Source organism: Cervus elaphus, chromosome 7 (assembly GCF_910594005.1).
Source record: "Cervus elaphus chromosome 7, mCerEla1.1, whole genome shotgun sequence".
Lineage (NCBI taxonomy): Eukaryota > Metazoa > Chordata > Mammalia > Artiodactyla > Cervidae > Cervus > Cervus elaphus.
Genome location: NC_057821.1, coordinates 50,659,907 through 50,729,045, shown reverse-complemented (window position 1 = coordinate 50,729,045; position 69,139 = coordinate 50,659,907). Strand labels below are relative to the sequence as shown.

Sequence of the window (69,139 nt, the reverse complement as noted above, 5' to 3'; positions counted from 1 at the left end):
GGCCACAAAGAGCTTCAGGACAACTGAAGCGACGAAGCGGCGGCAGCACCATCTTCAGTGACGGCAGAACACGTGACGTCTCCTTGAGTGAACCGCGGGTCAAGTTCCCACCAGGGGCGACGGGACTCGCCCTGTCCCACGGGCCCTCCCTGCCCCCTCCCCAAGCCCAGCCATCCTCCAGCCACGGGATCAGCTGTGTTTACAACATCCTAAGCAGAGCATTTTTATTAAAGTGCCAGGAATCAGGTCAGGGTCTGGGAAGATGATTGTAATAGTGTTCTAGCCTTGGTGGCCACCTTACACCACTAAGCGTGAATAACGAAGACCTGGAAGCGGGTACGGACGAACGCAGCTCCGGCCTCCCAGCTCCTCCGTCTGTCCAGCCCCCTTTCTGTCCCTCCCTCTTCCCAGACCCCTGTCTGGGCCGTCTCCCTCCCCGCCTCTGCCCCACCCGAGGCTCAGCCCATCAGCCGGCTTCTTCACGTCTGTCTTTAACCTCCGTCCTCCTGTCTTATTCTCTCTGTAATCGAACACCTCGAGCTGTGTCCCATTTTTGCCACTTCCTACCTGTGCCATCTCAGACAAGTTACTAAGCTCTTTGTCCTCAATTCCTTATTTGTACGAGGAAGGTAAGGGGTTCCTACTTTACCCGCGTCCAGGAGTTATTATGAAAATAAAATGTAAATATAAACATTTACATAAATGTTGATTAACAGTGCTTCCTAAGTTGCAGAGTGCTCCACACAAATGTTTTCTCACCAAGTTCTCTCTCGTGTTGAAGGTGGGTTTGTTTTCCTTTTGTAAGTCGTGAGCGCCTTGAGGAACAGGACGCTGTCTCTCGCCACCGTGGCAGGTACCAGCCAGGTGTCAGGTCTGAGCCGGACGGGAAGGGCACGGTCACCCAGCTCCCGGAGGTCACGTGCATCCCACTCGACATGAATAGCACCCCCAGAGCTGGACGCCGCCCACCCGCAGCACCTCAGATAACGGGTTGGCCATTCTCTGCCACGACTGAAGTCACATTTAATTTTCAGACCATCTCTAACCCCAACGTCCAGTGCTCAGAAGGTGTATTTTAGATGTGGGTGTACAGACCACACCACCAAGGGATGACTCAGACATCTGGATCCACGTGGTCATCAAGTGAGGAATGACCTCGCTCAGCTCCTCAACCCCAGGGGTACCCCCAGGAGCCCTGCCTGCATCTCCCCCACTCAGGACATGACACATCTCCTGTCTCTGTTCACATTCTAAAGAAAGCAGGCAAAACTGAAACCAGATGATTGCCACCAGCTGATTGAAAGAGAAAAACAAAAAATCTTAAAAATATAAACTTGACCGAGAACACTCATATGATGCAGATTAGCAGAATCATTTCTGTGCTTAGGCGCTTATTTGCATGGAGAAACCCAAAAGAAATCATTGTGATTCTTGAAATCTGAAATCGTTTTCTTGTGACAGCCATAACAAAGTACCACCGGCTCCGGGGCTTAAACAACAGAAATTTATCGTCTCAGCTCTGGAGGCTGGAGGTCCAAGATCAAGGCGCCAGGAAGGCTGGATCCTTCTGAGCGCTGTTCTTGGCTTGTAGACGGTGTCTTCTCCACGTGTCTCTGTTATCTTCTCTCTGGGCATCTGTGCCCAGTTTCCTCTTCTTAAAAGGACAGCAGTCATATTGGCTCAGGGCCCAGCCATGTGACCTCATTTTGCCTTAACTACCTCCAAATCCCACTTTCACATTCTGAGGTCCTGGGGGTTGGGACTCCAACAAACGGCTTGGAGGGGACACAGATTGGCCCGTAACAGGATCCCAGTGTTTCTAGATAATTTCTGCACAAGCAGACACAGCCTTGTCTTGCTAATTGAAAAAGCTTTTCTCCAATATGCTTTTTTTTTTTAAAATCAAACTCCTTAGACAGCTTCCTTTGAAGTATATAGCATTAAGGCGGACCAGTGTTGTCAATAAATCAACTGAATTGAGAGGTAATACCTCTACAGTTTTGTCTTTAAAAAGAAAAGAACAAGGAAAGAAAGGGAATGGGTCTCAGTAATATTAAACCACAGACACTGGGATAGCACACGCAGGAACATACTGTGAGCTGACGGCCACCTCCTCAGACTGCTGTGGTCCTCAGGCCCAAGAGCCAAATTCACACACATTTGCTGTTGCCATCAAACCGTGATCCCGGGTTTTCACAGAGTGTTTGAAAGTATTAACGAGTAGGAGTTTGGAGAGTTCCAGCTGCTGTCTCTGCAAGAATGCAAACTGCAGTCTTTTCAAAAAGAAGTTGGGAATGAACAGAAGAACAATATTAAGTAGTTCATAAAACAGAGAAATAGCTGTCCAAGAAATGGGCAGACTGGGAGCGGTGAGGCTGTAGCTGCCTGTGGGTTCACCAGCGGAGCTTTTGGGGACCGAGGGGCCGGCAGGATGCGAGAACCCTGCCTCCGCAGGTGTGGTGGGATCCAGTGGAGGGGGAGAAGGCGCCGCGCAGGACGGGAGTGGCGGCGAGGATCCGGCGGAAGGCGGGTGTCTACACTCGGACCCGTGACTCCCGGGACCTGCCGTGTCCCAGGCACCGCGCCCAGGGCTGGGGGGACACTGGAGTAGTCAGTCCTTCCCGCTCAACCCCCGGGAGGAGGGTCCTGGACGCCCGAGGATCAGGTGAGGAGGCAGCTCCCAGTGGAAGGCGGGCTTCAGTGACGGATGCAGGAGTCCCTCCCACCCATGATGTCAGTCAACAATCGCGCATGTGTGTGCGCGCGCGCGTGCGTGCGCGCTCACACACACTCAGTTGCTTCAGTCACGTCTGATTCTTTGCAACCCCATGGACTACCCACCAGGCTCCTCTGTCCATGGAATTTTCCAGGCAAGAATACTGGAGTGCCATTTCCTTCTCCAGAAGATCTTCCCGACCCAAGGATTGAACACGGGTCTCCTGCATTGTAGGCAGACGCTTTACTGCCTGAACCACCAGGGAAGTTTTAATAAATACACTATATATATGTAAATGCTACTATTTATCAACTAGATAAATAACAGTGTACTACTGTGTAGCGCAAGGAACCATATTCAATATCTTGTAATAACCGATTATGAAAAGGAATATATGTGTATAACTGAGTCACTTTGCTGTACATAAGAAGCTAACACAATATTGTAAATCAACTACACTTCAATAAAAAAGGAGGAAATGGCTTCAGATACTAGGCGGATTTTGGCTCCAGTGAGCACAGCACTGAACAATGAGGCATGTCACTGCTTTGCTGATTACTGAACGGAAACTCATTTGCTGTTTTATTGCTGTAAAACTTCTGTTTCTGTCTTCCAGAATAATTAAAAATAGAACACTTTCCCTTATGTCGTAATCTCACCATTTTATGTGCGGCAGAAATATTCGTGGGACTGCTAATAACAACAGAAAAATTAAATCTCTCCCCTCAGCCCTTTCTGCCTCCCAGGCATGTATGTGTTGCTTGGATACCTCTGGCTTGTTCTGATAATAAAGGCAAGACTCTCAAGGCCTGGGGGAAAGACCAGTATTAAAACAATCCTTCTAATCCCTAGGCTTCCCTGATGGCACAGATGGTAAAGCATCTGCCTACAATGTGGGAGACCTAGGTCTGATCCCTGGGTCCGGAAGCTCCTCTAGAGGAGGAAATGGCTACCCACTCCAGGAATTTTTCCTGGAAAATCCCATGGACACAGTCCACAGGGTTGCAAAGAGTCAGACACAACTGAGTGACAAACTTTTTCTAATCCCTAGAAGATGGGCTTCCCTGATAGCTCAGCTGGTAAAGAATCTGCCTGCAGCACAGGAGACCTGGGTTTGATCCCTGGGTTGGGAAGATCCCCTGGAGAAGGGAAAGGCTACCCACCCCAGTACTCTGGCCTGGAGAATTCCATGGACTGTCCGTGGGGTCACAAAGAGTCGGACAGGACTGAGCCACTTTCACTTTCAATCCCTAGAGAGTTGATAACTTTTTCTGAGACATGAGGAACCTAAAAACCACGCTAGAAGCCAGTCAGCTTCTAAGCGTCCCAGACTGTCATATACGCAGGACCAGCTGTAAGGACAATGGAGGCCTCCACGTGCCCGGCACTATGCCAGTGGAATGCGGCAGCTGTGGTCCCTTCTGTCGGGAGGCGGGACTCATGGTCCTTCAAAGTGGGACATCCTGCATGTTCTCATTTAGCACTTGACCCATCACTAACCACCCCGTCCTTTTTCAGGCTCCTGAAGAGGTGGTTTTCACTGAGGTTGGGATATAATAAAGCGCACACTTGGTCTTTGTCCCCAGTTCCTGGCACAGAGCTCCTAAAACCCAGGTGATCCGAGAGTTGGAATCTTCAGCTCCACCCCCGACCTCCTTGGAAGGGAGAGGGGCTGGAGACTGAGCCAGACATGTGGCTGATGATGAAGCCACGAGGCTCACAGGAAACCCCTAAATGAGGGGTCCCGGGGGACTCCCAGGTGGTGAACGCACGGAGGGTGGTGCCCAGGGATGGCCTGGAAGCCGTGCGGCCCTCCCCACACCTGGCCTCGGCAGCTCTATTCCTCATGGCAAACCTCCTGGTGGTATGGGAAGTGCCTTCCTGAGATCCGTGTATGGGAAGTGCCTTCCTGAGATCCGTGAGTCATTCTTGCCAATTATCAAAGCAGGAAGGGGTGGGCTGTGGGAAGGCCGGAGCTGCAGTAAGCTGGTAAGAGTGCAGTGTCCTCACCTCCCCACTGGCACTGGAGTCCCCCCTTCTGAGCCCTTAACTTGTAAGAATGCCCTAACTGCGGGCAGGGACTACATGCTGAGTGGAATTCTGGACACCCCATTGGTATTGGAGAATTGTTGGTATGAGAAAGAATTTCTCAAGTGACTGTACACCTACCTCCTGTCTCAGAGAAAAGGAAGAAGAGGAATGAGTTTCTTCTCTCCCTTTCCTGAGAACAAAGAAGATAAAGAGAAGAGTGAGCAGGCCTGAACATTCCTAGGTGTTTTTTTTTTTTTTTTGCTTTCACTGCTCCTAACTGCATGTCTGTAACTAAGTTTGCTTTTCTGCTACTCCCCCGCAACCCTGCAAGAGCTGCATTTAGCACCTATTATCCTTTCCTTTCTCCAGTGGTCATGTATGGATGTGAGAGTTGGACTGTGAAGAAAGCTGAGCGCGCAAGAATTGATGCTTTTGAACTGTGATGTTGGAGAAGACTCTTGAGAGTCCCTTAGACTGCAAGGAGATCCAACTAGTCCATCCTAAAGGAGTTCAGTCCTGGGTGTTCATTGGAAGTACTGATGCTGAAGCTGAAACTCCAATACTGTGGCCACCTAATGCAAAGAGTTGACTCATTTGAAAACACCCTGATGCTGGGAGGGATTGGGGACAGGAGGAGAAGGGGACGACAGAGGATGAGATAGTTGGATGGCATCACCAACTAGATGGACATGGGTTTGGGTGGACTGTGGGAGTTGGTGATGGACAGGGAGGCCTGGTGTGCTGCGATTCATGGGGTCGCAGAGTCGGACACGACTGAACGACTGAACTGAACTGATCCTTTGCTTGCACTTGTAACACTGCCTTCCCCTTGTAGTCACATATCAGAAAGAAGGTCACAGAGCCACCAAACTGGCAGACTCTATTGCTGAGTTACGATAACAGCCTATGACTGGTTTTGACAAGAACTTAACACCTTTTTTCCTCATCACCAACTCCTGACCACGAGTGCACAGAAGTGCCGTGAGGACAAGCTGTCAGAAAAGTGTCATGTTCGAGTGATTGTATGAGGCATCAGGGGTGAATTAGTAAAAGGACAATTTAAGCGCTTCCTGGGTTCCCTGGGCTCCCTGCTCGTCACGAAGGGCATTTGGGGGAAATCCCATCATGTCCTGGGCTTCCCCTGTGGCTCAGCTGGTAAAGAATCTGCCTGCAATGAGGGAGACCTGGGTTCGATCCCTGGGTTGGGAAGATCCCCTGGAGAAGGAAGAAAGGCCACCCACTCTTGTATTCTGGCCTAGAAAATTCCATGGACTGTACAGTGCATGGGGTTGCAAAGAGTCTGACACAACTGAGTGACTTTCACTTTCATTTTATCATGTCTTTATTCAAGAAAACTGAATTAACTAATATCTTCACTATTTTTAATAAACACAAAAAATTTACTACCTTAAAAATTTGGTTTCTTCATAGACAATTTTGTAAAGCAATTATCCTTCAATTAAGAATAAATACAGTTTTTAAAAAATCGGTTTCTCACGTTACTTTGAAATAAATTCCAAAGTGGGTTAATAACAAAGAATAAAATGACCAAAAAGCTAAAGAAAAATATAGGTGAATATTTATATGTTTTGAGTCTTCAATGACTGTTATGTTGGTGTTTCAACCGAGATACAGAATGCTTCCTGCCGTATCAGTAAACAATGATGTCTCAGTCATCAGTGATTGCAGGCCTCCAATGTCGCCTGGTGAGCCCCACGGGAACTTGGGAAGGAAAGAATACCTGCCATCTAGCAGCCAGCAGACCACAGCCGCTGCCCACGGTGAGCCCTGAGCGACTCACGATGTGGAAACACCGGATCCTGGTCCCAGAGAGCTGGGGCGCACGGCACAGGAGCGACGTCAGCGGGCCAGACTCTTGCATCTCCCCATACATGGAAAGCACTAAATTCAAGTCCCTTAACTTGGGTTATCTGGTTTTCTTTAATTTACAAAAAACTTTTGACATTGAAGACTACGGCCCTTTCTTGCAAAGCTTCTTACAGCTCGGCTCCGACTTCAGTGCGATGCTCTCGGGGTCACTTGAGATGCTGCTTCCAGGGCCCAAGTCCTAAAAATTTCCACCAAATAAAACATAACTCAATTCTTTAGGTTGCTGTTTTTTCAGTCGACAGCACGGAAGAATAAAGATGAAAAAAATAGATGGCTGGGGGAAAGCAAGATTGTTTCACAAATAATACTGAGAACTTGGCTATTCGTAAATAAACCAAGTTATATTTTCTCCTCAATGTCAACAACACACAAAAAAAAATAGTGACAGGTTAAACAGTTGATTGGTTTAAAAAACAGAAATATTGAAGAAAAAATAGGTGACTAATTGGTTTCTCAGTGGGAAGGTAATTCCAAGACTGAAAGCAGAAAGCAGGGTAGAAATCACTAAGGGAAAACCTAGATTTTATTACAGGGAAAATACTGTTCATCAATAAAACATCACAAAGAAATATGCAAAAATATTAAGTTGGACCCCTACCTCATATCACAGATATCAAATAGATTAACAATCTAAATATAAAACTTAAAACCATAAAAGTCTTAGAAAAAAAAAAAACAGCTGTAAATCTTCATGACTTTGGATAGGGCAATAGATTCTTAGCTGTGACACCAAAAATATAAGCAAAAAAAGGAAAACAATAGATAAACTGAATTTCATTGAATAAAAACTTCTGTGGATCGATTAAGAAAGGGAAAATATACCCTACAGAATGGGAGAGAATACTTGCAAATCACAAGTCTGATAAAGGCCTAACATCCAGAATACATAAAGAGCTTTTACAACTTGACAACAAAAAGACCAACAGCCCAATGAAAAAACGAAGAAAGGACTTGAACACACTTTTCTCCAAAGAAGACATATACAAAAGTTAAAAGGCACTCAACAGCAGGAGGAGAAGGGGACGAGAGGATGAAATGGTGGGATGGTATCACCGAGTTGATGGACAAGAGTTTGAGTAAACTCCAGGAGTTGGTGATGGACAGGGAAGCCTGGTGTGCTGCAGTCCATGAGGTCACAAAGAGTCAGACACGACTGAGTGACTGAACTGAACTGAACTAGATGATGTCTTATTTAATCATGAAGGAATTACATTTTCCTTAAATCATTTATTTGGGCTCTGTATCTGTACATTATAGTGAAAGGATATTTTAAAATGTTTTATTTAAATGGATGAGGATTCCACCCAGCTGTGATGTTTAAAGAACAGTTTGGTGAGCTTCTTCCCAATGGGGTGGGAACTGTCTGTGAGAGACACAGCCCTGGCATGGTCTGGCCAGGAGGATGTGTTTGGCTCTGGGCAAATTGCTTCCATGACTGAACAGCCTTCAGTTAACTCCATCAGCCGGCCCTGGGGTTGGAGACTGAGACATCTTGTTTACACAACAGGAGGAGCACTTATCTTTGTGTGTGGAAATGATTATTGTATTATTAGTTTTTGTAATTATAAAAATGTGAAAGTTGGAAAAATAAAAAGGCACTCAACATTATTAGACGTTAGGGAAATGCAGATGAAAACCACAGTGAGGTATCACTTCTCACCCACTGAGATGGCCATAATACTTTTAAAAGAAAGGAAATAACAGACATTTGGTAAGACTGTGAAGAACCTGGAGCCCTCACACAGGAGTGGAGAGCAGCCACTGTGGAAAGCAGTCTGGTAGTTCCTCAAAGACTTAAACATGAAATCACCATCTGACCCAGCAATTTCTCCTAGGAATGTACCCAAAAGTATGAAGAGCAAATACTCAAATAAATAAATAAATAAATAAATATATATATACATATATATATATATACACATATATATGCATGTTCATAGCAGGATTGCTCACAATGAACCAAGAGTGGAAACAAAACCAAATGTCCGTCAATGGATGGTTGGACAAACAAAATGTGTTCTTTGCATACAGTGGAATATTATTCAATCACAAAAAAGACCAACAGCCCAATGAAAAAATGAACAAAGAACTTGAACACACTTTTCTCCAAAGAAGACATATACAAATGGTCAGATGCTGACATCTGCTATAACATGGGTGATTCTTGAGCATATTTTGTTGTTGTTCAGTCGCTCAGTTGTGTCTGACTCTGCGACCCCATGGACTGCAGCACACCAGGCTTCTCTGTCCTTCACCATCTCCCGGAGCTTGCTCAAACTCATGTCCGTCAAGTTGGTGATGCCAACCAACCACCTCATCCTCTGTCATCCCCTTCTCCTGCCCTCAATCTTTCCCAGCATCAGGGTCTTTACCAATGACTCAGCTCTTCAAATCAGGTGGCCAAAGTATTGGAGCTTCAGCTTCAACATCAGTCCTTCCAATGAATATTCAGGACTGATTTTCTTTAGGATGTACTGTTTTGATCTCCTTGCAGTCCAAGGGACTCGGAAGAGTCTTCTCCAACATCATAGTTCAAAAGTATCAATTCTTTGGCACCCAGTCTTTATGGTCCAAACTCTCACATCTGTACATGACCACTGGAAAAACCATAGATTTGACTATACGGACCTTTGTTGGCAAACTGATGCCCCTGATTTTTAATACACATTATGTGAGATGAAAGAGGCCAGGCACAAAAAGGGTCATGCATGATTCAGCTTACGTGAAATTGCCAGCACAGGTAAATCCATGGAGATAGAAAGCAGGCTGGTGGTTGCCATGGGTTGGGAGAAGCAGGGAATGGGGAGTAACTGCTTAGTGGATACAGGGTGATGAAAAATATTTGGAACTAGATCAATGTGGTGGTTGAACAACAGTGTTAACAGACTATACACTGGTGTGTCACTCACTTTAAAATGGTAATTTTAGGTTTTATAAATTTCACCTCAATAAAAAAATTATTTAAAAAAACAATACATTGTTTTTTAATAAATCGTTTTTATTATTTATCAATTAGAAAAACTGATTTCTAACCTTTTTTTTTTTTTTTTTTTTTAAGTCACAGAGCTCATCATCAAATTGCTTACCCATGCAACCTAAGTGGCACCCTGATGCGTAAAACACAGTCCCATCCCCAAGGGCCTTAAAGCCAGAAAACACAGACAGGCAATATACAAACAGCTACCGTCAGAGACGTGCCATCTCCCAGGGGGCAGTGAGGGTACAAAGACGTACCTCTGGTTATGCAGGAAAGGAAACAACTCTCAGAGAAGATGACGTTGGAAATGAGCTTTAAGGGTTGAATGTGATTTTTCCTGTTAGAGTTGGAGGTGGAGAAATACAGTAACATGTAGAAACGTGTGATCCTCCCAGAGGTCACATGGTCACCTAGAGGCAGGACCTAGTCCAGCCTGGTAGTCCTCAAAGCTGCCTACTTCTGCCATGGGGGCAGGACTCAAGAGGCTCACACCCTCCCACTTCCTTCCCCAGGGCCTGATGCAGGGTTGGCAACATCCACGGTGAGCAGTGAATGTCAAAGAAAGATAAGATGTGCATTAAAGAGGGCATTCCCAGGCAGGTCAACGGAAAGGAAGCCAAGCTTCCACCGCAGGGGCCATGGGTTCCATCCTGGTCGGGAAACTGGCATCCCACGTGCTACACAGCCAAAAAAATAAACACGCACTAAGGAACGTCCCTAAAAAGCGCAAGCACCAGGAGACCTATCAAACGGCAGTGACAGCTAACGGCCTGGCTGAACACTGAAACGGGCTAAGGCAAGCAGGTGACCCGGAAGAGAACCCGGCGCCACCGGAAAGAAACGCCGCAGGAGCGAGCGGGAAGGGAGTCCGCGGCCCATGGAGCGCTGTGCCTGCCATCCTACGGGATTCAGGCTGCGTCTCAAATACAATCACTGAGGTCTACTGGCCCTCGATCCCCGTCCAGGGGTCAGCCTGGGGGAGAAGCAAGGGTGTGCTGGCGGGTCATTGAGGCCCGGAGCTGCCCAGGCCCCGGGGGACCCAGCGAGGGCAGGGCGGGCAGGCGCGGCGCGCGCGCCCCTACGGGGAGGAGAACCTGCCGCAGAAGAGAGTGCTGCGGGAGCCGTTGTGTCTGATGAAGAACAGGAAGGGGTGGTCGGCACAGAACCGGGGCTGGTTCACCATGCAGCTGTCGACCTGCAGCATTGCGGAGGCGGCCGCGGCCTCCGTGCCCTCCTCGTCCACCTCCACCACGCTCTTGTGGGCTAAGGCGGACAGACACAGGCCTTCGCTGGGAGACATGGCCGAGAAGTCAGCCCGGCCCGACTGGAAGGCCTCAAGCACCCCCAGGCCCTGGAGCACCGACACCATGTCGTAGGTCATCTCCAGCTTAAACTTTGGGAGGAAGACTTCCACCTGGGTCTTCTTCATGGAGTGAGGCTGGGTCCAGGCGAGGAACTTTTCCCAAGTGAGATGTTTCTCCACCTGAAAGGCCAGAATTCGACTTTGGGATTCAGCAATGTCAGGCAGCCCTGAGTCTCCTCTCCCGGAGGGATGGTGCCCCCCACCTCCCCCGAGTCACCTGGAGGACAGGTGTGCCATCTCGCGCTCTGGTACCCGAGCTAGCACGCCCCAGAGCAGGAGGAGGGGCTCGAGGGCCAGCCGGGCAGGAAGGACTCGCAGGACACTCACTGAGCTCAGAGGCACGTGGTCGTTGGGCAGCAGCACCAGCATGCTCAGCTCCTCGTCCGCGTATGGCAGCTCCAGCACCTGGGCCTGCACCTCCTGGATGCGGGCAAGTCTGAACACCCCGTCCTGAAACATCATCTGCACCGGCCTCTGCTCCTTCTGCAGGAGTAAACAGATGACCCGGAATCAGACACAGATCATCGGAGGAGGCAGCACCGTCTCCAGGAGAAGCGGTGGACGGCGGGGTGTGCAGAACCCCCGATGGAAACGGTATCTGTGCCCTGGTTAGTGCTACAAACTGTCCACCAGCTTCTCCCTGTTCCCATCGCAAGGCACCTGTTGTCAGCACACTGGTGCTGGCCTGGGAAAGATGGTTCACTCAGCAAAATAAACGAGGTGCTCTGCTGTTCTCAGAAAAGGAAGTCAGATTTTCAGAGCTAAAAGATGCCCAGTAAGTATATCTGATGAAACAACAGAATCCAATGAAAATTACTGCTATTTAATTAGAAAAAAGTTTCATGAAACCTTAGAGTTTCACAGCAGTGCAGTCCAGAATGTAGACAGGCTCAGAACGCAGTGTGACAGCAAGTGTAAGGGACCACACGGGGGCCTCACTGGGGGCCCAGAGGTTAAACTGCAGGGGTGGCAGGTTTAATTCCTGCTCAGGAAGCTAAGATCCCACATGCTGTGCTGCACGGTTAAAAAAATAAAGAACCATATGGGTCTTCATGCATTTAAATCCAACTGTACCAATTCTGAAACTTTAATTGGAGGAAATAACTTTTTAAAATACAGAAATGCTATACGTACACAGAAGTTAACTGAAATACTACCCTTACTAAATTCAGTTTTATAAGTTGACACAAGTCATCTATTAAAAAGATTAAAACAAATTTCTAAAATCCATGCCAGTTGTGGATGACTAGTTGTGCTCCCCTCCCGCTCTGCAACTAGAAGGCTGATTATTTACAGTATACTGTATTCGAAGAAAAGGGTTTTATGCCTATAAATTTCTGAGTTGCATTAAAATGGTGTTTTTATAAGGGCTGGCGGTGGGGGAGTGGTTAACAAACTATTTCAATGCCTATCTGAATTGAAATTATACCTCAATGTCAAGACTAAATCAGTTTTATTATTAGAAAGCTATGATTACTGAATTAATGATTAATAGCAAATCAAGTCTGTATTTATTCTCATTTTTAAAATAACTGATTAAAGAAATACATTTTCGTATTCTTTTGCTCTGCAGACTACACCCCACGCCCCACCCCCATCATAGTAATACCCAGATCACACTTTCCTAACACCTGTGGGGGGTTTAAATTTGGATTTCTTCTCTCTCTCTCTCTCTCTCTTTTTTTTTTTTGCTTTCTGTCTGAGCAATTTGGACTTAAAAGAAAACCTCAAGCTTTCAGGCTGAATGTAGGATGAACACACTCATACAGGAGTGACTTTGTGAGAAACTATCAAGGCTCTAGGAACAATAAAAAGTGCAAAAGACCGAAGGCAACAAGTGTTTTTCATACCTTCAGTTCTTCACCACTGAGTTTAAAATTTCATTCAGAAATGTGTGAAGTTTCAAATTATTATTAACCAATGATTTATGCTCTTACAAAGTTAAATTTTTCCATTCAATTTTTTCACCAAATTCTCAGGATGTTCGAAAGTTTCCCCCACCTGGTTTATTCTAAAAGGCATCTCCCTGGTGTACTCCTTGTCGAATTTCTCACTCCACCTCCCTTTGAAGTAGACAGCGTTAACCAGAATCAGCCTGGTCTCTGCATTGATGGAGTTAGCAGGCAACAACTCTGGAATCTTACCTTAGGGAGAAGTAAAGAATACAAAGCATGATAAAAAAAAAAAACAAAAAAACCTTGATAAGGCTCATTGGAAAATCCCGATTAGCAGTCCTCGTTGAGATTTGCCCAATTTGGGTTGTTCTGCATGGAACCCACACACACAGGTGGCGTTTATGATCACGGTGCTTCAGGACCTCTGCAAAGTGGGTGACATGAACCACTTCATCACTCAGGGAGAAGTCTGCTCCAGGTGGGAGGAAACAGGAAACAAAGGGTGGGCTGGAGAGGCTATGGCTGGAGAAGCCACATCCAGAGCCAACCTTCCAGGACTGCGTGGGGACTTGTCACAGGAGGCCACCATGAATGGCTCAGGGGCACACCATCAGCGAGAGGATAAACTTCTGGAAGTCGCTAGCAAAGGTTTCACTACTTGATCCTCCAGACGTTCTCAGAGAAGGTCAGGTAGCACGTGAAAGGTACTCCCTTGTCCCCTGGAGATCAAGTCTAGCCTTTTCAGTGAACTAAGAGCACCCCTGCTAATTCACCCCTCCAGAGGGCAAAGAAGAAACTGGGCAAGGAAGGCTAAGTCTTGAAGGAAAGACAACCTCCTGCTCTTTGCTCTCTGCTGTCTCATGTATTAGCAGAAACAGCATTGCTCTTAGTGGTACCATGTGTAATTGGTACAGAGGGGCCTACATGGGTCCAACATCACACGGCCATCATGGGGCCGAGGCCACAGCAGGACACCCTGGGGAACAGGAGCGAATGAGGCTCTACCCACCCCGGTGCAGTGATTTCAGTCTGCAGAACCATCAGCCTGAGAGCGGGCCTGCAGTGGGCCTGCCAGGTCTAGGCTCCTCACATCTGAGGACAGGAGTGGAGGTGGGGGACAAGAAAGGGGCAGGAGGGGGGTCAGTCCGCTGTGATGGGGGGCCACAGAGACTGTGCTCAGAGGAGGCCCCAGGCTCCTTCCTACAGAGGTGCGGCATTCACTGACGCGTGAACACACGCCCGAGGGAGACGATGCTTCTCTGTCAGCTGTTAACCTGGGAGCCTGGCCTGTGGGCTTCAGCTCCTGCCGGCCACTCTGCTCCAGGGAGAAGGGACACAATGAAGTCTCTGCTGTTGAACACCCGAGCATCCGATCAAAACCTCTGTGAGTCCATTAAGGTTCAGGTAGTCCAAGAGGCCCAGACAGCACGGTGCTGACCATCAGAAAGGCCAGGGACAACAGAGGAGCAGGGAGCGGGGAGCAGGAGGCGCGGAAGTGGGGGAGGCACCCGGGAGCGCTGACCTTCAGTCTTCTTTGAGACCCAAGCGTTGATCTGCTTCCTGGACGGCTCTGCAGCTTCGGCAAAGGAGAGCTGCTCCAGCTCAGCGTAGTAGAAGCGAAGACACGATTCCTTAAAGGTCTTTGGAGAGGAGAGTGGTCAGCGAGTTTCCAAAATTCTGAACAATATATATATTACATTAAAGTAACCATTAATTCCTTGAAGGTGGTCATTCTAATCTGCTAGATATGAAAAGATCAGTGTTTATAAACAGGTAAGAACTCAGCTATGAATAATTATAATGGATAAATGCATTTTAGAAATAGTCAAATTTCAACTAATGGAAAGTACATTTAGGGAATTACAAGTTTTAGAAATCATGTTCATAAGTGTCAGTTCTCTGGGGTCTTTCTCTCACACTCCACATTTTGATCACAACTTGTACTGTTCTGTTGACTGAACTTACAGAGAGAAATTCGTAGGTCTTCTCCCCAAAGATCCTGTTGGCCGTCGTGAGCAAGTACTGAGCGTCAGGCTTGTTCAGCTCAGCAAGAAGCTGCTGGAAATCTTGGTGAAATTCTTTCTCTGTGTTTAAGGAAAGCGCCTATCGAGATAAGTAATTTAAAATAATCAATATTGCCCTTCAGTTTCTAAGAGTTTTGTGACCAACATTTTTTATCAAATACTTCACAAATATTCCTAAAAGACACTACTTTTAAGTGTGGATTTAGTACATACTAGAGAAGCAAGATGGAGAAGGCAATGGCACCCCACTTCAGTACGCTTGCCTGGAAAATCCCATGGACGGAGGAGCCTGGTGGGCTGCAGTCCATGGGGTCTCAAAGAGTCAGACATGACTGAGTGACTTCACTTTCACTTTTCACTTTAATGCATTGGAGAAGGAAATGGCAACCCACTCCAGTTTCTTGCCTGGAGAATCCCAGGGATGGGGTCGCACAGAGTCAGACACTACTGAAGTGACTTAGCAGCAGCAGCAGCAGAGAAGCAAGATGACACGGGGGAGGGGGAAGATACAGGAGAAAATAAACAGAAATGGGTAAAAGAGTTGGCTTTCCTGTCTCAGTTGATCTCCCTTGTTTAAAGATGAGTAACAAGGTAGGAATGAATGGACTGGAAAAATTCAGAGAAGGAGCTGCTTTAAAATCTTGCATTCTAAGGAAACCGTAAGTGTGCCTAAATGGAGGAAAATTTAACTCTAAAGTTTACCCCCAAAAAATAAATAAATAAATAGAAAGACTCAGATAAAGGTGTTAAAATCCGAGGAGAAACGAGTAGGAACAACGACAGTGGGAGAGACCGCGCTTCCAGAGTCTGCTGGTGACCAGAGCCCGCAGCCCGCAGGCCGGGAGCCCTTCCCGAGACGTGCCAGGCAGCCAGGCGGAGTTCGCACCCTGAGGGCCTGTGACCTCAGCACAGGAAGGCCAGGACCACTCCACGTCACAGCAGACAACCTGAGGCTCCCCCACAAGGCTCCTCTAGGGCTCGTGGGCCGGCCTAATACACAGTGAAGTTCATCAGGAATAAAGAACCACTCTCGACACCTCAACCTTCACCCCCTCACACATGAGCTGGGAAATTATTATGATGAGTAATGGCTACCGTCAAGGGTTCTCAGAGGAATGGAGAGGCAGAGTGAAGCACAAAGGCGCCCGGCAGTGAGGAGGCCCCCTGCGCACGGCAGGACCTCACCGCCTTCTGGGTGACTCCTGCACACGTTCCTCTGTCTGCTCTAGAAACGTCCCTGGGGACCGGAGAGACTCAAGAGGGTGTTCCTGGGGCGCTGCTCGTCTAGGCTAACGCGCACCTAAGCATCGCTGCAGGTAAAAAGCCACGCCTTTGCACCCTCTTGGCACATTTCCACTTATCCCCTGACTCAGCTGGAAAGCACGGTGGTGTATCATTGACTTGAAATACCTATTAACCTACCCTTCTCACCAACGAACAGCTGTAAGTTTTAGTACAAACATCAGTGCTCTCAAACTGAGACAGCGCTCGGCTGCTGAGATCTCAAGCAATCGTTACCATTTCCTAAGCAAACATAAAACTATTAAGACAAAAGTTTAATGGTCATGTCCAGGATATTAACTGGAGAAGGATCACATAAGAAACAGCTCGGTGAAGGAGACCTCAGCTCCACCCTCTGCGTCTGGGCAGCCCCAGTCGCTCCCGAGGCAGCACGCGTCTGCACCCGCATCCACCCCACCCTCCCACGGGCAGGCCTGGAGAAGGGGGTCTGCAGCCGGGTGAGCGGATAGGACACGGGAAAGAGGCCCCTCTCCCGGCTCACCTGGGCCACCTGGGCAGCAGTGTCCCCTTTGGCTCCCAGGAGGACCATGGCCAGGACCGAGGAGAGGCTCACGGGAGAAAAAAACACGTTGCCTGAAGGGTCGTCTTCACACAGGGCCTTTAAGAGGCGGAGGGCGAAGGTGCCATTTGCTTCACAGAGCGCGTCCATGAGACCAGGCCTGGAGTCTGAGACTGGAGAGAAAAGGCCCTCAGTAACTGCGAATCCCGTCCCCCTGACACAGGACACTGTCCTTTCAGGGTGGAACGCAAAATAGTCTACGGAGCGTCCGTGTTCGGCTGCTTTCCATCCCAATAGGAAGTCCAAGGTTAAGGGCACTATCTACGTGTGGTCCCGGCAGCAGGTCAAGCGGCTGAGCACCTCGGGGAATGAACAGCAATGGCTGATGGGGCCACGCGCACACACAAGCAAACGTACACACACACTGCTGGGCTCCTGGGAGCAGTGAAGTCCAGTCCTTTCCCACTGAGAAGGGGGAGGACAGGGCCAGACAGGAGGAGGGGAGAGGCCCCACGGGAGAGCCTTGTCGGCGCTCTGCCAGGTCCCCACAAGGCCTCGTGTATTCTTGCACATACTCCTGAGGAATCCCTGGGAGATGTTCAGTTACGAACCAGCCCAGGCCTCCCCATTTTCCAGCTGATAGCTGAGAAGTGTTTGAGAAGCTGAAATGAAGCCAGAGAGGCTGGAATCCGGGAGGAACTGGGCTGTGAAGCGAGGAATTTCCACCCACAGTGGCTGCTCCGTCCGAGCCAGGCCTCAGGGTCAGCAAGTGTCCCTGAGCCCCGACCCAGCTCGTGGCGCCTGCCCTCCGCTCCCCGGCACCCAGGGACCCTCGGACACGGCGCGTCGGGCCCAGACACTGTGCTTTTATTTTGCAGTTCGTTTTCTCACCAGAACCAGGATTTGAAGGTTCCCTCCTTTCTTCCATCAACATCCTCCAGCGGAGACCGAGCCTGACACTGGAAGCCACGTTCTGAGGGACACAGGAGAGGAACGGACTAAAGAAGGGGTTCAGGAGAGGACAGTCAGGGTGACGGGGTGCAGCCTGGGCGAGCACTGAGGCCGTGGGAGAGGCAGGGGAGGTCAGAGGGCGTCTGGCAGGTGGGCGGGGTGCCCCCAGCCCACCTGAAACCGGGCATGGCACGGCCATCAGCCCCCAGCCCACCTGTTGCCATCCTTCCTTGGTAGCGAGACCCTCACTCCCACCACGGCTGGCCTCAGGCCCAGATAGGACCCCGTGTCCTCCCGGCCCGCTCCAGCCTCCCACAGCCACCACCAAGCCTCGCCTCCTGTCTCCTTAAAGCTCTCCAGCCAGGCTGGCCCTGACCCTGCGTCTGGTCTGGCCCACATTCTCCCTGCTGCTGCTCGGAGCCTGAGAACAGGAGTGTCCCCACTCCCCACCTGTTCCCGCCACTGCAGCAGACAGAGGCGGTCCTGACCCTTCACTTGGGCTCTTGCCTGGCCCCGCCCTGGGGCTCAAACACACTTGACCAACAGGGCTCATCCTCCTGCCAGACCGGAGAGCCCCTTCAGCCCCTCCGAGGCCCTGTGACCTCTGAAAGCTCTGCTTACCCAGCTCCCCATCCTTCAACCAGGCAGTCACCCTTCTGCCTCCAGGTGGCAGCGCAGCGGCTTCTGGGTCCCCACCTTCTAGACTCGCGCTGAGCCCAAGTCCCCGCCGACGCTCCCCTTCAGCTCTCTCTCGCGCGGGGGAGGGGCTCACCTGCCTCCTCAGCTCCAGAAGCTCACAGCTCCAACTCGGAGTGGCTTTGGTCCGGAGGGCCCGGGGAACATGGCCCGAAGGGCAGGGCCGCCTCCAACCCCGCCCCGCCCACAACTTCCAGGTTCCGCCCACCGCCCTGGGAGCTCCAGTTCTGCAGAGACCTCTCCGGGATGCGGGGTTCAGTGTGGGTTGACCGAGGCCTCTGGGATGCGGGGGTCAGGGTGGGCGGGCCCAGGCCTCAGGAATGGGGAGGGGGGGTCAGGGTGGGCGGACCCAGGCCTCCAGGATGCGGACTTTTTTCAAAGTCTTTATTACAGGATCTGACTTTCAGTTCTAGTGAAGAAACAGAGTTGGTTTCTGGCAAGCGCACCTCAACAAGTCTGGGTAACCCGTCAGAGCACCATCTCCCACCACCACCGAGGTCTGTCCCTCTTGGCCTCCTGACTCTCAGCCCAGTGAGTCCTGTCTGGGTATTGTTAGCAACAGACTGTGCCTGCAGCTCTGCCTGCGGCTCTCAGATGCCTTTTCTCAGCAGCCTACAAAGAGCAATGCTGAGCATGGCCCTGTTCTGCAAAGGTTTCAGAACTTTGAAGGCCTTTCTCCCTCTAAACTTGTTTCTTCCATGAGTGCTGCATCCTTCCATAATGAAGACTGTCAACTCAAACACCAGGGACGTCTCAGCGTCTCCCATGAGCGTGGCCCTGGGCTGGGCGCTGGGCACTTGGCTGAGGACATGACCTCCGAGCTGAGGTGCCTCACAGGTGATGAGGAGACCAGAAGTGCTCAGAGGTCCTTCCTAGATGTCATGAGAAAACGTCTAGATGGTGGCAGCCACACACAATTCCCCAAGAAAGTCCCCGGCAGACCCTTCACTCCGGACGGCCTTTATGGAGGAGTGTCTGTGTTCTGTATGGTTCCCACTAAGTGACCAGCCTTGCTGCTGCTGCTAAGTTGCTCCAGTCGTGTCCGACTCTGCGACCCCTTAGACGGCAGCCCACCAGGCTCCGCTGGCCCTGGGATTCTCCAGGCAAGAACACTGGAGTGGGTTGCCATTTCCTTCTCCACTAGGTGACTGGCCTTAGGACAGCCTCATTCTTTTCACTTGATTTTGTGTCCGTAGCATCAACTGCAGTGTCTGGACACATTTCTAAAGGGATGGTGAGGCTTCCTGGGGGATGCGATTATGCACAAATGTTAATGCTCTTCAGCCAGACGCAGAGGGAAACAGCATTTTAGATGCGGCTCTTCCCGGAGATGTCAGAGGACAGGTCCTCTGAGAATGACCTGCGTGGTCCCGGGAGGTGGTGGTGAGGGGCATGGGGATGTGTCCTGGAGGGGATTGAGGAGCAGACAGTGGCAGGAAGGAGCCTTGAAATCCACGCCAGGCCAGATCGGGAAGGGCCTGCACCCAGCACACGGAACCCAGAGAAGGCGCCCGGGGGTTCCGGGGTTCCGCACGTAAAGAGCTGGGCAGTCGGCTGCCCGGGTCCGTGCGCCTCCTGAGCGTGACTTCACTTCCCCGGATTTGTCCTAGCTCGGAACCTCTCACATGTAAGTGGCTTTTCCACCTGGAAAACTGCTCAGATCCTAAATCCAGAAGACCTCGTCTGTCCACACACCCATCTTATCACCCCCCGCCCCAGCTCCTCACCCCCACACCTCAGAGCATGTGCGTGGTGGGCTCTGCTTCAGGACGATCCAGACTGTTTTCTTTGCAGAAACACTGCAGGACCCGTCCCAGAGTCTCGGGTGTTCCTGCCCTGTGAGCTCAAGGGTAAGACACAGAACACCCAGAGCGAGCAGAGGTTTGTGAAGAACGATGTGCCCTGAACTCATTCACTGTGTTTTTTCAGTGTGCTCCTAGCCAGGTGCTGGGTTCAGGGCATTTATTTGTTCGTGTCATGCCTGGTTCTCCGAGTCAGAACCTGGTGTGTCAGAGGAGAGGCAGAGGTCACGGCTCAGCACTCTGAAGTGCAAGAGAAGGGTGTCGGGTCCCCACAACCCCCTGAATCGGGTACTTCTTCCCAGAGAGGCTCGCAGCTCTGGCCATCCTTGGGCCCACACACCAGCTGTCCTCCTGCCCAGGAGTTAGCGTCCAGCTGTCTGGGAGCCAGGCCTCTTTCGAAGTGTCCGCAAGGAAGGACAGAAGGCAGAGGCTTCGTCCTGCCACTGGCCTCTCTCTCCACGGGGAGTCCAGGTGAGCCCTGATCCAGGGGCGGCCGCCTGGACGCAGCGCCGGCCCCAGCCTCCCCTGATGTGCGCAGCCGTCAGGGCAGACGCCCGGGAAACACCTCTGACCCAGTAGGAGAGGCAGGCGGCCCGCAGGCCCGCCAGCGATGCCCTGCCCTCTGCCTGCTCTCAGAGACGCTGCTTCAGGGCCCAGGCATTGCAGGCCTCACTGAGGGCGCTTCCTCCGGGAGGCAGCAGGACACTCTCCCCGCTGTGCACGGAACCAGGGCCGTCCGCAGCTCTGGGCCTTTGTGCTCCTGAGAAGAGGGCTTCTCCTCTACCACGGACGCGGGCAGCCTCTGTGTGCCGAGGCCTGAGGGACTCCCCTCCCTCTGGCTTGTATCCCCGTGGTTGAAGATGGGTTTAACCAAGGATGAAAAAAGTGAGCTCGAAATGAGAAAAAGTGCTTTTCATTTTTTCTCCCTCTTCTGCCAACAGTAGATGCATGGACTATATCCTGCCAGGCTCCTCGGTCCATGGGATTCTCCAGGCAAGAATACTGGAGTGAGTGGTCGTTCCCTTCTCCAAGGGATCTTCCCAACCCAGGGATTGAACATGGGTCTCCAGCACTGCAGGCAGATAATATACCCTCTGGGCCACCAGAGAAGTCCCAAAAAGTTACATAGGGGATGTCAAATCCTTGTAACAATCAATTAAAAATCAAGAGATTTTTATATGTTATCTTTTCCATCTTAATTTTCCCTATGTGATTATTTTTAAGAAAGTAACATTGTATGTGAAAAATATTTCCCTATGTGGTTGAATCTGAAGGATCCTGCCAAAAAAAGGAAAATCAGGCTGCTAGAAGGAAGCATTTTCAGAAGTTTTCCAACAATGTCCAGAAGGGAGGAGGTTTCCGTGTTTTTCAAAGTCTTTATTTCATGATCTGACTTTCAGCTCTAGAGAGGAAACAGAGTTGGTCTCTGGCAAGTGCACCCCAACAGGTCTGGGTAACCCGTCAGAGCATCATCTCCCACCACCACAGAGGTCTGTCCCTCTTGGCCTCCTGACTCTCAGCCCAGTGAGTCCTGTACGGGTATTGTTAGCAAAAGACCATGCCTGCAGCTCTGCCTGCGGGCTCTCAGATGCCTTTTCTCAACAGCCCTCAAAGAGCAATGCTGAGCATGGCCCTGTTCTGCAAAGGTTTCAGAACTTTGAAGACCTTTGCCCCTCTAAACTATTTTCTTCCATAACTCTGAAGACCTTTCTCCCTCTAAACTTGTTTTCTCCATGAGTGCTGCATCCTTGCATAATGAAAACTGTCAAATCAAACAGCAGGGACGTCTTGGCCTCTCCCACAAGGGTGGCCCTGGGCTGGGCGCTGGGCGTCTGGCTGAGGACACAACCTCCGAGCTGAGGTGCCTCACAGGTGATGAGAGACCAGAAGTGCTCAGAGGTCCTTCCTAGATGTTATGAGAAAACATCTAGATGGTGGCAGCCACACACATTCCCCAAGAAAGTCCCCGGCAGACACTTCACTCCACACGGCCTTTATGTAGGAACTTCTGTGTTCTGTATGGTTCCCACTAGGTGACCGGCCTTAGGACAGCCTCATTCTCCTTGACTTGATTTTGTGTCTGTACCGTCAACCGCAGTGTCTGGACCGATTTCTAAAGGGATGGTGAGGCTTCCTGGGGGATGTGATTAAGCACAAATATTTTTCTAATTAATTAATTTATTTTAATTGGAGGCTATTTACTTTACAATATTGTTGTGGGTTTTGCCATACATTGACATGAATCAGCCATGGGTGTACATGTGTCCTCCATCCTGAAGCCCCCTCCCTCCTCCCTCCCCATCCCATCCCTCAGGGTCTTCCCAGTGCACCAGCCCTGAGCACCCTCTCTCATGCATCGAACCTGGACTGGCAATCTGCTTCACATATGGTAATATACATGTTTCGATGCTCTTCTCTCAGATCATCCCACCCTCGCCTTCTCCCACAGAGTCCCAAAGTCTGTTCTTTACATCTGTGTCTCTTTTGCTGTCTCACATATAGGGTCATCGTTAACCATCTTTCTAAATTCCAAATATATGCATTAATATACTGTATTGGTGTTTTTCTTTCTGACTTACTTCACTCTGTATAATAGTCTCCAGTTTCATCCACCTCGTTAGAACTGATTTAAATGCATTCTTTTTAATAGGTAATATTCCATTGTGTAAATGTACCACAGCTTTCTTATCCATTCATCTGCAGATGGACATCTAGGTTGCTTCCATGTCCAGGCTATTGTAAACAGTGCTGTGATGAACATTGGGGGTACATGCGTCTATTTCAGTTCTGGTTTCCTAGGTGTGTATGCCCAACAGTGGGATTGCTGGGTCATATGGCAGTTCTATTTCCAGTTTTTTAAGGAGTCTGCACAGTGTTCTCCATAGCGGCTGTACTAACTTGCATTCCCACCAACAGTGTAAGAGGGTTCCCTTTTCTCCACACCCTCTCCAGCATTTATTGTTTGTAGACTTTTGGATAGCAGCCATCCTGACCGGTGTGAGATGGTACCTCATTGTGGTTTTGATTTGCATTTTTCAGATAATGAGTGATGTTGAGTATCTTTTCATGTGTTTGTCAGCCATCTGTATGTCTTCTTAGGAGAAATGTCTGTTTACTTCTTTGGCCCCTTTTTTGATTGGGTTGTTTATTTTTCTCGTACTGAGCTACAGGAGTTGTTTGTATATTCTTGAGATTAATTCTTTGTCAGTTGCTTCGCTTGCTATTATTTTCTCCCATTCTGAGGGCTGTCTTTCACCTTGCTTATAGTTTCCTTTGTTGTGCAAAACCTTTTCAGTTTAATTAGGTCCCATTTGTTTATTTTTGCTTTTATTTCCATTACTCTGGGAGGTGGGTCATAGAGGATCCTGCTGTGATTTATGTCAGAGAGTTTTACCTATGTTTTCCTCTAGGAGTTTTATAGTTTCTGGTCTTACATTTACATCTTTAATCCATTTTGAATTTATTTTTGTGTATGGTGTTAGAAAGTGTTCTTGTTTCATTCTTTTACACATGCTTGGCCAGATTTCCAAGCACCATGTGTTAAAGAGGTTGTCTTTTCTCCATTGTATATTCTTGCCTCCTTAGTCACAAATGTTAAAGCTCTTCCTTCAGCCAGATGGAGAGGGAAACAGCATTTTAGATGGGGGTCTTCTAGGTGATGTCAGAGAACAGGTCCTCTGAGAATGACCTTGGAGGTCCCGGGAGGTGGCATGGTTTCTGGGGGGATGTGTTTCGGAGGGGATTGAGGAGCAGACAGTGGCAGGAAGGAGCCTTGAAATCCACGCCAGGCCAGTTCGGGAAGGGCCTGCACCCAGCACACGGAACCCAGAGAAGGCGCCCGGGGGTTCCGGGGTTCCGCACGTAAAGAGCTGGGCAGTCGGCTCCCCTGCTCCATGCACCCCTGTCCTCAAGTGTTTCAGCTTCTGGAGAGAAACAGGAGGGGGCTGGGAGGAGGGGCCCTGAGCCCAGGAAGGTGTCCCAGTGTCGGCAACACTGAAAGACACACCAGGCTGACGGTTACAAATGAACGTTGACGAACCAGGAGGTTCCTGCATCACCAGGCTGACCCAGCACCACCCCAGTGAGGGCAAGCCCCCGAAACGGCACCAGGAGCGGAGATGAAGGATGTGTGAGTCCCAGAGGAGCGCTTGGCCCTGCAGCCCCGTCAGACGGCCGGGACCCTCCTCCGGCTCACTAATCTCTCACCACCAGCCTGCGTGTCACACGGCAGAAAAGTGGGGCCTCAAGTGTGGCCGTAGGGAGGGTTTTTTCCAGACCAAGGAATTTTATGAAAGCTACACAGATTGAAAGCTTCTGTTTCACAAAGAGGTTTCTCTCTAAAAACCCGGTTTGGTCCTAATGTGGATTTATGACGCAGAGGAAAGGACCAGGTGGCCCTAAAGAGACGCTGAAGAAGCAAGTCAGATGATAGGGGTCAGATTCCCTGAGACTCAGAACAAAGCAATAGCAGTGTGACTCAGAAAGGGGTAAGAGGTCCTGGGTGGGGCGGTGAGGGTGGCGGTGACCTGCCCAGGAACGAGGTCTGGGAAGGGAGGACCCAGGGTGGTCCTCCCACAGCCCAGCGGGAACAGGGAGTCGGGGGGACGCACAGGCTGGGGTACACGGGGCGGACGTGTTGGGAGTGACACCAGGGAGGGGGCCGCAGAAACAAGAGGGAGACAGACATAATTCAGAAGCAGTGTTACAATTCAAACTCATGTTTCAGACGTGTGTCTCTAAGCCCGCGGTGAAGACGTGTGCTACCGTTGCTTGTATTTCCTTCTCAGGACGGTCTGAACCTGACTTCCTGACAGCAGTTACACCTATTTGCTCCACAGAGTTGGTGGGCAGTTTCCAGAAGACACTGCGTGTCGCGTTTGTTAACGTCAGTGAGATGTGATGGGAAGCTTGGTGAACATCTGTGTCCACCACTGTTGATGGGAAATACCACCCCTGACTTTGCACCTCACCCACTAGGCCCCCAAAGAGAAACCTCCAGACTCATCACTGTGCTGGAGGTGTGGTGGGTTCTGACGTGAAAGGGAGCTGATTACATGTCCAGCCAGCATTTCTCAAAGGCAGCACGGCTGACAAGTGGGGTCAGATGGCCATTCCTGGTGTGGCTGCCTGGGCACCTCCCACGAGAGGCCAGCTGCGCCTCCCTCAGTGATGACAAGAGAAATACCTCCAGGGCTGCTACTTGTCTTCAGGGGGGCAGTGCCCACCAGCTGAGGACGGGTGTCACAGACTCATGCAGCCCAGGAGCGCATAAACCATGATAAGCGGAGGAAGAGAGAAAAACTCTCTCTGGGGCTGAATCTAACCTGGCCTGGGGAATACAGGGAAGAGCATGTATAGAAATGAAAGTGAAAATGGTTCACCAGCAATGTCATAGAATTTTCCAGACCCAGCGGAGACTTTGTCGCCATGAGAGTTTAGATGATTCCTGTATCCCCCACCACCCCCGACCCCCACCCTGGCCAGAGATTACCTGCTCCATGAGCAGAACCAGGGCCCCGGGAAACCGTTGGGTTCCCTGGCCGCATCTCAGGCGAACGTGCACACAGCCTGACACTAATTGCTGTTGTTAATTATATTACATGTGAATTACATACATGATCCCGATCGTATGTTAATGTCGTGCATATGGCGAGGTTCCAGGACACATTCACCCTGAGTTTGTGGTGATCGGTTATCGGAAACCAAGACACCTGTTTCCTCACAAGCAGCGTGTCCTCGCTCCCGGGCTCATGACCGGTGGTGACTCTGGCCCCCAGGCCCCGGTGGGCGAGAGCCCCTTTCCCTCTGCTCCAGCCTCCAACAGTTCTCTGAGCGGGAGCCACCCACCCTCAGCTCTCAGAGCCTCAGAGCCATGCCGGGGGCAGCTCTGAGCTGGGGAGGTGTGGCTGAGGAATCAGGTGAGTCTGAGCCAAAATCCCAGAGAGCCCTGGACTGCTGCTGGCTGGCCTTCAGGTTGCTGCCTGAACCACCATCCAGAACAGAGTTCCGCAGGTAAAGATTGTAGTTGTCCGCAAAGAAAAGCCACATTTAAATCCCCAAATCCTCAGGTGGTTTGCTAGAAGTTTCACTTTCATTTTCCATTCGAAGGATTCCTTAACAAAAGAAACCCCCTGTTCTGTTCAGCTCAGCTGCTCAGTCATGGCCAACTCTTTGTGATTCCGTGGACTGCAGTACGCGAGGGCTCCCTGTCCATCAGCAACTCCCAGATGAACAAACTCACATCCATCAAGTTGGTGATGCCATGCAACCATCTCATCCTCTGTCATCCCCTTCTCCTCCTGCCCTCAATCTTTCCCAGCATCAGGGTCTTCTCCAATGAGTCACTTTTTTGCATCAGGTGGCCAAAGTATTGGAGCTTCAGCTTCAACATCAGTCCTTCCAATATTCAGGACTGACTTCCTTTAGGATTCACTGGTTTCATCTTATTGCAGTTGAAGGGACTTTCAGGAGTCTTCTCCAACACCACAGTTCAAAAGCATTAAATTTTTCAAGCTCAGTCTTCTTTATGATCCAACTCTCCTATGCATGTATGACTACAGGAAAAACCATTACTTTCACTAGATGAAACTTTGTTAGTAAAGAAATGTCTTTGCCTTTTAATGGGCTGTCTAGGTTAGCATAAGTTTTCATCCAGGGAGCAAGCGTCTTTTAATTTCACAGCTGCAGTCACCATCTGCAGTGACTTTGGAGCCCAAGAGAATGAAGTCTCTCACTGCTTCCTCTGTTTTCCCATCTATTTGCCATGAAGTGATGGGACCAGATGCCATGATCTTCGCTTTTTGAACATTGAGTTTTCAGCCAACTTTCTCCTTCTCCTCTTTCACTTTCATCAAAGGCTCTTCAGTTCCTCCTGGCTTTCTGCCATAAGGGTGGTGTCATCTGCATATCTGAGGTTATTAATATGTCTCCCGGCAATCTTGATTCCAGCTTGTTACACAGAAATAAACAGGTTTAATTCTCAATACATTCCTTAATTTCAGCATGCAGCTATGAAAAGAGAAGACCTGGAAACAACAGAGAGAAGTACCAGCACACACATCACCCAGTTGGGTTCCCAGCCAACATCCAGACTCTAGCATCCCTGGGAAATCCCAAATGAGGTGCGTCTGGACCCCCAATGAGGAAAGGATCCCGGGCTGTGCATGCACCCCAAGGGTGAGACTTCACACTAGGGATATGGGGGCTCCCATTTATAATCCCAGACTGCACAATGATATCATCAATGGCTCTATGAAATCATCGCAGGTCGAGATTTTTCCCTAACTGTAGCCCACCAGGCTCCTCTGTCCACAGGGTTTCCCAGGCAAGAATACTGGGTGGGTAGCCATTTCCTCCTCCAGGGGATCTTCCCGACCCTGGGTCAAACCGTCGTCTGCTGCATTGGCAGGCGGACTTTTCACCTGGGAAGCCAACATGGACACTGAGGGTGAGCCCAAGGCCAGAGGGACACTGACACGGGGACGCCAGCTCGGAAGAGGAAGATGACTCTTCTTCCCAGGAGCGGGGAACAGGCCACCTGCACCTGTGACCTCAAATGGCCAAGGATTGTTGCACATAGAGGCAGAGCGAGCTGCTAGGAGCCTCAGCATCCTCCTTCCGAGGGGCTGTGAGTGAGGAGTGGAGTTACAGGGCTGGGCAGCGCAGGCACCATTTTCAGGGGGATTTCTGAGATTTGAACACTGAGAGGACGGAACGGGGAAGACTGTGCCCTGCTGTAGGAGGTGAGGGGAGGGAGGGTTTCTGTGCAGCCTGAGTCCACAGGCCTCTGGGGGCAAAGCACCTCTTTCTTAGGGGACCTCAGTCATTTTCAACCGACTAGACCGGGCCCACCCACATGCTGGGGGCCAGATAACTTACTCAAAGTTGACCCTTTTAATCCTCGTCTCCTGTAAAAACTACCTTCATGGTAACAACTCGATTGGTGTTAGCCCAATTAACTGGACCTCTGGCCGAGTCAAGGTGACACAAAATTACCTGTCAAGTTGGGCTACCTCATTTTTCCAGTGGTCATGTGTGGATGTGAGAGTTGAACCATAAAGAAAGCTGAGCACCAAAGAATTGATGTTTTATAACTGTGGTGTTGGAGAAGCCTCTTGAGAGTCCCTTGGACAGCAAGCAGTTCCAACCAGTCCATCCTAAAGGAAATCAGTCCTGGGTGTTCATTGGAAGGACTGATGCTGAAGCTGAAACTCCAATACTTTGGCCACGTGATGTGCAGAGCTGACTCACTGGAAAAGACCCTAATGCTGGGAAAGATTGAAGGCAGGAGGAGAAGGTGCGGCAGAGGATGCGATGCTTGGATGGCATCACCAACTCAATGGATATGAGTTTAAGTAAGCTTCATGTTTTGGTGACGGACAGGGAGGCCTGGCGTGCTACAGTCCATGGGCTTGCAAAGTGTCGGACATGACTGAGTGACTGAACTGAAGTGATCTGGGCTACCTGTATCTCTCATGGAAACACATGCTGTGTGGAGTTCAAAAGCCAACTGTGCAAATATCCCAACAAAAATGTGTATATATTTTAATGTGAAAAGACTGGATTGAGAAGATCTTTCATTTCTGAGGATTTGCTTTGAGCTTACCTGGTACTCAGCATCTGAAAAAAAGACTATTTTTCTCAATAAAGAATACCATAGTCCACGGCAGGACGGGCTCCGTAACTTGCAGGGTCTGGTGCCAAGTGAAAATGCAGGACCCTCTGCTCAAAAGCTATTAAGAATCTGAAGACAATGAAGGCAGAGCCCTGAGCCGGGGGTCCTTCTGGGGGGCCCAGGGAGGCCCACCGGCTGCACCCCCTTGAGGCCAGAGCTGGTCACAGAGAAGATCAACAGGGAGGATGTGAGTGACGGAGAGAGCGACTCGGGCACGTCCGACTCCCTGCCACCCTGATGGTCCGTGGGACTCTCCAGGCCAGAATCCTGGAGGGGGAGCCAGGATCTCCAGGGGACCTTCCCAACCCAGGGATCGAAGCCAGGTCTCCGGCATTGCCGGTGATTTCTCCCAGTCTGAGCCACCAGGGAAGGACTATGCCAAGGACAGGAATTCCAAGTTTATTTATAACAAACACAAGAGAGATTATATGGCAATTCTCTTTAAAAATTTTAATAAGATCATTTTGAAAAATACAGCTGTGAGGATAATGCAAATGACGTTTAACGCAGTAGATCCAGCTAAGAAAGAGATGGGCAGAGGCCGAGCTGTGTGACAGGGTCTGTAACACACGGGACCCCTGCGTCCATCATCACAGCTTCCTGCTGACGGCATGATGGAGCAGAAGGACAGACACCTCGGACCCTGGACGGACAGAAGGCTCACTTCAGGTGACAGTGGGCACAGGCTTGGGTGCGGGGGGTGCGCTGATGCCGCTGGGCTGCCCGCCCGCCCGCTCCCAAGGGCAGCGTCTCCGTAGCCTGTCTCTCCTCAAGGCTCAGGTGCTGACGTGGGCACAGCAGAGACAGCGGACCAGAGGCAGGCTGAGAATGTGGGTCACACCATTAGGTTAGAGGGAGCCCAGCTCCGGATGACGCCGCAGGGAGGCCAGTGGATGCCTCACTGCTCTCCACCGGAACCTCAGCATCGGCCGGGCGCCGGCCCCATGTCTCAGCAGGGAGCTTGGGCGGCTGCAGGAACCTTCGTGCAGCTCAGTCGCTCAGTCGTGTCCGACTATTGCAACCCCACGGACTGCAGCACGCCAGGCCTGCTTGTCCATCACCAACTCCCGGAGTTACTCAGACTCATGTCCATAGGTCAGTGATGGCATCCAATCATCTCATCCTCTGTCGGCCCCTTCTCATCCTATCTTCAATCTGTCCCAGCATCAAGGTCTTTCCAAATGAATCAATACTTCACATCAGGGGGCCAAAGCATTGGAGCTTCAGCTTCAGCATCAGTCCTTCCAGTGAACACTCAGGACTGATCTCCTTTGGGATGCACTGGTTGAAACCTTAGCCGCCTCTTTTTCTCCAGTACCAGCGGCAGGATGGAAGGTCACCCGGCACGCATCATGACGTGGTCTGAAGGCCTCCTTCTCCTGAACAGGAACTGTCTGCTCATCGCTGACCCCTGGGGGCAACTGGACATGCTCAGGGAGCGTGGACGGCAAGCACTAGAACAGGCCTCTGACCACAGACCCTCCAACGCAGACGCAGTGGTTCGGGCACGGACGTCTCCCGGTCTGGGTCACGGCCCTCCCCTCTTCTGCTGGTTTCTGGAGGGCTCAGGTTCGGGGGTCTCTGAGGCCTGCTCCCCCTCCCTGCGGCTGCTGTATCCCCTGCTTCGCTCTCTTCTCAGGGGGAGGCCACTGTGCAGAGGAGACAGGGAAGGCCCGCTCATCCTTCCAGGCCCGGAGCAGACAGCGCTCTCCCCGAGGGCCTGGACGGGGCGGGCGGAGGGCGGGCCCAGAGAGCAGGCAGCCGTGCTTCCTGCCGGCATGACCACCGAGCGCCCGCCTCCGATGGTGGCTGCAGCTCCGAGAAGGCGCGGGACACGAGACCACACAGGCACACACACACACACACACAGGCGGTCTCCATCAGCCCTTTATTTGTGGACCTTCGCCAAGGTCACTGGGGTTTCAGCTCTTCCAGACATCGGGGAGAGCGGTGAGGAGCACCGGGGCGCCTCCAGCACCCCGTCACGGCGAGCAGAAGCGGCCGCAGAACAGGATGGCCCCAGTCTTGCCGTGCTGGATGAAGAAGAGGAAGGGCCGGTCGGCACAGAACCGGGGCACGATCCGCAGGCAGAGCATCACGACCACGGCCCCTGTAGCGGCCGCGGCCTCCGTGCCCTCCTCGGTGACCTCCACGAAGGACTTGTGCACGACCTTGGACAGGTGCAGGCCTCGCCCGGACGACATCCCGGTGAAGTCGGCGCAGGCCTCATCGAACGCGTCGGTCATGCCCAGGTCTCTGAGGACGCCCTCCATGTCGTAACTCTCCTCCAGCATGAACCGGGGCAGGAACACCTCCACCTCCTCCTCGGCCAGCACGTCCGGCTTCGTCCAGGCAACGAATTTCTCGTAGGTCAGGGCTTTCTCCACCTGGAGGAGAAGGTAGAAGATCTCAGGGTCTGCAGCAGCGCTGCCCCGGGCACGACCCTGTGACCCACAGTCTGCGCCCTGCGGGCCCGGGGCGGCCTGCTGGCTGCACACGATTTCCAGGAGCCCAGTGACCAGCAGGGATCCTGACGAGACCCCGGGCCCCGGGGCCGAGGATGCCCGGTTACCGTGTTCAAGTCGGTGTTTTCACTGGGCAGCAGGATGACCATGTTCAGCTCTTGGCCGACGTACGGAAGCACCAGAATCTGGGTGCTTATCTCTTCAATGTAGGTCATTTTAAAGGTGGACTTCTTAAACATCATTTGCACAGGTTTCTCCACGGTCTATAAAGGAAAGGGATAAACCACATGTGGAAACGAGACCCGTGGACACTCTGGACGACTCATCAGAGCCGGTCACCTGCGCACACTCTGTCTTGTCTTCCAGACCCAGCCCAGCTCCGCGTCGTCAGCTATCTGCATGGCTCCAGCTCCCACCGCCGGGTTCCCAGCGCTCAGGCCTCAGGCTTCTCTTCTCCTGCTGACCCAGGAGGGCTCCGCACGGACATTCCCAGCAGGACCTCTCCCCGGCTCCTGCCTACCTGACATCTGCATCTGGATACAAAGGAGCCTCGTGTCGGCTTCCACACTGGCGGCTCGGTTCCCCCCACACCTGCTCCATCTATACTTTCCCATCTCTGCTCATGGCGACACCACTCCTCCCCAGTCAACCCTGCAGTGTCCTGGGCCCCTGTCCCTCCCACCCCACAGCTGACCCATGAACCAATCACGTTGGCTCTATTTTAAAGACATCAGGGCTTCCCTGGTGGCTTGGGGTAAATAATCCACCTCCAATGCAAGAGATACAGGCTCCACCCCTGGTCTGGGAAGACCCCACAGCCCAGGGCCTTCTAAGCCCTCAGGCCACAGCTACTGAGCCTGGGCTGAGAGCCCGGGACCGCAGCTCCTGAGGTCACGGGCCTGGAGCCCGAGCTTGGCACCAAGAGAAGAGCCAGCAGGAGGAGCCCCAGCACGGAGCCCAGAAGGCCTCCGCCAGGGCAGCTGCAGGAGAGGCTGCGGCCAGGAGAGCCGGCACGGCCGAGAATCAACACATGCAATTAATGAACATACAATACAGTCTGACTTGTGCTTCCTACCCCGCCACGCTCAGCCCAGCCTGGGTCATCAGGAAAACTTCCAAGTAACCTCCCTGGTCCTGCACCCGGGCCCGAGGGGCTCTGGGAGATCAGAGCCACTGGGAGAGGCCCCGGGCTCTGCGAGAGCTCAGAGGAGGGACACAGGAACCAGAACCCGGGCTGGGGAGACTGCTAGGAGGCTTCTGGACGGCCCTGCAGAGAAAGGCGTCTGTGCTGGTAGCTACTGACGGGATGGGGACGGATGGTAGGATACAGGCCATGGAGCTTCATAGCCATGGTCTCGAGATTGACCTGGATCTCAGGAGTTCTAGGAGGCCCAGAGACCTGCGAGTTGCCCTGGGGGATGTGTGATACAAGACGGAACACCCCGGCACAGACCCCCCCCGATGATACAGCAGAGGAGGAGCAGGGAGAGAGGAAGCCAGGGTTTGCCCGGATCCACATCTGGGCCGCCAAGGCCACAAGAGGCACAGGTTTCTTGAGGTCAGCCTGCTCGCACACTCTGTAAACCAAGGGGACCCCAGGGACCATTTCCAGGAACCTCTTTCCTTACGATGAAACATTCTTGTTCACCTTGCTGACTTTGAATGGCCTTTCCATGGTGTGCTCCTTGTTAAATTGTTCAGCCCAGTTTCCTTTGAAGTAGATGGCATTCACGAGAACCAGACGAGTCATGGGGTCAACTGAATTTGCAGAGAGCAAGTCTCTAATTTTACCTGCAAAGCAGAATTAAAGAGCCAGTGAGCTAGCAGGGTTCCCTGGGGGAGGTGCTGGGCACAGTATTTACTGGCCCGTCCCCTGGAGGAGTCAGGCACTGACCAGAGGGCTCACTATCCCCCAGACAACCATGGACAGCGAGTTATCTGTTCACTCACTAGGCTGTGTCCAACTCTCTGTGACCCCATGAACTGCAGCCCACCAGGCTCCTGCGTCCATCGGATTCCCCGGGCAAGACCTGGTCCAGGTTGCTATTTCCTTCTCCAGGGCTCTTTCTGACCCAGGGATGCAACCCACCTCCCCTGCACTGGCAGGTGGATTCTTTACCATCGGACCCACCAGGGAATCCCGTACAGGCAGCCTGGCCCCTAAAGCCAAATCAGCGACCAAAACCTTAAAATCTCTACTCACAAAGATACATTGAGTTGCATAAAACACATACAATGAAGAAATCATAAGGGAAGGATAATTCACAGTGACAGAAAAGGAATGTTCGGTCTACAACGTGAGGGGACTGTCCTGAAGGGGAGAGGTCGAAGCCAGCGTGGCGAGCATGAGAACGAAGAACCGCAGGTGGACCGGGGCTTGACCCAGTGTCCTGCAGTGATGATCAGCGACCCGCAGAACATGAGCTCCGCTGGACAGGCAGGGGGGTGGAGCCCGCGTCCAGAGTTTCCCTTCCGCCCTTTGTGAGAAGGCAGACTATATGAACATTACTGCACCAGCAAAAAACCAAAGTGTGTTTGCTCTGGAAGAGGTGCACCAAATACTGATGAGGAGGGGGGAAAGATAGAGAAATTGATTCCTGATTACATTTCAGGAGTGGATTTTGAAAGTTACAGTTATTCATAGAAAAAAGCCATTCCTGTTGACATTTGCTGGTCTTGGGAAGGAACTGATGGATAACAAGACTGATTCAAATACTATGCAAACAGAAGTACTGACATGTCCTCACCTTCTGTCTTTTCAGCTACCCAGGTGTTTATGTGCTTCCTGGACTCCTCCGTAGTGCTGACAAAGTCCAGCTCTTCCATCTCTGCTTGGTAGAATATGCGGCAGGCATCTTTGAAAGACTAGGAGAGACGGAGTGACAGAATCACATGGCTACTGAAACAGACCACGCCAACAGCTCACTTCTTCACGGCGCCAAACCTCAACACTGATCATTGGATGGTTCCTTGTGGAATGTACAAACGAGTGTGAGGAATTAACCTTCAATCCGGTGTCTCAGTTTTCAGCTACAATGAATAAATGACAGTAAAATCACAGGCTTCCCAGGTGGCACAGTGGTAAAGAATCCGCCTGCCAATGTTGGAGACAAGGGATTGATCTCTCCGTGGGGATGAGCCCTGGAGAAGGAAATGGCAACCCGCTCCAGTATTCTTGCCTGGATAATCCCATGGACAGAGGAGCCTGGTGGGCTACAGTCCATGGGGTCGCAAAGAGTCAGACACAACTTAGCCACTAAACAGCAACACAACCACTGAGGAGAGGCCATGTGGCAACAGTGCCGGCAGCACAAGTTCCGGGCTTCACTCCCGGGTGACCCTGGCAAGGTTGCTGCGTCTCTCTGGCTTCCGTGCCCCCTGGAAGCAAGGACGCAGCAGTAGCTGCGTCTCAGAGGTGCTCTGAGGACCAGGAGAAGCTGGCTCTGTCCGATGTCACGTGGCTGAGCTCTCCGCACACCGTGGACCCTCTATCTCCTGGTCCAGGTGCCTCATTTCATAGAACGCTGACATCATTCAGGCTCTGCCAGCCTACTGCTCTACTTCTTCATCGGGGCTTTGGAGAAGATGGCAGTCTCTCAGTCTAAGGCATAGTCAGGAAGCAAAGTGGTCACCCACAAGTCGATACCTCATCAGACCCTTGGTGATTTCAACAGCTTTTAAACACAGCAGAAAACGAGTGACTACTTCTTAAATTACTGTTTAGTAAGAAGTGACCAGTGAAAAAGCAAACTAAAGGAATATCTAATTATACACTGCGATTGGTATTGGATTGCTGGAATCCTCGATCACTATGAAATAAGTGAGAAATATTTATAATCTTTTGATTTTACATTCCATATCATAATAACGTTTTAAATATCAACGCTTTTCTTCAAATATCCACTAGAAAAGGAAGGAAGTTAAGGAAAATTTGCCAATTTTTTGTGTTTATCGGTAATTTTGCTTTTCTGTATATCTAACTCTCATACAAAGATGACAATAACAGGAGAAGGAGATGGTAACCCACTCCAGTATTCTCGCCTGGAAAAGTCCACGGACAGAGGAGCCTGGCGGGCTGCGTCCACGGGGTTACATGCCTGAGCATGCATACATGAGGGTGGAGGGAGACGGGCTGGTAGCAATAAACTGGTAGAACTAAAAAAAAAAAAAAAAATGACACCAAACTAGCAAGTAGCTAAGACTGATAAAAACAAGTAAACCCGGTGGTAAGGAAAACGCGCACCGTGCTGCAAAGCCTTACGGATGTTTGACCTCATGCTGACGACATGTACTTTACACCCCCTGTTTTAAAACAGTTAATTTAGATCTGAAAGAAATGTGAAAATTAATGAAAAAAAATCACATAACAGAACAAGATCACTATCCTAAACGTACAAAAAACTCATTTAAGAAAAAAAAAAGACATAAAGCACAAAAGTAAAATTACACAAAGGACATATAAATAGGCAATTTTCAGAAAAGATACAAACGCTTGATCGACATGAAAAGCTGCTCAGTCTCATGAACAATCAGGATGTTAAAGGCTCAGCACCCACAGCGCTGAGCAGAGGGTGGACGTGCGCACCTGCTACCCTTCCTGAGGACGACGGGAAGGGCTGCAGCCGTCGGGGCGGGAATGAGGCAGAATTCACTGAGATCTGAGAGCCTCCCTCTGTCCCTTCCTTCCAAAGTCCGTCTGGAGTAGCAGGCACGCACAGGACAGATCCACACACACACGGTCCCTGCTGGCTCGGCCCGGGCTGGCCCCACCCCACGCCCACCCGGGGGGCTGGCGGCTGCATCTCAGTACAGCCACCCTGAGGACGCTGCCCACCACCGTGGGAAAGGGTGAGGCGGACACACGCTGTTGCTGAGGCTGAAGCTCCCACACTGTGGCCACCTGATGCCAAGAGCCGACTCATTGGAAAAGACCCTGATGCTGGGAAAGATGAAGGCAGGAGAAGAAGCGGATGACAGAGCGTGAGGGGTTGGATGCATCACCAACTCAACGGATACGACCTTGACCAAACTCCGGAACATAGTAGAGGACAAGGTACCTGGCCTGCTGAGGTCCACGGGGTCAGAAAGAGTCGGACACGGCTCAGCGACTGAACAGCAACAGACACACATGTCGTGAGATGCAAAGACTTTCTCTATGCACAGGGGACAAGCCCTTATACTGAGCGTGGGAGGCCAGGGCGTGGAAGAGAGTGTGGCAGGATTCTGGCTTTGTCTGCATTTTTATATAATAAGGACACTCACAGTTTACTTGAGCTGTTTATTAAAAAACTTTAAAAATCATGAAAGCACTGTAATTAAATAGAACCATACTAAAAAAGAAAAAAGTTTAAAAAATAATTCTGCATAGAAAAAGATAATCAAAATATTTACATGTATAAAAATGTTGAACAAGTCTCACTATGCACAAAAATCTTCTAACATGTGAAAAACAACATCAGAAATATTCTATTTGACTACTTCTTTGTTTGGGCCAACTCATCTGCAACTGTGGTATGATCCGTGTTAGTTCTCTGACAATCATCTCATCGAAGCTTCATGAACATGTGAACAATGCTGTCACATGTGAACAATGCCTCCTCTTACAGGCAATGACCGATTGGTTCCAGGAAGCGTGAGGTTGTGGCTTGGGTCCCACACCCCACCCACCGTGTGGGTCTCAGGCCAAGAGGGCTCAGCTGCACCACAAGGCCCAGCTCCCGCCTCCTCACGATCTCGGTCTCTATCTGCTTCGGGAAAACGGGAGTATGACTTACCGAGAGGAAATCGAAAGTCTTCTCTCCAAAGAGCCTGTTGGCGGTTCTGAGCAAGTACTGTGTGCCGGTCCTGTTAACTTCGCTGAGAAGGTTCTGAAAACCCTGGTGGACATCTTCACCTCCGCCACTGCTCGTGCTTAGAGAGAGTGTCTGAAATCAAAAACACATAAAAACCCACAACTGCAGTACGCCCTGACTACAGGAAATGAACACCAAACTGAAGTCAGCCTAGGAACCGCACTGACCCTCCCCGCAGCTTAAAGCAAGACTCACCCAAATAAAGGCACAAGGCCTCTGGGAGCCCCCCAGCCTGCCTCCCGCGGGGACAGACAGTGATGGTGGGCGCAGAAGTGCCCCTCGGCGAGCCCAGTGACCTGCGCTCGCGGTCTGCCAGCAGACAGGGCCGGCGGACAGGCCTCCCGTCTCTGCACAAACAGGCCAAGGCTTCAGGTCTGGACTGGCCTCGGGACGGGCTCTGATCAGCGGGACACAGAAGTGGCTCTTCTGGGCCTGGGCCTTCGTAAAGGCCTGGCAACTCCATGTTCGCTGTCTTGCCCCCTGTTGCCAGGGTGCAGAAACGCCCAGCCATCCTGCTGGGGGCTCGTGACAAAGCGGTAGAGCGGTCACGCAGAGGAGAGCTCCTCCCAAGATGGGGGCCACTCCTGGATCACGAGGAGCCCAGGAGGCACTGTGTGGTAGGACGCAGAGTCTGAGGCCTGGTCCCGGTCATTGGCGGCTTGATGGGAGCCACAGGAGAAGGTCCAGACAGCTGAGCCCAGAGGGCCGGGGGGCTTCTCTGCTGGAGGAGAGGAGCTCGGGCGGGAGCCCTGAAGAGACGCCCGTCCAGGGCGGGAAGGCCGGCCCTCCCCCCAGAATCGGAACCTGCACAGGAGGTGCCCAGAGAGAGGGCGGCCCCTTCAGAGCCTGGGAAGTGGGAGGGGAGTCAGTGACGAGCACCAGAGGGGACTGCTCCCTTTTCAGGCAGAACTTAAAGGGAACACGTGCGTCTCCCAGGTGGCGCAGTGGTAAATGATCCACCTGCTGGTGCAGGAGACTCAAGACTCGCGGGTTCGATCCCTGGGCCGGGAAGATCCCCTGGAGGAGGACATGGCAACCCACGCCCGTGTTCTCTCTGGAGAATCCCATGGACAGAGGAGCCTGGAGGGCTAGAGTCCACGGGTCTCAAAGCGCCAGACACGACTGCGCGGGAGTTCCCCTGTATTTGCGTCCTAACACTTGCTGGGTGGAGAGTGCAAATGCTTCTCACTCCCAGCCTCTCCAGATGGCAGAGGACCCTGAAAGTGATGGCCTTAGGGCAGAGGTCAAACTCAAGGTCTAGGCTCAAGGAGGGGGATCAGGACTCTTAAACCTGGAGACCCTCTGGACCCCCGGCCCTGGGAGGGGTAAGGGCACCCCCATGAGGGAGGGCTGTGACCCCCACGGGGACAGAGGTCAGCACCCCGCCGCCACTGTGGCCCAGGAGCTGACGTCCACACCCCGTGCAGCCTGCCCGGGGCTGGCTCTGGGTGTCTCGGCAGGACGGGCCTCAGCCAGCAGGGCCTTGGGCAGCGGGTCCGAGCAGAGGCTCGATGAACGCTTGCTCATTCAAGCCTGTCCTGCTGGAATCGGGTGCTGCGCAGTCAGGAGCCCCAGGCCACCAGCCAGAGAGACACTGGACGGCAGGCCCAGGGATGGGGCAGATGGGGAGCGAGGCTTGTCTGTCGAGCAAGGCCTCTGGGATTCGGATCGCGGATACCGGCTCACTAGCCAAAGAAACAGCATCTGTCGCCACCCAGAACCGGCTTCCCGAACTTACCTGGGACATCTGGGCTGCGGTGTTGCCCCTGGCCCCCATGAGGACCATGGCCAGGGCAGAGGAGATGCTTAGGGGTGAGATAAACACATTTTTCGAGTTGTCTTCACCCAGCTTTTTCAGAAGGGTCAAGGCAAAGGTGCCGTTTGCTTCTGACAGCGCATCCATGGTGGCGAGTCTGAAAGGATGGATTTAAAACCAGTATCACGTAAATTCAGGCCACAGGTCGACCGCGTCTCATCTGTTCTGTTGTGAGCACCGACGTTCTGCTTTGATGAGCAAACAGGTACATGCACAAAACTCGGTGTCCTCGGGGTTTCCCCTGCTGACCCTGCCCAGGCCCTGTCACCCGATCGGGACAAGGGCCTTGGGACGCGCCCAGGTCCACCTGCAGGGCCCGGCCTCGGAGGTCACAGCCCCGTCACGGAGGGCGTCTTGTCCAGAACAGGACACTGTGGCGTTGGGCGGGGGTGCATGAGCGTTCAGGGCCTTTCTGTGTGTGGTGGGAAGGGATGAGAGCTGAGAGACCCCAGCTCTTCACCAGAAAGCCGCGTCCGTGATAGACACCGTCCTGGGAAAAGAGAGCAGGTGAGCCCGAGGAAAGGGCCCCAAGTCGCAGGGCCTGCAGGCTGGCAGCCCCCCTCCAGGCCCTGCGTCAGCTCCCTGCATGAGGACGGGGAGGCACCAGGTAATCTGTGCTCCTGATGGGGTGCAGGGCAGCTCACCCCACAACACTCCAGTGTAGCACAGTGACTGCTCTGAATTAAGGAGACTTGAGAAACAGCTGTTGCAAAAAGCATACTCTGCCCTTCTTCTGTTCCCCCTGAAAGCTGAAAATAAATCTCCATGTGCAAATACCCTCCCTGTACCAGGAGGTAGAGAGACATCTTTACATCCAAAAAGGGAAACAGAAGGCTGAAAAGGCTGAACAGAAACCAGCAAACCCTGTCACTTCACGAACTTGCTGCCCAAGCAAAACCCCCTTGATTTGTCAAATCTTCACACACACAAAGCCGCCTGCCTTGTCCCTTCTTGAGTCTTGTATCTTTGAGGTTCCTATACGCACAAAATTCAGTGGGGTTGGTTTTCTGCCATTGATTTGTCTTAGGTCAATTGAATTACTAGACCAGCCAGGAAGATCATAGAGGAGAGGAAACACTCCCCCCACACACATTGTCTTCCATCTTTAAATCCAATTTGTTGGTTAATAGCTAAGTCGTGTCCAACTCTATTGTGACTCCATGAACTACAGCCTACCTGGCCCCTCAGTCCATGGATTTGCAGGCGGGTTCTTTACCACTAGCGCCACTAGGGAAGCCCTCATGGTGGCTTAAAGGTGCCTTAATTCCCCATAAATCTGGTTTCCTGGAGTCGTGGCTCCTCTGTTGTCTTCGCTTGGTCTGTGTGTGTGTGTGTGTGTGTGTGTGTGTATGTATGTATGTATATCTGTGTGTGTGTGTATGTGTGTTTGTGTATGGGTGTGTGTGTGTATGTGTGTGTATATGTGTATGTGTGTGTATGGGGGTGTGTGTGTGCATATGTGTGTGTGCGTATGTGTATGTGTGTGTATGTGTGTGTATGTGTGTGTATCTGTGTGTGTGTGTTTGTGTATGTGTATGGGTGTGTGTGTATGTGTGTGTATGGGTGTGTATGTGTGTATGTGTGTTGTGTGTGTCGTGTGTGTGTGTGTATGTGTGTTGTGTGTGTGTGTGTATGTTTATGGGTGTGTGTGTATGTGTGTGGGTGTGTGTGTATGTCTGTGTATGGTTGTGTGTGTGTGTATGGGTGTGTGTGTGTGCACGTACATGTGTGTATGTATGTGTTTATATGTGTGTGTGTGCTTATGGGTGTGTGTGTGTGTATGTGTATGTGTGTGTGTATGTTTATGGGTGGGTGGGTGGGTGTGTGTATATGTGTGTGTGTGTGTGTGTGTGTGTGTGTATGTGTGTGAGAGATCTAATGTGTCATCGGGGTGGTTCCTTCTACTCTATAGATTTACTGAGGGGATTACATCGACTGACGCCTGGCCCACAGTCGGTGTTCAATAAATGGTGAACAGCACTGCACACGGTTCTCCTTCTTCTGATGTCCAGGTCTCGTCTCAGGTCCAGAAAGCTTGGCGGTATAAGGTGTGTGGCCTTCCTGGGGGTCTGACGACAAGCCCTTTGTGTGGTGTAGCCTGCTCTTCGTGCAAACAGAAAAGAACAGGGGTTCCATTTACTCTCATTTCCTTCTTGCTACTGGCTGGAGTTATCAGGCCAGAAGCGGAGTTGTAATAATACAACACTCTGGACTGAAATTGGCCTCATGTGGTTCTAAATACTTAGTTTACATGGCCAAGTAGGACTAAAACCGTGACCTTTCTCTGGGGTGGTATAACGCGGAGGGTGCAGTTAGTTACTAGTTGTGGGGAGTCCTAGACATGCCACGCCCCGGAACACTGATAACCACAGCCCTTCCTGTTCACAGGGACCTCAATCCAAGGGTTACTTTGCACACGCCCTGTCCGCCGCGGTCCTACAAGCACACCAGCAGGCAAGCACACAGCGTGGCAGGTACCTTTGGTCCAGAAGCCAAGGCGCCAGCAGGACCCGGCCTCCCCCAGCAGCTCATTAGTCCTGGCAGCACGTGAAGGTTCATTTCCCATACTCTTTTTTTCTCTCCCTCAAACTAGAGCTTTATGGGGGGGGGGGGGGGGGATGGTATGAGGAGAGAAGGGAAGAAAGTAACTCAAGTGCCAACTTATCTAGTACCCAGGTGCGACTAAAGTTTCTCCCAGGCCCTCTTGCCCTGATGATGCCTACTCTCGGACTCTTTCGCCGGCAGCTCCTCTAATGAAAATAAAAACAGCCGTAACAAGCTCTGAAATAGTCCTCATGATTATCCTCGAAGGCCTGAGGGACCCTGAGCGCAAGCCGCGCGGTGGGCGGGAGACCGCTGGGCGCCGGGTCCGCCTGGACACTCAGGCCGGCTCCTGTCGGGCTTCCGACCTCCACCCGGGTCCCCCGGGTCCCCAACGCCTGGCCCTCGCCCAGGGTCACCTGGCGAGCGGGGCCCGGGGAGGCTGGGCGCCGCCCCCATGAGGGTCCTCCGGTCCCCCTGTCCCGCGGCGGAGCCGACACATTCACCGCGTCTTCACCCCCGCAGCGGCCGCCTGATGCGAAAGGAAACCCAGCCCGACGCGCGGCCCCGCCCGCCGTCCGCCGCCCGCCTCGCGCGCAGGCCGGTCTCGCGGCCCCAACCTCCCCACACGTACCAAGGGCTCCCTGAGGGGGCTGGACTGGGACAGAGGCGCCGGGCCCAAATACCGCGGCGGGAGGGACGGGCGGGCCGGACCGGGCCGAACTGGAGGGCGGGCCGAGCGGATGGGGCGGTGGCCGAGCCGGAGGGCCGGGGCCGCGCGGGAGGGGCGGGGCGAGCGGGAGGGGTGAGGCCGAGCGAGAGGGGCGGGTCGGGCCGGACCGGAGGGAGGGACGGAGTGGGAGGGCCGGACCGAGTAGGGAGGGGAGGGACGGGCGGGGCCCAGCCGGAGGGGCGCCCGGGCCGGACCGAACCGGACCGGAGGGCGGGCCTAGAGGGAGGGCCGGACCGAAGGGCGGTGCCGCACGGGTGGGGCAGGGCCGAGAGGGAGGGGCGAGCCGGGCGCCAGGTGCGCCGCGGGTCCGGTCTGGCCCCAGTACGGGGAACGCTACCCAGGGCCGCAGGCGCGGGTGGAGCGAAGGTCCGGCCCTCCGGAGCCCTTCAGCGGGCGAGCCCGCGGTCTTCGCGGGGCGCACGGGCTGAGACTTGGTTCCGAGGTGCGCCGCCCGGGCACCTGGGCTTGAGTCTCTGCGCGGAGCCAGGCGCGCTCCGCCGGGTGCACAGAGGCCCGTGTGAACCAAGCACCGAGGGACCCTGGCCTGCGCCCGGCGCAGCCTTGGAGGGCGGACAGGGCGCGGGTGACCGCAGTGGGGAAAATGCCAGCCTCGTCTGAAACATGACAGGTTCCGTTTGGAAACCTCGGAGAGCTGGGGGCGTTCCTAAGGGCTCAGACTGTGAAGAATCCGCCCGCACCGTGGAAGACCCAGGTCCGATCCCTGGGTGGGGAAGAAGACCCGCTGGAGAAGGAAGAGGCAGCCCACTCCAGTATCCTTGCCTGAGAATCCCATGGACAGAGAGCCTGGGGGGCTACAGGCCATGGGGTCTCAAAGAGTCCGCGGGGACTGAGCGACTTTCACCTTTAGATAGCTTAGTGCCTTCTCTGCCCTAAAGCCTAAGCCAGGGGCTGTCAGCAGCGACCCTGTGCTCACCTCTGGCCGGATAACTCATTGCTGTGGGAGGGCTGTCCTTGCCCCGCTACCCACGAGAAGCCAGCAGCCAAGCCCTGGTGTGAGTGCCTTGGTTTTATTTTTGGAGTAGTAAACATTGAGGGGGGCTCAAGTATCTCATTTCTACCCTTAATTTCTCCAGCCCTTTTCACCCCACGTTTATTCACTTGGCTGTGTCCTTCCAGCTTATCTTTGTGCAGAAATAAGCAACGTATTGTAAAATGAGAAATAAAATGGAGTCACTGTGACAAGGGGTTTTAAACAGAGCTGAAAGTCCATCAAGGAGATGGACGTAGGCCTCGGCCTCAACAGGTGGAATCAGGAATGTTTGAACTGGGCCAAACCGCAGACACTCCAAGGACTCTGCAAGAACACCTGCAATTAGTCACAGGAAGGGACTTTCCCCTTTTGCAAGGGTCCAGCCTCGGCAGGATCCAGGGGGTACCCTCAGGATGAACGGCGTCGGCGAGAGATAGAAGACACGTGAGACTAGCCTTGATAGGGCCAAGTCTGTCTTTATTTTTTGACAACAGTTTTTATACCCTCACTCAGAGTGTATCCAGGATACAAGATGCTCCCTCATGTCTATACAGGGTTAGTTTACATTACATCAGTTTGTCCTTAAGGAAGAACAAGATGCTTTCTGCATTTCGTTTCTATAATAAATCTTTACACATTATCTTTTGGCCTTAGGGCTTATTAACATTTTATGTTAAGTCAGGTGAATGTAAGCCTGTTTTCTGTTTCTGTGGTGACCTTAACAGAAGAGTTACAGTCTCATAGGGCAACAGGACAGCATGTCACAACATAATAAAAATATGACCCTGTTAATACGAACATCAATTCTTCTGCAAAAGTTGTCAGTTAAATTTATCTAAAAGTTTTATCCCATACAGACTCTGTGGCTCTAATAAGGCGGCCTCTGCCTAGCACTCCTGGCTAATAACAACTATTTCATTGTTACAATACTAGGGCTAAGCTCTTATTTTTCTAGATCTATAACTATATTAGCAATGGTTTCCATAGCACAGCCTTAGCACACTAAAAGCAAAAACACAGCAAGCAAACGTTAACCCAATAACCACTTTTATAATAATTTTTCTTATATTTTTTAATAAAACTCCTTCATCCCTCAAAAATGCTCTATGTCTATTAGGGCTTTTATATAATCAGGTTCTTTATGCTATTTTATGATTAAAATATCATAAGCAATCATGCATATTAGTACCAAGGGCATAAATGCATTTGACTAACAAACTAACAGCAAAGGAGCTCAAATTAAAACACTCCTTTCACCCTAAATAATCTCATAAAATACCACCACCCAAAAAACATAGATTAAAGTTCTAAATTAATTCTTATTTGGAAAGAAATCTGGGAAGGTCTTCTGCCTATATTACAGAAATTAGGGAGTAGTTTTTTAAAGCAAGCATCAGAAGAACAAATACCATCTTTAAGGTGAGCGCCGGGGGCAGCTTTGGGACAGCTTTTCGGAATCCCTGAAAACCTGATCCACCTTGCCCGTCAGGCTTTCTCCCCATGACCTTGTCATGGGTGGGATCTCGTGAGCTAGCCTTTCTGGAATCCTTGAAAACCTGATCCGCCTTGCCCGTCAGGTTTTCTCCCTCATGACATTGTCATGGGTAGGATCTCGTGTGCTGGCTCCCGGCACCCTTCCTTGCTTGATGGCCTTAGCCATCCCCTGGCCAGCCCCCGGCTTCTAAAGAATTGCATTGCAAAAGTTAAACCAGAGCTGTATTTTTGTGTGCAAACTGATGATATCACTTTGTGGCTTTCGATTATAAGCAGAAACCCCGAAAACTGCAACTTGAAGTCTCACCCATGGGGTGGATGCACAGCCAGGGACCTTTTCCCAGCTGGGACCCCAGAGAGCTGTCATTCGGGACTTCCCAGCGCTGTTCAGGGCTTCCCAGGAGGCACTAGTGCTAAAGTGCCCACCTGCCAATGCAGGAGATGTAAGAGATGCAGGTTCAATCCCTGGGTTGGGAAGATCCCCTGAAGGGCATGGAAACCCACTCCAGTGTTCTTGCTTGAAGAATCCCATGGACAGAGGAGCCTGACACGATTGCAAAGACTCGGACAGCACGGAAATGACTTACCACGCATACACAGGACTGTTCGAATCTGGATGTAGGCTGTCAGCCCAGTTTGGTGATGGATACACTATTAATTCTCTCTGTTGTTTCTATTTCTCTTCTTTTAATGACCACACATTGAAATCAAACCAGATGATCCTCTATTAAATATTGAAATTATCGTGTATAGCAAGTGGTTTCTTTTCTTAATGAGTCCTTCAAACCTGAAACGAAAGTAAAACTTGCAGCGAAACGATTGGTGTCTCATGTTTAGAGAATTCGCTTCAAATGTAGAAATGATGTCAACAAAGTTTGTCTTCGTGACCCCACCCAGTTGGTCCCTGCTGCTAACCCTGACAGAACGTCTGATCCTCACTCAGAAACAAAAGGACGTTTTCTTTGCCCACTTGTCCCCAGACAGGGGGCTGGTTTGTTCTCTTTCCATTTCAAGGGACTCAGCACTCCGTGGAAAGTACAAGTAAACAGAGCCTGTTAGGCATGGACCAAGCATTCTGAATTTCCAGCCAGTGATTTGGAACCATCAACAAGGAGCCTGATCCTGGGTTCCAAACGCAGCTTACGTCATTTGTGAACTTGGGATTGTTACAAGTCAGCGTTTTCATACGCTGTGCTTTATTTTTGAAAATAATCCTTCTTTCAAATGTTGGAAATAATATATTGGCAAAAATACATTTAGGAAGCACGTCGCAACCCATGTCCGGGTCACTTAACAGAAGTCAGTTTTGACAGACACAGCAGCTCACCCAGGGCCAGACCGCAGACCAGCCACTAAACGTCCCCCTGGGGACGCCCCTCCTGCTCGGCCCCTCCGCACGCCCCTCCGGCTCGGCCTCGCCCCTCCGGATTGGCACCTCCCCTTCAGGCGGCCCCGCCCTTCAGTCCAGCTCGGCCCGCCCCGCCCCTCCCGCTAGGCCCCGCCCTCCGGTCCGGCCCCGTCCGGCCCGATCCAGCCCGGCCCCTCCCGCTCCTCTCCTGTCGCCGCGGTATTTGGGCCCGGCGCCTCCGTCTCCGCCCAACCCGCTCCGACCGCGCTCGGTACGTGTGGGGAGGCTGGGGCCGCGAGACCGGCCAGCTCGCTAGGCGGGAGGCGGGAGGCGGGCGACGGGCGACGGGCGGGGACGCGCGCCGGGCTGGGTTTCCTTTCGGATCAGGCGCCCGCGGCGTAAGTGAAGACGCGGTGAGTGTGGCGGCTCCGCCGGCCGGGACGGGGGACCAGAGGACCCGCATGGGGGCGGCGCCCAGCCTCCCCGGGCCCTGCGCGCCCAGGTGACCCTCGGCGACCGCCGGGCGTTGGGGACCCGGGGGACCGGGGTGGAGGCCGGACAGGAGCCGGCCTGCGTGCCCAGGCGACTCGAGAGAGAGCGCCGGGCGTTGGGGTCCCAGGGGGCCGGCGGTGAGAGGGGAGGAGGCCGGACAGGAGCCGGCCATAGTGCCCAGGCGGACCCGGCGCCCAGCGGTCTCCCGCCCACCGCGCGGACTGCGCTCAGGGTCCCTCAGGCCTAAGAGGATAATCGTGAGGACCATTTCAGAGATTGTTAAGGGTGTTTTTGCTTTCTTTAGACACGCTGCAGGCGAAATATTCCGAGAGTAGGCATCTTCAGGGCAAGAGGGCCTGGGAGAAACTTTAGTCGCACCTGGGTACTAGATAAGTTGGCACTTGAGTTACTTTCTTCCCTTCTCTCCTCACACCACCCCCCCCATAAAGCTCTAGTTTGAGGGAGAGAAAAAAAGAGTATGGGAAATGAACCTTCACGTGCTGCCAGGACTAATGAGCTGCTGGGGGAGGCCGGGTCCTGCTGGCACCTTGGCTTCTGGACCAAAGGTACCTGCCACGCTGTGTGCTTGCCTGCTGGTGTGCTTGTAGGACCGCGGCGGACAGGGCGTGTGCAAAGTAACCCTTGGATTGAGGTCCCTGTGAACAGGAAGGGCTGTGGTTATCAGTGTTCTGGGGCGTGCGTGTCCAGGACTCCCCACAACTGGTGACTAACTGCACCCTCCGCATTATACCACCCCAGAGAAAGGTCACGGTTTTAGTCCTACTTGGCCATGTAAACTAAGTATTTAGAACCACATGAGGCCAATTCCAGTCCAGAGTGTTGTATTACAACTCCGCTTCTGGCCTGATAACTCCAGCCAGTAGCAAGAAGGAAATGAGAGTAAATGGAACCCCTGTTCTTTTCTGTTTGCACGAAGAGCAGGCTATACCACACAAAGGGCTTGTCGTCAGACCCCCGGGAAGGCCACATACCTTATACCGCCAAGCTTTCTGGACCTGAGACGAGACCTGGACATCAGAAGAAGGAGAACCGTGTGCAGTGCTGTTCACCATTTATTGAACACCGACTGTGGGCCAGGTGCCAGTCGATGTAATCCCCTCAGTAAATCTATAGAGTAGAAGGAACCATCCCGATGACACATTAGATCTCTCACACACATACACACACACACACACACACCCATAAACATACACACATACATACACACATGTACATGCACATACACACACACATACATATATACATACACACACACCCATAAACATATACACACACACACATATGCAGACACCCATAAACATACACACACATACGCACACACCCATAAACACACACACACACAAACATATACACACACTACACACACATACACACACACATACACACACATACACACATGTACACATACATACATACACACACATACACATATACACAAACACACACATATACACAGACACACACACCCATAAACATACACGCACACATGTACGTGCACACACACACACACACACACATACACGCACACACACCCATAAACATACACACACATACACACACACCCATAAACATACACACCCATATACACACACAGACATACACACACACATACACACAAACATATAACACTACACACACATACGCATATACACACATACACACCCATAACCATACACACACAAACATACACATACACACAAACATATACATACACTACACACACACATATACACACATACACGCATACACACATGCATACACACACATACACACGTACACGCACATGTACACATACATACATACACACACATACACATATACACAAACACACACATATACACAGACACACACACCCATAAACATACACGCACACATGTACGTGCACACACACACACACATACACACACACACACCCATAAACATACACACACACATATACACACACCCATAAACATACACACCCATATACACACACAGACATACACACACACACACAAACATATAACACTACACACACATACGCATATACACACATACACACCCATAACCATACACACACAAACATACACACAAACATATACATACACTACACACACACATACACACATACACGCATACACACACACACACACACACACACCAAGTGGGGACAACACAGGAGCCACGGCTCCAGGAAACCAGATTTATGGGGAATTAAGGCACCTTTAATCCACCACGGGGGCTTCCCTAGTGGCGCTAGTGGTAAAGAACCCGCCTGCCATGCAGCAGATATAAAAGACATGGGTTTGAACCCTGGGTCAGGCCCCTAGGAGGACATGGCAACCCACTGCAATATTTTCCCTGGAGAATCCCATGGACAGAGGAGCCTGGCAGGCTATAGCCCACAGGGTCATAAAAGAATGGGACATGACTTGGTGACTAACCAGCAATTCTTAATTACACTGGAAATACCGGGGTACCGCTTCACAGCATTATTTGCACAGTGTGAGAAGAAATTCCTATCTTACTTTGTCAGTATTGGAAATGAATGCTCTCGAACTTTTAAAGGTTCTGTTTTAAAAAGGATGTCTTCAGTTTGCTCTCCACCCATCTCTGTGTGTGTCTTTTTTGGGGAGAGGGGGCGCTGCCATATGATGAAGGGTGGACTGCAGAGTCATGACCTGGTGATCAGCTCTCACTCTGCTGCGGGGAGCCCAGCACAACTAAGCTGCTTTTTAAATCAGCTCTTCTGGAGCCCATTTCACCCATTCTTTTCCCAGTTTTAAGACTGCTTCCTTGATTCTGGCTGCTCTGCAGCTCACCATCTGATAGTTTGCTAATCATGCTCACTTTGTGTTGTTTCTGATAACTTTCCTTTGCATTGTTCCTGAGTTGAGTCTGCAAGTCCTAAACTATCAGAGCAATTCACACCAGCCCTGGGTGCCGGGACCCTCCTGAGGTCCTGCCTCTGGTGTTCTGTCTCAGTGCCCCGGGGGGTGCACGAAGCATCGCTTCCTGTTTGATTTCGGGGCCTGTATCAGCGTGGGTTGTTCACTTATCTCACGATTGATATATTTTCTGCCGTCAGAGTATCCTGAATAAACCTCTGGGCCTCACTGCTTCTTTCCTTCCTGTTCAGTTTAACGATTATACAGGGAGTGGGCATGCTCTCACCTTTAATGACCATCGGGAACTGTTGTCAGTGGAGAAAAAGAACTATTACCGGCCTCGCGTGGCCTTTGAAGACGAGTAAACGTCTGCTTTACCTGTATTAGTGTTAAGGTGTTGGAAGTTAAGGCCTGCTCTGGCGGCTCAGTGGAAATAATCCTTCTGCAATGCAGGGGCCTCGGGTTCAATCTCTGGGTCGGAAAGACTACCTGGAGAAGGAATGGCAACCCACTCCAGTATTCTTGCCTGGAAAATCCATAGACGGGGGGCCAGAAGGCTGTAGTTCATGGAATCACAAAAGAGTTGGAAACGATTTAGCTACTAACCAACAAATTGGATTTAAACATGGAAGAGAATGTGTGTGGGGGGAGAGTTTCCTCTCCTCTACTTTATTCCTGGCTGGTCTAGTAATTCAATTGACCTAAGACAAATCAATAGCAGAAAACCAACCCCACTGAATTTTGTGCGTATAGGAACCTCAAAGATACAAGACTCAAGAAGGGACAAGGCAGGCGGCTTTGTGTGCGTGAAGATTTGACAAATCAAGGGGGTTTTCCCTGGGTAGCAAGTTCGTGAAGTGACAGGGTTTGCTGGTGTCTTGAACAGCCTTTTCAGCCTTGCGTTCCCGTCTTCGGCCGTAAAGATGTCTCTCTACCTCCTGGTCCAGGGAGGGTATTTGCACATGGAGATTTATTTTCAGCTTTCAGGGTGAACAGAAGAAGGGCAGAGATGCTTTTTGCAACAGCTGTTTCTCAAGTCTCCTTAATTCAGAGCAATCACTGTGCTACAGTGGAGTGTTGTGGGGTGAGCTGCCCTGCACCCCATCAGGAGCACAGATTACCTGGTGCCTCCCCGTCCTCATGCAGGGAGGGCCTGGAGGGGGGCTGCCAGCCTGCAGGCCCTGCGACTTGGGGCCCTTTCCTCGGGCTCACCTGCTCTCTTTTCCCAGGACGGTGTCTATCACGGACGCGGCTTTCTGGTGAAGAGCTGGGGTCTCTCAGCTCTCATCCCTTCCCACCACACACAGAAAGGCCCTGAACGCTCATGCACCCCCGCCCAACGCCACAGTGTCCTGTTCTGGACCAGACGCCCTCTGTGACGGGGCTGTGACCTCCGAGGCCGGGCCCTGCAGGTGGACCTGGGCGCATCCCAAGGCCCTTGTCCCGATCGGGTGACAGGGCCTGGGCCTGGGTCAGCAGGGGAAACCCCGAGGACACCGAGTTTTGGGCGTGTACCTGTTTGCTCATCAAAGCAGAGCGTTAGCACTCACAACAGTCAGAGCAGATGAGACGCGGTCGACCTGTGGCCTGAATTTACGTGACACTGGTTTTAAATCCATCCTTTCAGACTCGCCACCATGGATGCGCTGTCAGAAGCAAACGGCACCTTTGCCTTGACCCTTCTGAAAAAGCTGGGTGAAGACAACTCGAAAAATGTGTTTATCTCACCCCTAAGCATCTCCTCTGCCCTGGCCATGGTCCTCATGGGGGCCAGGGGCAACACCGCAGCCCAGATGTCCCAGGTAAGTTCGGGAAGCCGGTTCTGGGTGGCGACAGATGCTGTTTCTTTGGCTAGTGAGCCGGTGTCCGCGATCCGAATCCCAGAGGCCTTGCTCGACAGACAAGCCTCGCTCCCCATCTGCCCCATCCCTGGGCCTGCCGTCCAGTGTCTCTCTGGCTGGTGGCCTGGGGCTCCTGACTGCGCAGCACCCGATTCCAGCAGGACAGGCTTGAATGAGCAAGCGTTCATCGAGCCTCTGCTCAGACCCGCTGCCCAAGGCCCTGCTGGCCGAGGCCCGTCCTGCCGAGACACCCAGAGCCAGCCCCGGGCAGGCTGCACGGGGTGTGGACGTCAGCTCCTGGGCCACAGTGGCGGCGGGGTGCTGACCTCTGTCCCCGTGGGGGTCACAGCCCTCCCTCATGGGGGTGCCCTTACCCCTCCCAGGGCCTGGGGTCCAGAGGGTCTCCAGGTTTAAGAGTCCTGATCCCCCTCCTTGAGCCTAGACCTTGAGTTTGACCTCTGCCCTAAGGCCATCACTTTCAGGGTCCTCTGCCATCTGGAGAGGCTGGGAGTGAGAAGCATTTGCACTCTCCACCCAGCAAGTGTTAGGACGCAAATACGGGGGAGCTCCCGTGCAGTCGTGTCTGGCGCTTTGAGACCCGTGGACTCTAGCCCTCCAGGCGCCTTGTCCATGGGATTCTCCAGAGAGAACACGGGTGTGGGTTGCCATGTCCTCCTCCAGGGGATCTTCCCGGCCCAGGGATCGAACCCGCAAGTCTTGAGTCTCCTGCACCAGCAGGTGGGTCATTTACCACTGCGCCACCTGGGAGACGCACGTGTTCCCTTTAAGTTCTGCCTGAAAAGGGAGCAGTCCCCTCTGGTGCTCGTCACTGACTCCCCTCCTGCTTCCCAGGCTCTGAAGGGGCCGCCCTCTCTCTGGGCACCTCCTGTGCAGGTTCCGATTCTGGGGGGAGGGCCGGCCTTTCCGCCCTGGACGGGCGTCTCTCCAGGGCTCCTGCCCAAGCTCCTCTCCTCAAGCAGTGGCGTCCCCCGGACCTATGACCTTGGCCGTTAGCTGGGTGCAAAGCACGTGCCAGGCTTAGTTTCGAGTTATGGCGGAATCGGGCGGATTCGTTGTCTGGACCTTCTCTGTGACTCCCGTCAAACCGCCGACGACCGGGAATGACCTGGTCCGGGCCTGAGACTCTGCGTCCTGGCCACACAGTTCCCGCTGGGCTCCTGTAATCCAGGAGCGGCCCCAATCTCGCAAGGAGCTCTCCTCTGTGTGACCGCTCTCCCGCATTGTCACGAGGACCCAGCAGGATGGCTGGGCATCTCTGCACCCTGGCAAAGGGGCAAAACAGCGAACGTGGAGTTGCCAGGCCTTTATGAAGGCCCGGGCCTGAAAGAGGCACTTCTCCTGTGTCCCGCTGGTCAGAGCCTGTCCCGACCCAGTCCAGACCCGAAGCCGTGGCCTGTTTGTGCAGAGACGGGAGGCCTGTCCGCCGGCCCTGTCTGCAGGCAGACCGCAAGCTCAGGGCACTGGGTTCACCGAGGGGCACTTCTGTGCCCGCCGTCACTGTCTGACCCCCACGGGAGGCAGGCTGGGGGGCTCCCAGAGGCATTCTGCCTTTATTTGGGTGAGTCTTGCTTTAAGCTGTGGTGAGGATCAGTACGGTTCCTAGGCTGACTTCAGTTTGGTGTTCATTTCCTGTAGTTAGGGCGTACTGCAGTTGTGGGTTTTTATGTGTTTTTGATCAGACCCTTTCTCTAAGCACGAGCAGTGGCGGAGGTGAAGATGTCCACCAGGGTTTTCAGAACCTTCTCAGCGAAGTTAACAGGACCGGCACCCAGTACTTGCTCAGAACCGCCAACAGGCTCTTTGGAGAGAAGACTTACGATTTCCTCTCGGTAAGTCATACTCCCGTTCTCCCGAAGCAGATAGAGACCGAGGTCGGGTGGAGGCGGGAGCTGGGCCTTGTGGTGCAGCTGAGGCCCTATGGGCTGAGACCCACACGGTGGGCGGGGTGTGGGACTCCAGTCATGACCTCACGCTTCCTGGAACCGATCGGTCATTGCCTGTAAGAGGAGGCATTGTTCATGTGTGACAGCATTGTTCACATGTTCGTGAAGCTTCGATGAGATGAATGTCAGAGAACTAACACGGATCATACCACAGTTGCAGATGAGTTGGCCCAAACAAAGAAGTGATCAAAAAGAATATTTCTGATGTTGTTTTTCACATGTTAGAAGATTTTTGTGCATTGTGAGACTTGTTCAATTTTTTTATACATGTAAATATTTTGATTATTTTTTCCTATGCAGAATTTTTTTTACAGTGTTTGTCTTTTTTACTCTGGTTCTATTTAATTACACTGCTTTCATGATTTAAAAAATTTTTTAGTAAACAGCTCAGTAATCTTTGAGTGTGTCCTTATTCAATAAAAATGCAGACAAAGCCAGAGTCCTCCCAAACTCTCTTCACGCCCTGGCCTCCCACGCCCAGTATAAGGGCTTGTCCCCTGTGCATAGAGAAAGTCTTTCCATCTCCCGACATGTGTGTCTGTTGCCATTCAGTCGCTGAGCCGTGTCCGACTCTTTCTGATCCCGTGGACCGCAGCAGGCCAGGCTCCTCTGTCCTCTACTGTGTCCCAGAGTTTGCTCAGACTCATGTCCATTGAGTTGGTGATGCCACCCAACCATCTCATCCTCTGTCTTCCCCTTCTCCTTTTGCCTTCATCTTTCCCAGCATCAGGGTCTTTTCCAATGAGTCGGCTCTTGGCATCAGGTGGCCACAGTGTGGGAGCTTCAGCCTCAGCAACAGCGTGTGTCCGCCTCACCCTTTCCCATGGTGGTGGGCAGCGTCCTCAGGGTGGCTGTACTAAGATGCAGCCGCCAGCCCCCCGGGTGGGCGTGGGGTGGGGCCAGCCCGGGCCGAGCCAGCAGGGACCGTGTGTGTGTGGATCTGTCCTGTGCGTGCCTGCTACTCCAGACGGACTTTGGAAGGAAGGGACAGAGGGAGGCTCTCAGATCTCAGTGAATTCTGCCTCATTCCCGCCCCGACGGCTGCAGCCCTTCCCGTCGTCCTCAGGAAGGGTAGCAGGTGCGCACGTCCACCCTCTGCTCAGCGCTGTGGGCGCTGAGCCTTTAACATCCTGATTGTTCATGAGACTGAGCAGCTTTTCATGTCGATCAAGCGTTTGTATCTTTTCTGAAAATTGCCTATTTATATGTCCTTTGTGTAATTTTACTTTTGTGCTTTATGTCTTTTTTTTTTCTTAAATGAGTTTTTTGTACGTTTAGGATAGTGATCTTGTTCTGTTATGTGATTTTTTTTCGTTGTTTTCCACACTTGTTTCAGATCTAAATTAACTGTTTTAAAACAGGGGGTGTAAAGTGCATGTCGTCAGCGTGAGGTCAAACATCCGTAAGGATTTGCAGCACGGTGTGCGTTTATTTTACAACCTGGTTTACTTGTTTTTATCAGTCTTAGCTACTTGCTAGTTTGGTGTCACTTTTTTTTTTTTTTTTAGTTCTACCAGTTTATTGCTACCAGCCCGTCTCCCTCCACCCTCATGTAGGCATGCTCAGGCATGTAACCCCGTGGACGCAGCCCACCAGGCTCCTCTGTCCGTGGACTTTTCCAGGCGAGAATACTGGAGTGGGTTACCATCTCCTTCTCCTGTTATTGTCATCTTTGTATGAGAGTTAGATATACAGAAAAGCAAAATTACCGATAAACACAAAAAATTGGCTAATTTTCCTTAACTTCCTTCCTATTCTAGTGGATATTTGAAGAAAAGCATTGATATTTAAAACGTTATTATGATATGGAATGTAAAATCAAAAGATTATAAATATTTCTCACTTATTTCATAGTGATCGAGGATTCCAGCAATCCCATACCAATCCCAGTGTATAATTAGATATTCCTTTAGTTTGCTTTTTGACTGGTCATTACTTACTAAGCAGTAATTTGAGAAGCAGAGACTTCTTTTCAGATGTGCTTAAAAGCTCTTGAAATCACCAAGGGTCTGATGAGGTATCGGCTTGTGGGTGACCACTTTGCTTCCTGACTATGCCTTAGACTGAGAGACTGCCATCTTCTCCAAAGCCCCGATGAAGAAGTGGAGCAGTAGGCCGGCAGAGCCTGAATGATGTCAGCGTTCTATGAAATGAGGCACCTGGACCAGGAGATAGAGGGTCCACGGTGTGCGGAGAGCTCAGCCACGTGACATCGGACAGAGCCAGCTTCTCCTGGTCCTCAGAGCACCTCTGAGACGCAGCTACTGCTGCGTCCTTGCTTCCAGGGGGCACGGAAGCCAGAGAGACGCAGCAACCTTGCCAGGGTCACCCGGGGGTGAAGCCCGGAACTTGTGCTGCCGGCACTGTTGCCACATGGCCTCTCCTCAGTGGTTGTGTTGTTGTTAAGTCGTTAAGTTGTGTCTGACTCTTTGCGACCCCATGGACTGTAGCCCACCAGGCTCCTCTGTCCATGGGATTGTCCAGGCAAGAATACTGGAGTGGGTTGTCATTTCCTTCTCCAGGGAATCTTCCTCACGCAGTGATCAAACCCACATCTCCAACATTGGCAGGCAGATTCTTTACCACTGTGCCACCTGGGAAGCCTGTGATTTTACTGTCATTTATTCAATGTAGCTGAAAACTGAGACACCGGATTGAAGGTTAATTCCTCACATCGTTTGTATATTCCTGAAGAAACCTTCCAATGATCAGTGTTGAGCTTTGGCGCCGTGAAGAAGTGAGCTGTTGGCGTGGTCTGTTTCTGTAGCCATGTGATTCTGTCACTCCGTCTCTCCTAGTCTTTCAAAGATGCCTGCCGCATATTCTACCAAGCAGAGATGGAAGAGCTGGACTTTGTCAGCGCTACGGAGGAGTCCAGAAAGCACATAAACACCTGGGTAGCCGAAAAGACAGAAGGTGAGGACATGTCAGTACTTCTGTTTGCATAGTATTTGAATCAGTCTTGTTATCCATCAGTTCCTTCCCAAGACCAGCAAATGTCAACAGGAATGGGTTTTTTCTATGAATAACTGTAACTTTCAAAATGCACTCCTGAAATGTAATCAGGAATCAATTTCTCTATCTTTCCCCCCTCCTCATCAGTATTTGGTGCACCTCTTCCAGAGCAAACACACTTTGATTTTTTGCTGGTGCAGTAATGTTCATATAGTCTGCCTTCTCACAAAGGGCGGAAGGGAAACTCTGGACGCGGGCTCCACCCCCCTGCCTGTCCAGCGGAGCTCATGTTCTGCGGGTCGCTGAGCATCACTGCAGGACACTCGGTCAAGCCCCGGTCCACCTGCGGTTCTTCGTTCTCGTGCTCGCCACGCTGGCTTCCACCTCTCCCCTTCAGGACAGTCCCCTCACGCTGTAGACCGAACATTCCTTTTTCTGTCACTGTGAATTATCCTGCCCTTATGATTTCTTCATTGTATGTGTTTTATGCAACTCAATGTATCTTTGTGAGTAAAGATTTTAAGGTTTTGGTCGCTGATTTGGCTTTAGGGGCCAGGCTGCCTGTACGGGTTTCCCTGGTGGGTCCGATGGTAAAGAATCCACCTGCCAATGCAAGAGAGGCGGGTTGGATCCCTGGGTCAGAAAGAGCCCTGGAGAAGGAAATAGCAACCTGGTCCAGTATACTTACTTCCCCGGGGAATCCGATGGACGCAGGAGCCTGGTGGGCTGCAGTCCATGGGGTCACAGAGAGTCGGACACAGCTTAGCGAGTGAATAGACAACTCGCTGTCCATGGTTGTCTGGGGGACAGTGAGCCCTCTGGTCAGTGCCTGACTCCTCCAGGGGACGGGCCAGTAAATACTGTGCCCAGCACCTCCCCCAGGGAACCCTGCTAGCTCACTGGCTCTTTAATTCTGCTTTGCAGGTAAAATTAGAGACTTGCTCTCTGCAAATTCAGTTGACCCCATGACTCGTCTGGTTCTCGTGAATGCCATCTACTTCAAAGGAAACTGGGCTGAACAATTTAACAAGGAGCACACCATGGAAAGGCCATTCAAAGTCAGCAAGGTGAACAAGAATGTTTCATCGTAAGGAAGGAGCTTCCTGGAAATGGTCCCTGGGGTCCCCTTGGTTTACAGAGTGTGCGAGCAGGCTGACCTCAAGAAGACTGTGCCTCTTGTGGCCGTGGCGGCCCAGATGTGGATCCTGGCAAACCCTGGCTTCCTCTCTCCTTGCTCCTCCTCTGCTGTATCATCGGGGGGGTCTGTGCGGGGGTGTTCCGTCTTGTATCACACATCCCCCAGGGCAGCTCGCAGGTCTCTGGGCCTCCTAGAACTCCCGAGATCCGGGTCAAACTCGAGACCATGGCTATGAAGCTCCGTGGGCCTGGATTCTAACGTCCATCCCCATCCCGTCAGTAGCTACCAGCACAGACCCCTTTCTCTGCAGGGCCGTCCAGAAGCCTCCTAGCGGTCTCCCCAGCCCGGGTTCCTGGTTCCTGTGTCCCTCCTCTGAGCTCTCGCAGAGCCCGGGGCCTCTCCCAGTGGCTCTGATCTCCCAGAGCCCCTCGGGCCCGGGTGCAGGACCAGGGAGGTTACTTGGAAGTTTTCCTGATGACCCAGGCTGGGCTGAGCGTGGCGGGGTAGGAAGCACAAGTCAGACTGTATTGTATGTTCATTAATTGCATGTGTTGATTCTCGGCCGTGCCGGCTCTCCTGGCTGCAGCCTCTCCTGCAGCTGCCGTGGCGGAGGCCCTCTGGGCTCCGTGCTGGGGCTCCTTCCACTGGCGCTTCTCTTGGGGCCAAGCTCGGGCTCCAGGCCCGTGACCTCAGGAGCTGCGGTCCCGGGCTCTCAGCCCAGGCTCAGTAGCTGTGGCCTGAGGGCTTAGAGCCCCAGGGCTGTGGGGTCTTCCCTGACCAGGGGTGGAGCCTGTGTCTCCTGCATTGGAGGTGGATTATTTACCCCTGAGCCACCAGGGAAGCCCTGATGTCTTTAACATAGAGCCAACATGGTTTGTTCATGGGTCAGCTGTGGGGTGGGGGGACAGGGGCCCAGGACACTGCAGGGTTGACTGGGGAGGAGTGGTGTCGCCATGAGCAGAGATGGGAAAGTATAGATGGAGCAGGTGTGGGGGGAACCGAGCCGCCAGTGTGGAAGCCGACACGAGGCTCCTTTGTATCCAGATGCAGATGTCAGGTAGGCAGGAGCCGGGGAGAGGTCCTGCTGGGAATGTCCGTGCGGAGCCCTCCTGGGTCAGCAGGAGAAGAGAAGCCTGAGGCCTGCGAGCTGGGAACCCGGGGTGGGAGCTGGAGCAGAGCAGATAGCTGACGACGCGGAGCTGGGCTGGGTCTGGAAGACAAGACAGAGTGTGTGTGCCCAGGTGACCGGCTCTGATGAGTCGTCCAGAGTGTCCACGGGTCTCGTTTCCACATGTGGTTTATCCCTTTCCTTTATAGACCGTGGAGAAACCTGTGCCAATGATGTTCAAGAAGTCCACCTTTAAAATGACCTACATTGGAGAGATAAGCACCCAGATCCTGGTGCTTCCGTACGTCGGCCAAGAGCTGAACATGGTCATCCTGCTGCCCAGTGAAAGCACCGACTTGAACACGGTAACCGGGCATCCTCGGCCCCGGGGCCCGGGCTCTCATCCGGATCCCTGCCGGTCACTGGGCTCCGGGAACTCGTGTGCAGCTGGCAGGCCGCCCCGGGCCCGCAGGGCGCAGAGTGTGGGTCACAGCGGACAGTCCCTGGTGCAGCGCTGCTGCAGACCCTGAGATCTTCTACCTTCTCCTTCAGGTGGAGAAGGCCCTGACCTACGAGAAATTCATCGCCTGGACGAAGCCAGATGTGATGGACGAGGAGGAGGTGGAGGTGTTCCTGCCCCGGTTCACACTGGAGGAGAGTTACGACATGGGGGGCGTCCTCCGGAACCTGGGCATGACCGACGCGTTCGATGCGTCCTGCGCCGACTTCACCGGGATGTCGTCCCGGCGAGGCTTGCACCTGTCCAAGGTGTTGCACAAGTCCTTCGTGGAGGTCACCGAGGAGGGCACGGAGGCCGCGGCCGCCACGGGGGCCGTGGTCATGATGCGCTGCTTACGGATCGTGCCCCGGTTCTGTGCAGACCGGCCCTTCCTCTTCTTCATCCAGCACGGCAAGACCGGGGCCATCCTGTTCTGCGGCCGCTTCTGCTTGCCATGACAGGGTGCTGGTGGCGCCCCGGTGCTCCTCACCACTGTCCCCGATGTCTGGAAGAGCTGCAACCCCAGTGACCTTGGCGAAGGTCCACAAATAAAGGGCTGATGGAGATCGCCTGAGTGTGTGTGTTTGTGTGCCCGTGTGGTCTCGTGTCCCGCGCCTACTCGGAGCTGCAGCCACCATCGGAGGCGGGCGCTCGGTGGTCATGCCGGCAGGAAGCACGGCTGCCTGCTCTCTGGGCCCGCCCTCCGCCCGCCCCGTCCAGGCCCTCTAGGAGAGCGCTGTCTGCTCCGGGCCTGGAAGGATGAGCGGGCCTTCCCTGTCTCCTCTGAGCGAAGCAGGGGATAAAGCAGCCGCAGGGAGGGGGAGCAGGCCTCAGAGACCCCCGAACCTGAGCCCTCCAGAAACCAGCAGAAGAGGGGAGGGCCGTGACCGAGACGGGAGACGTCCGTCCCCGAACCACTGCGTCTGCATTGGAGGGTCTGTGATCAGAGGCCTGTTCTAGTGCTTGCCGTCCACGCTCCCTGAGCATGTCCAGTTGCCCCCAGGGGTCAGCGATGAGCAGACAGTTCCTGCTCAGGAGAAGGAGGCCTTCAGACCACGTCATGATGCGTGCCGGGTGACCTTCCATCCTGCCGCTGGTACTGGAGAAAAGAGGCGGCTAAGGTTTCAACCAGTGCATCCCAAAGGAGATCAGTCCTGAGTGTTCACTGGAAGGACTGATGCTGAAGCTGAAGCTCCAATGCTTTGGCCCCCTGATGCGAAGTATTGATTCATTTGGAAAGACCTTGATGCTGGGACAGATTGAAGATAGGATGAGAAGGGGCCGACAGAGGATGAGATGGTTGGATGTCATCACTGACTCAATGGACATGAGTCTGAGTAAACTCCGGGAGTTGGTGATGGACAGGGAGGCCTGGCGTGCTGCAGTCCGTGGGGTTGCAATAGTCGGACACGACTGAGCGACTGAATTGCACGAAGGTTCCTGCAGCCGCTTGTGTTCCCTGCTGTGATGGGGGACCTGCGCCCGGACGATGCTGAGGTTCAGGAGGAGAGCGGTTAGGTGTCCACTGGCCTCCTTGAGGCGTCATCCAGAGCTGGGCTCCCTCTAACCTAACGGTGTGACCAAATTCTCAGCCTGTCTCTAGTCCGCTGTCTCTGCTGTGCCCACATCAGCGCCTGAGCCTCGTGGAGAGACAGGCTGTGGAGACGCTGCCCTTGGGAGCGGGCGGGATGGCGGCCCAGCGGCGTCAGCGCACCCCCCCCCACCCCGAGTCTGTGCCCAAGGCTCCATCCTACCACTGTATGCTCCTCAATCCCCTGCGGGACATATCCCCTGACCCCCACTGCCACCTCCCGGGACCTCCCAGGTCATTCTCAGAGGAACTGTTCTCTAACATCACCGAGAATACCCAGATCTAAAATGCGATTTCCCCCTGCCTCTGGCTAAAGAGCATTAACGTTTGTACATAATCATATCCCTCAGGCAACCTCACCATCCCTTTAGAAATCTGTCCAGACACTGTGGTTGATGGTACCCACACAAAATCAAGTCAATGAGAATGAGGCTGCTCTAAGGCCAGTCACCTAGTGGGAACCATGCAGAACACGGAAGCTCCACCATAAAGTACGTCCGGAGTGAAGTGTCTGCCGTGACTTTCTTGGGGAATGTGTGTGGCTGCCACCATCTACATATTTTCTCATGACATCTAGGAAGGACCTCAGAGCACTCCTGTCTCTCATCGCCTGTGAGGCACCTCAGCTCGGAGGTCGTGTCCTCAGCCAAGTGCCCAGCCCAGTGCCACGCTTGTGGGAGATGCCGAGACGTCCCTGCTGTGTGAGTTGACAGTCTTCATTATGCAAGGATGGAGGACTCATGGAGGAAACAAATTTATAGGGAGAAAGGTCTTCAAGTTATAAAAGAAACAAGTTTAGAGAGATGAGGGTCTTCAAAGTTATGGAAGAAAATACTTTAGAGGGGCAGAGGTCTTCAAATTTAAGGTAAAACAAGTTTAGAGGGAGAAAGCTCTCCAAAGTTCTGGAAGAAGAGGTTTAGTGGGAGAAAGGTCTTCAAAGCTAAGGAAAAAACAAGTTGAGAGGGAGAAAGATCTTCAAAGTGAAGGAAGAAAAACGTTTAGAGGGAGAAAGGCCTTCATAGTTCTGAAACCTTTGCAGAACAGGGCCATGCTCAGCATTGCTCTTTGTAGGCTGCTGAGAAATGGCATCTGAGAGCCCGCAGACTGAGCTGCTGGCACGGTCTTTTGCTAACAATACCCCTATAGGACTCACTGGGCTGAGAGGAGGCCAAGAGGGACGACCTTGCTAATGCTGGGAGATGGTGTTTGGACAGGTTACCCAGACCTGTTGGGGTGCACTTGCCAGAAACCAACTCTGTTTCCTCTCTAGAGCTGAAAGTCAGATCATGAAATAAAGACTTTGAAAAACATAGAAACCTCCTTTCTGGATAGAGTTTGAAAATTTCCGAAAATGCTTCCTTCTAGGGGTCTTGTTTTCCTGTTTTGGGCAGGATCCTTCAGATTCAACCAGATACGGAATTATTTTTCACATACAATGCTACTTTCTTAAAATAATCAGATAAGGAAAATTCAGATGGAAAAGATAGCATTTCAAAATCTCTTGATTTGTAATTGATTGTTCAAAGGACTTCATGTCCCCTATGTAACTTTTTGGGAGTTCTTAGGTGGCTCAGAGGGTAAATTATCTGCCTGCAGTGCTGGAGACCCATGTTCAATCCCTGGGTTGGGAAGATCCCTTGGAGAAGGGAACAACCACTCACTCCAGTATCCTTGCCTGGAGAATCCCATGGACCGAGGAGCCTGGCAGGATATAGTCCATGCATCTACTGTTGGGAGAAGAGGGAGAAAAAATGAAGAGCACTTTTTCTCATTTCGAGCTCACTTTTTTCATCCTTGGTTAAACCTATCTTCAACCACGGGGATACAAGCCAGAGGGAGGGGAGTCCCTCAGGCCTCAGCACACAGAGGCTGCCCGCGTCCGTGGTAGAGGTGAAGCCCTCTTCTCAGGAGCACAAAGGCCCAGAGCTGTGGACGGCCCTGGTTCCGTGCACAGCGGGGAGAGTGTCCTGCTGCCTCCCGGAGGAAGCGCCCTCAGTGAGGCCTGCAATGCCTGGGCCCCGAAGCAGCGTCTCTGAGAGCAGGCAGAGGGCAGGGCGTCGCTGGCGGGCCTGCGGGCCGCCTGCCTCTCCTCCTGGGTCAGAGGCGTTCCCCGGGGCATCTGCCCTGATGGCTGCGCACATCAGGGGAGGCTGGGGCCAGAGCTGCGTCCAGGCGGCCGCCCCTGGATCAGGGCTCACCTGGACTCCCCGTGGAGAGAGAGGCCAGTGGCAGGACGAAGCCTCTGCCTTCTGTCCTTCCTTGCAGACACTTCGAACGAGGCCTGGCTCCCAGACAGCTGGACGCTAACTCCTGGGCAGGAGGACAGCTGGTGTGTGGGCCCAAGGATGGCCAGAGCTGCGAGCCTCTCTGGGAAGAAGTACCCGATTCAGGGGGTTGCGGGGACCCGACACCCTTCTCTTGCACTTCAGAGTGCTGAGCCGTGACCTCTGCCTCTCCTCTGACACACCAGGTTCTGACTCGGAGAACCGGGCATGACACGAACAAATAAATGCCCTGAACCCAGCACCTGGCTAGGAGCACACTGAAAAAACACAGTGAATGAGTTCAGGGCACATCGTTCTTCACAAACCTCTGCTCGCTCTGGGTGTTCTGTGTCTTACCCTTGAGCTCACAGGGCAGGAACACCCGAGACTCTGGGACGGGTCCTGCAGTGTTTCTGCAAAGAAAACAGTCTGTGGATCGTCCTGAAGCAGAGCCCGCCACGCACATGCTCTGAGGTGTGGGGGTGAGGAGCTGGGGCGGGGGCTGATAAGACAGGTGTGCGGATCAGAGGAAGTCTTCTGGATTTAGGATCTGAGCAGTTTTCCAGGTGGGAAAGCCACTTACATGTGGGAGGTTTGAGCGAGGACAAATCCGGGGAACTGAAGTCACGCTCAGGAGGCGCACGGACCCGGGCAGCCGACTGCCCAGCACTTTATGTGCGGGACCCCGGAACCCCCGGGCGCCCTGCTCTGCGTTCCGTGTGCTGGGTGCAGCCCTTCCCGATCTGGCCTGGTATGGATTTCAAGGCTCCTTCCTGCCACTGTCTTCTCTTCAATCCCTTCCGGGACACATCCCCCGGCCCCCACCAGCACCTCCCGGGACCACCCAGGTCATTCTCAGAGGACCTGTACTCTGACATCTGCGGGAAGACCCGCATCTAAAATGCTGTTTCTCCCTGTGTCTGGCTGAAGAACGTTAACATCTGTGCATAATCGCATCCCCCAGGAAACCTCACCAGCCTTTAGAAATCTGTCCAGACACTGCAGTTGCTGGTATGGACACAAAATCAAGTCAAGGAGAATGAGGCTGTCCTAACCTAGTGGGGAACACAGAAGCTCCTCCATATAGGCCATCCGGAGTGAAGTGTCTGCCGGGGACTTTCTTGGGGAATGTGTGTGTGGCTGCCACCATCTAGATGTTTTCTTATAACATCTAGGAAGGACCTCAGAGCACTTCTGGTCTCTCATCACCTGTGAGGCACCTCAGCTCGGAGGTCGTGTCCTCAGCCAGGCACCCAGCGCCCAGCCCTGTGCCCCGCTCGTGGGAGACGCCGAGACATCCCTGCTGTTTGAGTTGACAGTCTTCATTATGGAAGGATGCAGCACTCACGGAGGAAACAGGTTTAGAGGGAGAAAGGTCTTCAGGGTGACGTAAGAAACAAGTTTAGAGAGATAAAGGTCTTCAAAGTGAAGGAAGAAAAATATTTAGAGGGAGAAAGGTCTTCAAATTTATGTAAGAAAGAGGTTGAGAGGGACAAGATCTTCAAAGTTAAGGAAAAAGCAAGTTCAGAGGGATAAGGTTCTTCAAAGTTAAGGAAGAAAAACCTTCAGAGGGAGAAAGGTCTTCAAAGTTAAGGAAGAAACAAGTTGAGAGGGATAAAGGCCTTCAAAGTTCAGGAAGAAAACAGCTTAGAAGCAGTAAAGTCTTCAAAGTGACAGAAGAAAGAAGTTGAGAGCGAGAAAGGTCTTCAAAGTTCTGAAACCTTTGCAGAACAGGGCCATGCTCAGCATTGCTCTTTGTAGGCTGCTGAGAAAAGGCATCTGAGAGCCGCAGGCAGAGCTGCAGGCACGGTCTTTTGCTAACAATACCCAGACAGGACTCACTGGGCTGAGAGTCAGGAGGCCAAGAAGGACAGACCTTGGTGGTGGTGGGAGATGGTGCTCTGATGGGTTACCCAGACCTCTTGGGGTGCGCTTGCCAGAAACCAATTTTGTTTCTTCTCTAGAGCTGAAAGTCAGATCATGAAATATAGACTTTGAAAATCACGGAAACCTCCTTCCTTCTGGACGGTGTTGGAAAACTTCTGACATAGCTTCCAGAAAATCTCTTATAACTGTTGATTGCATTGACACTAGGTTATCCACATTGCATTCCTGGGTCAGGAAGATCAATGCCTTGTTTTTCCTTTTTTGGCAGGATCCTTCAGATTTAACCAGATAGGGAAAGATTTGTCAGATACAATGCTACTTTCCTAAAAGGAATCACATATGGAAAATTTAGTTGGAAAAGGTAACATTTCAAAATCTTTTGAGTTTTAATTATTGTCAGAAGGATTTCAGGTCCCCTATGTGTGTTTCTGGGGCTTCTCTGGTGTCTCAGACGGTAAAGAATTGGCCTGTGATGGCAGATACCCAGGTTCCATCCCTAGGTCAGGAAGATCCCCTGGAGAAGGGAAAGGCTACCCACTCCAGCATTCTGGCCTGCAGGATTCTATACATGAACCATACAGTCCATGGGGTCGCAGAGCCAGACACGACTGAGTGACTTTCACTCTCACCCCGCCGTGGCTCCAGCTTCTGTCCTCAGCTGTGACTCTTTGACACACAGACGCGACTGGGCCGGTGAATCCCGCATGCGGCTCCCAGCACCTACATCCCATATCCTGCTCTGTTCCTGCTTGTCTCCTGGACACCTTCACCTAATGCTCCTCAGACAACATGAGTCCTCTTGGACAGGAGATGTGGGCTTGATCCCTGGGTCGGCAAGTTCCGCTGGTGCAGGAAATGAAAAGCCTACGAGTGGATTTTCAGTCCATGGTGGGCTACAGTCCATGGCGTCTCAAGGAGGCCGACACGACTGACGACTAAGCACAGCAATTCTGCACTAGAGCCCTGACGCTCCCCTTCCCCAGAGGCTCCTCTCAGTTAACACGTCACAACGAGCACAGGTACCTGAGGTAGACGAGTAAGTGGCACCTGCATCTCCAGCCCTTCCCTGGCCCCTTGCCCCCAGTCCACCTGGTCCTCACATCCTGTGATGCCCGCCGTCTCATCAGCTCTGGGCAGCACCCCGTCACTGCGGCGCTGCCCAGGCTCAGGCCCGCCTGGCTGTGCCCTGGTCCCCAGAGCCGCGTCCTCAGGGCCCCTGGGGCCTGTCCCACGGCACCCAGTCCCTCCACAGGGCCGGTGCTGGAGTCAGAACGGACACGGGAGGGAGGGGGGAGGAAACGGATGAAAGCAGGAATCATGTCACTCGTCCAGTCTGAAGCTCACAATGGTTCCCCATGCTGTGGTTCAGCGCTCAGTCGTGTCCGACTCTTTGCGACCCCGTGGACTGCAGCCGCCAGGCGTCCCTGTCCATCATCGTCTCCCGGAGCTTGCTCAAACTCATGTCCATGGAGTCAATGATGCCATCCAACCATCACATCCTCTGTCCTCGCCTTCTCCTCCGGCCTCCAGTCTTTCCCATCATCAGGGTCTTTTCCAATGAGTCAGCTCTTCCCATCAGGTGACTAAGGTATGAGAGTTTCAGCTTCAGCATCAGTCCTTCCAGTGAATATTCAGGATTTGTTGCATTTAGGATTTTCTGGTTTGATTGCCTTGCACTTCAAGGGACTCTCAAGAGTCTTTTCCAACACCACAGCCCCATGACTGACAGACATAGCGGCCTCCAGCTTCTCTCCCGTCCAGCCCTGCCCAATCCTTCCAGCCCTGCCTGCCGCACCTTGGCTGCTCCGGCCCACACCCTCTGCGGGGTCCTGAGTGTACCTCGGGGAGAGGGAGCCCTTTCCCACCAGTGACTCCGCCTGGTTGGTTCCTCCTCCAGCCTCCCCCTGGACCTCACCCCTCCCTCGGCCCGGCTCCTCTGTCACCCGGGAGCCAGCCCAAGCCCCACAGCATCACCAGCTCCGTCCTTCTGGCCCCATCGCGCCGGTTATGTGCCCATCAGAGCCGCCACCCGCTGCACCGACACAACCCCTTTCCCCTCCCTCTGAACAGACAGAAGAGGAAGGGCGTGTTTGATCACTTTCATCTCTCGCCTCTTTTGTGACCTGATAGAGTCCTGGGTACAATAAGCGTCCAACACATGGAGCCTGGGGTTTTCCAGCTCTGCTACCTAGCGGGCCTGTGGGGGAAGGAAGATGCTAAGATGCCTTTGCTCCATGTGCAGTCCTAACTGTGGCCCTGCCATCTGGCTTGGCCAGGTCCGGCCCGCCCCTCCCTCTCGGCCCCGCCCTGCGGCCCGGCCGCCCCGCCCCTCTGGCCCAGGTATTTGGGCCCTGCTAGCCGGGTCCCTGCGCAGCCCTCTCCTGCCTCCCTAGGTACCTGAGGGGCGGTGGGGCTGAGGCACCGGCCTGCTCCAGGCGGAAGGCGGGCGGGCCGGGCGAAGGCTGGCCCTGCGCTGGGCTTCCTTTCGGATCCAGTGGCCGCGGCGGACGTCACGACGCTGGGAGTGTGGATCCTGGACCCCGCGCCCGCTCGAGGTCCTCTGAAACTGTATGCTTCTTACTGGCATGTGCATTGAATGGAGAAGAGCTGTCCCTTAATGTAAAAGTCCCACTAGATTGTTGGTCGATCTCTTTGATATCTGCAATGTCATGATAAACTGCTTAAAATTGGTCTCCCCCCGCCCTTTTTTTTTTTTTTTTTTGCTTTTTTGTGACTAAGACTTCTTTACCCTTCTTATGATTGACTGGTAAGGACGTTTATGTTATTACAAAATGATCATGAAAGTCAGCTTATGATTATCTGACGGGTTATTTTCAAATTCTCACCTCAGGACAAATCAGAAGGATCTTAGTATATTCTATCAGTGTTTGGACATTATTTCCCAGTTGACAGAGGAACCAGGTAATAAGCGAAGAAGTGGTTTTAAACGCGAAAGTGTTGTCTCACTCTGCTACAGAAATAGTCTGTAGGCTGGTGAGCATGTGTTCAGCTTCTGTTTCTAGTTTTGTTGCTCAGTGGCTGAGTCGTGTCCGGCTCTTTGTGACCCCATGGACTGCAGCCCGCCAGGCCTCCCTCATCATCAACTCCCAGAGTTTATCCAAACTCATGTCCACTGAGTCAGTGATGCCATCCCACTAACTCATCCTCTGGCGTCCCCTTCTCCACCTGCCTTCAATCTTCCCCAGCATCAGGGTCTTTTCAAATGAGTCAGTTCTTCCCATCCAGTGGCCAAAGAATTGTGTTTCAGCTTCAGCATCAGTCCTTCGAATGAATATTCAGGGCTGATTTCCTTTAGGAAGGACTGCTTGAAACTCCTTACTGTCCAAGAACTCTCAAGTGTCTTGTCCAACACCACAGTTCAAAAGCATCATTTCTTCGGCACTCAGCTTTCTTTGTAGTCCAACTTTCACATCCATACATGACTACTGGGAAGACCATAGCTTTGACAAGACAGATCTTTTTGGGAACGTAATGTCTCTGCTTTTTAATATGCTGTCTAGGTTGTTCATGGCTTTTCTTCCAAGGAGCAACAATCTTTTAATTTCATGGCTGCCGTCTCCATCCACAGTGTTATTGGAGCCCCAAAAATAAAGTCAGCCACTGTTTCCACTGTTTCCCCATCTATGTGCCATGAAGTGATGGGACCAGATGCCATGATCTTAGTTTTCTGAATGTTGAGCTTTATGCCAACTTTTTCATTCTCCTCTTTCACTTTCCTCAAGAGGCTTTTACGTTCTTCACTTTAAGCCATAAGGGTGGTGTCATCTGCATATCTGAGGTTCTTGATATTTCTCCCAGCAGTCTTGATTCCAGCCTGTGCTTAATCCAGCCCTGTGTTTCTCATGATGTACTCTGCAAGTAAGTTGAATAAGCAGGGTTACAATATACAGCCTTGACGTTCTCCTTTCCCTTTTTGGAACCAGTGTGTTGTTCCATGTCCATTTCTAACTGTTGCTTCCTAACCTGCATATGGGTTTCTCAAGAGGCAGGTCGGGTGGTCTGGCGTTCCCATCTCTTTCAGAATTTTCCAGTTTATTGTGATTCACACAATCAACGGCTTTGGCACAGTCAATTAAACAGAAATCGATGTTTTCCTGGAACCCTCTTGGTTTTTTGATGATCCAACGGATGTTGGCAATTTGATCTCTGGTTCCTCTGCCTTTTCTAAATCCAGCTTGAACATCTGGAGGTTCACCGTTCATGAACTTTTGAAGCATGGCTTTAGATTTGAGCATTACTTTCCTAGCGTGTGAGATGAGTGCAATTGTGTGGTAGTCGGAGCATTCTTTGGCATTGCCTTTCTTTGGGATTGGAACGAAAGCTGACTTTCTCCCGTCCTGTGGTCACTGCTGAGTTTTCCAAATCTGCTGACATACTGAGTGCAGCACTTTCACAGCGTCATGCTTTAGGATTTGAAATAGCTCAACTGGA

The 69,139-nt window shown here is 52.2% G+C and overlaps 3 protein-coding genes across 7 annotated transcripts; 1 reads left to right on the top strand and 2 right to left on the bottom strand.

The window, feature by feature from the left end:
- Positions 1 to 9,614: 9,614 nt before the first annotated feature.
- LOC122697673 (serpin B9-like) lies at positions 9,615 to 18,529 on the bottom strand. Of its 2 annotated transcripts, none has more exons than XM_043908668.1 (8): positions 18,421 to 18,529; positions 17,589 to 17,670; positions 16,680 to 16,870; positions 14,838 to 14,975; positions 14,395 to 14,512; positions 12,979 to 13,121; positions 11,305 to 11,460; positions 9,615 to 11,097 (listed from the first exon to the last, which is right to left on the bottom strand). In XM_043908668.1, the coding sequence occupies exons 2-8, from the start codon at positions 17,629 to 17,631 to the stop codon at positions 10,693 to 10,695; spliced, it is 1,194 nt and encodes a 397-aa protein (XP_043764603.1). In that variant the 5' UTR covers positions 17,632 to 17,670; positions 18,421 to 18,529; the 3' UTR covers positions 9,615 to 10,692. The 2 variants fall into 2 exon arrangements, with proteins under 2 accessions (XP_043764603.1, XP_043764601.1); XM_043908666.1 differs by having other exon boundaries at positions 18,270 to 18,511.
- Positions 18,530 to 30,694: 12,165 nt separating this feature from the next.
- On the bottom strand, positions 30,695 to 42,286 carry LOC122697672 (serpin B6-like). 2 transcript variants are annotated; one of them, XM_043908665.1, is made up of 7 exons: positions 42,129 to 42,286; positions 38,876 to 39,050; positions 37,060 to 37,209; positions 34,033 to 34,150; positions 32,934 to 33,076; positions 31,393 to 31,548; positions 30,695 to 31,207 (listed from the first exon to the last, which is right to left on the bottom strand). In XM_043908665.1, the coding sequence occupies exons 2-7, from the start codon at positions 39,038 to 39,040 to the stop codon at positions 30,803 to 30,805; spliced, it is 1,137 nt and encodes a 378-aa protein (XP_043764600.1). In that variant the 5' UTR covers positions 39,041 to 39,050; positions 42,129 to 42,286; the 3' UTR covers positions 30,695 to 30,802. The 2 variants fall into 2 exon arrangements, with proteins under 2 accessions (XP_043764600.1, XP_043764599.1); XM_043908664.1 differs by lacking the exon at positions 42,129 to 42,286 and adding an exon at positions 41,914 to 42,020.
- A 3,899-nt stretch (positions 42,287 to 46,185) lies between these two features.
- LOC122697668 (serpin B6) lies at positions 46,186 to 59,511 on the top strand. 3 transcript variants are annotated; one of them, XM_043908658.1, is made up of 7 exons: positions 46,186 to 46,331; positions 51,068 to 51,242; positions 52,982 to 53,131; positions 56,044 to 56,161; positions 57,125 to 57,267; positions 58,656 to 58,811; positions 58,999 to 59,511. In XM_043908658.1, exons 2-7 carry the CDS (start codon positions 51,078 to 51,080, stop codon positions 59,401 to 59,403), a joined length of 1,137 nt encoding a protein of 378 aa, XP_043764593.1. In that variant the 5' UTR covers positions 46,186 to 46,331; positions 51,068 to 51,077; the 3' UTR covers positions 59,404 to 59,511. The 3 variants fall into 3 exon arrangements, with proteins under 3 accessions (XP_043764593.1, XP_043764594.1, XP_043764592.1); XM_043908659.1 differs by having other exon boundaries at positions 46,323 to 46,473; XM_043908657.1 differs by lacking the exon at positions 46,186 to 46,331 and adding an exon at positions 46,418 to 46,562.
- The last annotated feature ends 9,628 nt before the right edge of the window (positions 59,512 to 69,139 follow it).

What these genes read in the sequence shown, in the direction of transcription:
- LOC122697672 (XM_043908664.1), bottom strand. Translation starts at nt 41,996, where the DNA reads ATGTGTCGGCTCCGCCGCGGGACAGGGGGACCGGAGGACCCTCATGGG. An exon ending in GGCCATTCAAAGTCAGCAAG is followed by an intron (nt 31,549 to 32,933) that starts GTGAACAAGAAT and finishes TTTCCTTTATAG; the next exon opens with ACCGTGGAGAAACCTGTGCA. An exon ending in AAAACACCGACTTGAACACG is followed by an intron (nt 31,208 to 31,392) that starts GTAACCGGGCAT and finishes CTTCTCCTCCAG; the next exon opens with GTGGAGAAAGCCCTGACCTA.
- LOC122697673 (XM_043908666.1), bottom strand. An exon ending in ACCTTCAAATCCTGGTTCTG is followed by an intron (nt 16,871 to 17,588) that starts GTGAGAAAACGA and finishes TTTTCTCTCCAG; the next exon opens with TCTCAGACTCCAGGCCTGGT. An exon ending in CTGCTGCCCAGGTGGCCCAG is followed by an intron (nt 14,976 to 16,679) that starts GTGAGCCGGGAG and finishes TTATCTCGATAG; the next exon opens with GCGCTTTCCTTAAACACAGA.
- LOC122697668 (XM_043908657.1), top strand. Translation starts at nt 46,522, where the DNA reads ATGGGGGCGGCGCCCAGCCTCCCCGGGCCCTGCGCGCCCAG. An exon ending in GGTAGCCGAAAAGACAGAAG is followed by an intron (nt 56,162 to 57,124) that starts GTGAGGACATGT and finishes TCTGCTTTGCAG; the next exon opens with GTAAAATTAGAGACTTGCTC. An exon ending in AAAGCACCGACTTGAACACG is followed by an intron (nt 58,812 to 58,998) that starts GTAACCGGGCAT and finishes CTTCTCCTTCAG; the next exon opens with GTGGAGAAGGCCCTGACCTA.